This window comes from Achroia grisella, unplaced genomic scaffold (genome assembly GCF_030625045.1).
Source record: "Achroia grisella isolate CSIRO2021 unplaced genomic scaffold, CSIRO_AGI_Agris_v1 utg1573, whole genome shotgun sequence".
NCBI lineage: Eukaryota > Metazoa > Arthropoda > Insecta > Lepidoptera > Pyralidae > Achroia > Achroia grisella.
Genome location: NW_026712655.1, coordinates 2,592,035 through 2,664,123, shown reverse-complemented (window position 1 = coordinate 2,664,123; position 72,089 = coordinate 2,592,035). Strand labels below are relative to the sequence as shown.

At 30.5% G+C, this 72,089-nt stretch overlaps 1 protein-coding gene across 1 annotated transcript; it reads right to left on the bottom strand.

The window, feature by feature from the left end:
* Positions 1 to 23,068: 23,068 nt before the first annotated feature.
* LOC131841071 (chaoptin-like) lies at positions 23,069 to 47,423 on the bottom strand. The gene is made up of 6 exons (XM_059189304.1): positions 47,203 to 47,423; positions 30,884 to 31,060; positions 27,877 to 28,021; positions 27,691 to 27,801; positions 24,626 to 27,618; positions 23,069 to 23,983 (listed from the first exon to the last, which is right to left on the bottom strand). Exons 2-6 carry the CDS (start codon positions 31,056 to 31,058, stop codon positions 23,697 to 23,699), a joined length of 3,711 nt encoding a protein of 1,236 aa, XP_059045287.1. The 5' UTR covers positions 31,059 to 31,060; positions 47,203 to 47,423; the 3' UTR covers positions 23,069 to 23,696.
* Positions 47,424 to 72,089: the final 24,666 nt, after the last annotated feature.

Here is a 72,089-nt window from a genome sequence, read left to right as displayed (position 1 = left end):
TGTACCTAATAGTAAAAGTGCTACCATTATCAAAATTATGTAGTTGGTATTACTAACTTGCTACATAAGCCAGGTTTTTAAGTTTTGTGTAAAAATACTTTGTTTTATTATTATTCGCATGCTTGCTTATGTTATACACATCTTCAACAGAAGATTAATTTATAAATACTTTTTATCTTTTTATGTGTCGTTCACTCCAAATATGTTACTCTAAGCAGCTTCAGTTTTAATTACGATTAAAAATAAGAAAATATTACATCTGAATTTGGAATCTGTAAATATATTATGAATGTTCATGGCTGCCGATACTATACTTTTTATATATGTAGTTTTATTACATTTTATAATTTTACATATTTTTCAAACATATAAATGATATGAAGTACTGAATGTGAGTTTCATTCCCAACATTAATTATGTTTTCCTATTTTCGCACCAATTGGTTGTCAAATATTTTGTGATATTAAAATGTATGGTAAAGAGAACAGAATCACTGTGATTGTATTACACAAAGAAGGTAGTGAGCCAAATACAATTTTTTAAACTCTCCATCCGCTTGATATTAGACAAATATTTGTGTACTGGGCGACAAGTGATAGGTATAATGAAAACTCCTCTGTTTGTGACAGCAAAAGATTTGACCATTCAAGCAGTGTTCGTATAAAAATGGCAATCCAATCAGTAAGGGAAAGAATTCGAAGAAATCCTGTTAGAAATCAAAAGATTCTATTTCGCAAAATAAAGATAATGCCTAGAACCATGACCCATACTTTAAAAGCGATTTAGGAATAAGCTTATAAAAGCTGCACTGGCTGATAATAAAAAAAAAAGATTTAAATTTAATAAAATAATAGGGTGATAAAATCAGAACAACTACTTAAGTGGTATGCAAAGTGAGGTACACAGAATTTGTTTTTTACAGATGAGAAAAATTTTCTATTAAGCAAAACTTTAGCAAACACAATAACCGTGTTTATGCTCGAAGATCTAAAAAAGCTTCCTAATTTGTCAACAGAGTACAACGTGGATATTATCCCACTGCTGTGATGGTTTGATAGGGTGTTAGCTATGAAGAAGTGATTGAGTCATAGTTTTGAGAAATAAATATTAAAATATCGACACGAGTGTATCAGGATACCATTCTTGAGATGGTGGTTAAATCCTATAATAACACCATATTCTATAAACAAGAATGCTTCTTTCAGCAAAACTCAGCGCCTGGTCATAAACCTCGGTCCACCTTAGATTGGTTGGAAACGAAATACCGGATTTCATCGAAGTTGAAGGCTGGTCGTCATCTATTAGATCAGATCTTAATACGCCGGATTATGATTTATGGTCAGTTTTAGAGTATATGTAAATAATAAAAGAAAAAAAAAGATTTTTTCTTGTAACAATATTTATAGCAAGACTAAGATATATTTCGCATATAACTATTATTATATAATATTTTTGTTAGCAATCCTTCTTGGATTTTCAGAATTCAATTCGCTGTCTTAAATTTAATAGAAATATTTATCACAATAGAAATATTTTTGACATTGAAAATAGATAGTGCTGTTATAATTATATTATAAATAAGGTAGTTAACAGACAACACATGGGGTACATCTTAACTGGCACGAGGCCAAGATCACACAGACACTCAAGCCAGTTTAGAAAAGTTTTTAAAGTTGTTTTCCAAATTGTTTCTAACGAGCACCGAACCCTGAATCTAATTTACGCCAAGTAACGTGGCAAACACTTGTTACGGAGTTGTGTAACATGGAAGAAGAAATCTCTATTCACTTCACATGCTTACATTAAAGAGTTTCAATTTTAGTAAGTGAAAATGCTGAGGCGAGATAAAGAATTTGCTACAAGTTGAGGGTCGGCAAACTCCTGGGGGCTAATTACATTGTTACATGACAAAACTTTTGGGTCGACCAAAAGTTTCTTTACGTTCCTTATACAGGCTTACGCTCTGCTGAGACCAATAAAATCACCTCTGCATCAGAGCACATACGAAGCTATTGAACGACCGAATTAAGTTAAGTACATTCTCTTATCATGATATATTTATAACATAGAATTGTTTATAACATAACATATTTATATCATGTTTAATAAAACGGTAGAAATATTTTTTTGGTTTTCAGACCAGGACCACTGGGGGGAATAGGATTGTAAGTAATACAGGAGTAGATGCTTTATTGATAATGACATGTAATGTCGGGTTGACCATTAGACAGTTAATACCAGCTAAATAACATCTACATTCAACATTCAGTATAAAATATCAAAAATCTGTACATAATTAGATTCCGATTGAAATTGATTTATTTACAAATGCAATATATTAAAATTTATGTTAATAAATTTATGCAATATACGATAAACATAAAAAAAATATTCAGGTGTTTAATTCTAAAAAGGTCTCGATATCGGAAGGTTCCTGGAAAATTTAATTTAATCGAAATCAATTTTAATTTTCAATCTTATTAACATAAACGTCATTAACATAGCTAATACCAGGGACACTGGGCTTACCTTCTGCTGCGTTGGATTCCAATATGATTTCCTTAGTGTGATCAAGTCGAGAGCACAGTGACAGTATATATTAATACGCGAAGTAAAGACTTTGTAACCCTTTTTATGAAAATTGCGTGAGCAGAGAGGGAGACAGAGAAGGAATCCAGATAAAAATATTATTTTTAAAATTATGTATAAAAATGTATGTAATAATAAAAAACATACACTGATATACACACACGCAGACTCTTTTTTTAATTGTTAAGTCTGTGGTCAAATAGAGAATAGACTAATATTGTTTGTCATTAATATTATTTGTCTATAGTCTAACTGAATGTTAAATTAACTATGGTCGAAATTCGACTACTGAGTGACCACTAATTAAATACTCTGGATGAATGGATTATATTGATTTTAATTTTATAGTAGGTAAATAATGTTTGATTATAACAATAAATTAATATTCGTGTCGAAAAGCAAGGGCTACAGATAACAATGAGCTTTAATCTACTATTACCGCTCAGGATCGGTGTATTGTGGTTAGTTACCAACCAAAGTCTCAGATTTATTAAGCTACTTATAAATCCTCGGACTTAAATTACTTTAATGACTGTTAACGAGTAGAAATACCCTCGTATAGACGGCTTATCTTGTGAAGCAGTTAAATGCTGGTCTTTATGGGCATGTCTTGATATTGCAAAATAGGATCTCATACCGTTGTTTTAAACGAACCATAACAGGACTTGTCTTGTTTAGGCCCTGAATTTAATACATCTCTCGTGGTGATTCCATTATATTAATTAACTTTTTACTAGCGGATTATATAATTAATAACCTTTTATTACCAACACCTGCAGATTCTTTTTCTCATTAGATTTATATTAAATTGTTATTTTTAATATATAACATAGTATTGAAAATGAAAAGAATAAGGATTGAATGAATCTTAAAAAGTTTGTTTTCTGGATCTATTGAACCGATTTCGAAAATTCTCTTATCAATAGAAACCTCTATGTACGGCAAAATGTGACACAGACGAAGATGCGCCACGACAGATGATAAAATAGTTCACTAGTTTTAGTATAAAATGCTAAGTTAAATCAAATTTAGGGATTTAGGATTAATTTTTAGTGCATAGTTCAATAATAATTTACTATATTTAACACTATATGTTTGAGTGACAAAATATTGAAATTGTTGAATGTTTTTAAAATTATAAGATCACGTCCAAATGCAATTCTTATAATTTTATATCTAACAAAAATGAAAAATTGCATCATCATTAGCAATATTTTTCTAAAATATAGTTCCAAGAAAGAATGTATTGTTTCTTGACAAGAGTATAACTATGTGTCAAACACATTATGTTCGCTAAGTACGTATTATTACAGAGCACACCGGTTTCACACCGCCATTTAATATTGATACTCTTTAGGCATACACTGAAAGTTTTCAACTTCTTAATATTTGATCTTAATTAAAGTTTGCTACATACACTGTAGGAAATCTCGCACAAGATTAATCCTCTAGAGTTACTAAAGCTCTCGGAGCCCAAGTTGTAAGGTTGTTAGCAATAGTGGCCTCGACGCATGTTTATTTCAGAGATTGCGAGGGTGTAACTTGAGACTGTTTGCCAGTTTTGAGGGCGGCGGCAAACACCGCCTCTCGCGTATACACTACAACTTAACGAGCCAACTCATGCTCATCGGGGAATTTCGTGTTTTCTGATGTAAGTGCTGTTAAAATTGTGTCAATATAACTTTGAAAAGTAGGAACATTGAATAATATTTATCTTTAATACTGTTACATGAGGGATAATAGGAGTGGAAGAGAAAAGTTGGTGTACAATACGCTTTTGAACGAGTTTGTTATCTCGAAGCGGAGGCGGCAGCAGCGTCGAAGTCGGGCTGTAGACAGTTGCGGCATATTATATCACTTTGGTTTCGTGCACCTGAATACACATGCGATGTTCACTCTCTCACGGATATTGGGTAGACGAGGGAACAGTTAAACTGCACACTTTCCTTACAAAGCGGAAAGTTTGCGTCCAACTAAATGTATACAGTCGCTCCGTTTGTGCGTTCAGTCGGGCTTTACATTTGTTACGGGATAAACTTTAAACTGCTTATACAGGTTGTATGGAATGGATTTCCTTTTGAGTTTATTTCATTCAGATGAACCACATGGAAACTTTTTTATATTAGTAGCAAACAAACTGATTATGAGCATTATCACGAAATTATAGATAATATTTCGAATGTACATATACATTTAAATGTAAATCGAAACTGCGTGTACCATACGTGCCAATTATTGGTCATAAATTAGTCTCTGTATCTATCTCTGACTGAGTTAGGCTTTCCTAACTCAGTCCCGCCAACCTTTGATTTGGAATTTCTACCTAAATTGCGTGTAAAAAGAAATGTACAGTTTATAAAAACAGCAATATTATCTTTTTTAACTTCAATTATTTTTATGAATTACTTTACGTCACCAAAATATACATTAAAATATATGAGATCGACTCACTACCCCTGTATTTATTTACCTGTATGCAGGTATAAGTTTTTTACTGCTAGTAGTGCTTATTTGTAAAATTAGGCATCTAAATTATATTATTTAGCCTTAAGAATAAATCACTAGTAAATGTTATTTCAGCCGGCTTTGTTAAATTAAATTAAAGCAAGATAAAAGCTTTATAACTCAAACGAGTGTACATTATTTTCCGCGTCATTCAGATGTCTGTATCGCGTCACGACGGAGCTATTTTGCTTTATAATCCCCCAGCGAAGAATTTCATATTTCACCAGCGTATAAGTAGCGTATTATCTCGTGTCAGACAGGTGTCGCTTGCGTCGGCTCCCTAAATTCATCTCTGTGCCAGGTGCACACAAACGACGTCTCTAATCCGACCCTGACACCTCACTCGTCCCGTCCGCCGTATGAACTGCGATCCTAAATACGAAACCTTATGATAATATCGCAAACGATGTCTACCTACGTTTACTTGTGCATGTATATATGACAGACTTATTAATACGTTTTAATTAATAATATTATACCCAGAGAAACGAGCATAATATAAGTATCTATAGTTTCTGGTTTACTGTTTAAATAAATATTCTCAAACGTCTAAAATGTTTTATTAAATTGGAAAATAGCAATAAACTTTCTTAATATCCCTATATCATATTAACTTCATTTATAGTTTAAATTAATGACGATTATAAAAATGAGAAGTTCTTGCAAGTTATATTGAATTTTAATATAAAGAGCACCTACAATCCCAAATGTTTTTAACATTTATTCAGCCTCTGAGGTATATATATGGATGGTATAGATAACAGATGATTATACCACTGTGATTATATTCTGTATAATACAGGAATCAACCTCTTTGCTCGGCTGAATGAAGCTGTGATTCCTTTGAAATGTGGCGTGGAATTGGAAAATGAGTATTCTACATTATGGATATTAATTTTATTTAAATTAAAATTATTTCTATAAAAAATGTATCCATGAAATTGACATTGTGAATACAGCCTGCTAATATCTATTTTATAATAGTTGGCCAACATGACGCGTTTTAAATTGTATGAAGCTCGATTGCTTTTAAGTAAGCGTATGAATAAAACTTCATAAACTAACAATTTTAGATAAGAGTAACAACAAAAAAATTCATAGTAGTTACACAAAAAACATAAACGCTTGACCAGGTATCTACATAGTTAAGTAATATGTAATGTAACTTCATAATAAAAGCACAATATACAACTCAAATAAGAATTTCTGAATTCCCCCGTCAAACAGCAATTGGAAACAATGGCTTCCTGTTGAAATATTGTCAATACTCACTTTGTCAACGGGTGAATAAAAACTCACAATTGCAGTACTTCAGAAATGTTATCTTGGCAGAGATTTATCACCTTTATTTGTTAACGTGTTAGGTACTCGGTATATGTAAAATTATGTGATATTACTAATATATTAACACTACGTTTTATAAGAGTTGGCGCCGTTGAAAATACTTTTAATACTGAATTTATGTAACAACCTGTAATACTTCTAAAATAAAAGAGTATGCACAGCTGCACACAAAAATTGTTTTGTTTTAAATGAGCATATGCGGACAAAATAAATAAATGCAAATCATTGCTTGCAAGTACCTATATGCTGCAATTAAAAAGTAACAGAAATAAACACAGATTCATACAATAATTATTTTGTTCCTACTGATGATGCTTACCATCATTCATCATTCATCATTTGACGACGTCAAATGATACCATGATTTGACTGACGTTAAATAAAAATCCACCCTACTTAGAAATATTAACGAGACCATAAAAGCAGTTACTTCAAATTGAATTACTCAGTAATTTTATAGAAGTAATTAGGTTTAAAAGATTGATCACAACAAAGAATTTGTAGAAGTGTTGATTATTTTGATATTTAACTAAAACAAAATCTAATACAAATGCGAAAATTACTTCATTTAGTTGATATTATTTTGTTTGTGTCTCGTTATAATTAAATATTTTGAACGAAATTATGAGACTAGAAATAACATTATTTATTGCTTATAATAATTAACGTTTACTTTGTACCTATAAGGGTATATTATTATACCGTTCTGCTGAGTTCGCGTGGAATTTAAATAATATCCAAAAAATGTATGAGCTTTGAGGTACGTCGAAAATTACCCTTAGAATCCCGGGATAACTAGAAGGTTGTCTGTAAGATATATAGGTGACCTTTTGCACTTAACTACGAACAGTAATGTTATTATTAAATAATTATATTTCTTTAATTTAATTTAATATACTTCAAAACTTTTATGCCCACACCGGAACCTATTTTCGGTAGATGTAGACTTAGAAAATAGAATAGTTTAAAACATTATAAGATTATAGAAATCATTAAAGAATATTTATAAACTTATAAACATTGTTAAAGGTGCAAACAAATCTGTCTACACGCTTTCTTAGTCTCTTTTTACATAAACCGTCACCACTGTCACTGTCACCTTGTTAATAATTATTACTTGTTTAACATTTTAATAAACTACTCTGATCAACATAAGTGGATTCGTGATTTATTTATGTGAGTAATGTGAGATAAAAAGAAGAATGAATTTACTAAATCAGTTCCTAATTCTATTATCGAACTATTTATTATTTTGTTAGAGAAACAAAATGAAGGAGTTTTATAATCTTTAATAATCTTATAACGCTAAATGTGTTGATATAGTACTCGAGAACTCGAGAACGAAAATGTGGAATTCATAAAATGAAGCAAACAAAATGTAAAACCACATTTCTTTTTTTACATGGCGTTATCTTGAAGGATAAAAAGGAAGATTTCCGAAAGCAATTGCACTAGGGCGGTCGCTATCGTGTAAGAGATCGATCTTCGCTTGTTTTATGACTTTATTCGAATAAGCAAGAAATAATGTAATTGCAACTTTATGTATATGACTAGAATATGTCCTTAGAAAGATAAAACTCTATCTGTTATTCGATAGTGACAATTTGGTTTGAGTTTATTGAAGAGTTTTATAATCTTTACTAATGTTATATAAAATCATACCTACTTGCAAAAATAACTGGTAGCTTCGGTTGATAAAATGTAGCAAGAACCTAAATTGAACCTTAATATTTAAAAAAGTGGATATACTTAGCATTTCCTATGTGTAGGTATACCTGAAGATGACTCTTTAGACCACATATACCGGACGCTCGATTTATTACCCGCTAACGGCATGCAGCTCAACCGGAGGTTCCGGAGAAGGCCTAAGTTCAGGTTTTATGATCCGATAAATTGTATTTTTGTATAATACTAACGTAGGTTGTGTTTTCTAGGTTTAGTGAGTTTATAATGCGTTAGTTTGCTTCCTATGTAAATTATTAGGTATTTTATATCTAAATGAATATTTTTCATAACTAATTTCAAACCTATACCTCTTAATTATTTTACAGAAGTAGATTTTATAATGAGTCGTCAGCGTGGCTAACTCAGCCTCATCTGTATCAGCCACCAAATAGCTTGTCTATTTGTATAAATAACGTATATGAAACGAAAAACTACTTGCGAGTTATTTCTAATTACGAATCTATTTCTTTCACTTCCACTGTCATATTCCATTCCATTTTTAGTATATGTATAGTAAATGACAAATAACAGAAATATTCAAGATTATTAGAGACACTTTGTTAGTTTTTCCTCAGCTCCTAATTGGATTAGAGTAATTCCACTGGTTCAGATTTGTTGTAACAAATGAGCCTCCAGATAAAAGATGTCTTCTCGGGCAGATTGTATTTCGATCATTTATTGATTCTATTTACGTAGAATAGATGCCCTGGAGATTAATTTCCGTATATTCGGTTCTTATTTATTAACCCACTTCAAATGAGATAGTACACATTTTGTCCTTACATTTTTATGTAGGTGCTATTATTATGATAATTCTAACTTTGATGAATATTTTTGAATTAAAGTAAAGTGTAAAGGTAAAGTTCGACTTACAATGAGGATTCTGAAAAAGTAATATAAATATTTTTTATAATAATATTAATGCCTAATCAAACGTATTCCTGATGGCCTTGGTACCGTTTATGTTTTATTGCGTTCTATCCTCTGGAGAGAGAGGCCATTGTGTCTTGTTATTCCAGTTATATAAAAAACTAATTAAACGGTACCCATTGGATGTTAGGCGTCAATGCGGCTTAAATAGTTCTGTTTGTGTTAGAGATTCCGGTCCTTTTCGAAAGTCTATCTTAGAAACCTAAACTAACACTACTCTAATAGTGTCTACCTCATCCACGCGTACAACTTCAACTTTAGTTGGACTGAAGTTATTTAATTTCATCGTATAACAATGAAAACCCATTTAATCTCTTGACAAATGAAAGGCGTCTATGTATTAGATTTTATAGGAATTCGTTCACAGTAAATATTTTTTGGTGTAGAATGTTAAAGGCAGGGTTTTCATATTTTTATTAGCTATTTCCTCTTATATTATACAACGTGGTAGCATACATGTACGGTAGAATAATAATAGAAAAGTTGTCGTTAGATCAGGGAGTGAGTTGAGTGGTTCAGCGCTTTTCTTTTGAACAATAGAAAGAATTACGGAAAATGAGAGTCATCGGTTGTTCATTTCGTTCTATTTACGCACCATCAGGTTTTACTGGAGGCGAAGGAGCCTCTATTATGTGGCCGGAAGTTTGGACAACTACCTAATTGTTTGTATGCTATCCATTTATTATTCTTTATTAGTCGTATCATTCGATTATAATAACGATATCATAAAGAAGATATGCCATATATCACAAGCAAATGTACAAGTTATTGAACTGGTACATTTGTTATGCTATTATTATTATTATTATTGTATTACGTTATAAATGTCTGTGTCGTTACATTACATTTGTAATGAGTTAAAAGGAACTTTTTTCTGATAAATAAAAACTTATTTGTACTTTTATTTTTAGAGTTTGTTTGTCAGAACTTAATAAGTTTTGAATTTTCAGTTTGTTTATTTCCTTGACAGTTTTATTCATTTCTATTGTGTCGAAAGCAAATAAATTATGAAACTCAAGAATTCAAAGCAGTTTCAAGAGAATTTCTTAGAAGAAAGTTCAAGCATTATATTTTATGTTCACAAAACATTAAAGGTAATAGAACAATAGAAACGTAATATGAACCTATTTAATATTGAATTCAATATCGTTCAAAGAAATAAAGATAGTCATATTGTCTACATGACAGTAAATTTTTTTGCATGCTAAAAATACTTAATTATGTAATGTTTGTATCTATAAGAGTTGTGACAGCACCAGACTCTCTTCAAACTACGCCTTTTATGTAACAATATAAATTGACAGTTCTGTAGTGCAATATCTGGAATAAAATTCATATTCAAAATAACATGGAAAGAAAATAAATTAAATTAATAAAGAATCAATTACACTCATCATAAATTTTATGAACCAATTTGACTTAAAAACAGATGAACAGTTTGTTACAATGTTGTGATAGACGTCATTAGTATGAGCTTCAATTTAGTTAAGTAAATTATTTTCTTAATTGCAATAATCATTCAATATTAATGAAAAAAATATTAGAAAGTTCTGGGTTTGTTTATTATTCTCTTAATTCGTCTAATAATTATTATATTTAATTGTAGAGAGTAGCGGTCGTGACTCCTCATTACATAGTATAAAATAATGTCGCTGTCGCTGTCTGTCCGTCCCTATGTATGCTTAAATCTTTAAAACTTCGCAATTTAGTAGATAGAGTAATTCAAGAGGAAGGTTTATATATATAATAATAAATTTACACCAGGGCGAAACTGGGGCGAGTAGCTAGTTATTGATAAAAATAATAGCTCCTGGCTAATATGCCCAAATAATAATTTGATATTATTATATTCCTTGTAACGAATTATCTATAGCTATATAGCTATAGTGGTTTCAGGCGGTGGCTTCAGGCATTTAGTTAAAATTGAGGTACAACCACAATTTTAACTTTTTATTAATATTGAGCTAAAATGTGTACATGTATGTAATGTACACATTTTAGCTCAATATTAATAAAAAGTCGAAGTCAAAGAATATATGGATTATTAGGTACTAGTGGTCGCACAGTTGTCGAATATCAATATAATAAAAAAATACAACCAGGTCTTTGAATCAGCAATAACAAAAAGAATACTTAAAATATATAAAATTATATAAATAAATATAGGGTATAAAATTTTCGCTTCACGTATTAATATAATTAATATTTATAAGTTTTATAATACTCCGAATTAGATATTATCATATTTCTAAAGATTAATTAAATAAAATTTTAATAGTTGTTTTGAGTACTAACGATTTTATTCCAACTTATGAAATGTTTCGTAGACGTCGTTTCATTACTTCAAATATTCGTATTCTGTGCAGCGACTTTCAAAGTAGCTTTTATCTTGTTTCATATATGTTAATTAATTAATTTAAATATACTTAGTCATCACTTATAACTTATGTATAAAGTTTTGCATAATTACTTTTCGTTAAAGAAGATTGTAAAAAAAGTAGTTGTACCCGCGACTTTGTGTGCACATTTGCAGATCTCTTTGTAGATGATAACCAAACAACAGTTGATAACATCAACAAATAAAGATTCTATATACGACGCCATCTGTTATCTTTACATAATATAAAACAAAGTCGTCGCCGCTGTCTGTTCGCTTATATGTTTTAAGTTACGCAACTTATTTTAATGCATTTTTCAACTATATAAAGTAATTCTAGAGATTATGTAGAATTAAGATGTCACGCCTCCTATTTTGTAATTTCGGTGCCTGATCACACCCTATAACAGAAACAGCGCTTAGTAAGATAGCAAATTGACGACTGTAACATGTGAGACTAAGGTACCCAGAAGACTTTCCACAGTCTACCTCCAGTGAAATATATAACGATGACTGGATTTTTTATCGAATTTGATGATAAAATCGCCGATATAAACAAGTTAAATACCTTATAAAAAAAATATACAATCTAAAACGACCTATTTTGTTTTTCGTCTGTAAATACAGACAATAAAATAAATATTGATTGTAATGCGAGGCATATTATATTTTTATTTCAATTATCTTTGTTATGGACAACTTCAGGGTCGTATCATAAAATTCAGTTGTCAGAGTATAACATTAAGAAAATTGCATGGAACCCTGGGAGGCAATAAGCAATTGAAATCGTTTGCTATGAGTACGGACAATTACTTTCGGGCTCGGAGACGATTCTTCTTTCAATTCACATTTCTTTATTCGTATCGAAATGATTATTGTGGATAGTAAGGACTATTCATCTAAAAATATATAAAATTCCACTTCTAATTTTTATAATTGAAAGCCTCAGTGCCTTAGCGGTTTAGAACACCGCTTTGCATCTCGCGGGTTCTATACAAACATTCGTATTCATGAATATGAACAATCATTCGTCGGTTTGGGAATTTATATCAGTCTAGTACCTATAACACAAGCTCTATTTTCTTTGGGACGAGATGGCACTGTGTGAATTGTTTAGGGGGCTTTTACAATATTGTATTAATTTCACTGATAATATAGTTATTAAATATAATACAATAAATGTATATTAATATATATGTTTAAATATTGAATTTTTGTGAGATATATGTTGTATAACGGCATACATCGCATCACTTCTATCGCATACTTTGATTATACTATTTGAAATCGATGTGATTTACTCTTACGTTGGAGTATAAAATAAATATATCTAATTGCATTATGATTGTACTACGGAATACTCCAATAAAACTGCGTTTAGATATCGTGATGTGAGCTCTGTCAATCTGGTATTTTTGTAATATATTAGCATATCTCTAATTAGGTAATACAAATCTAATGAACTCATTCAATATTAAATGTGTCAAGTCATTTAAAAGGCCGAGAAATATTATCTTCCTTTCTTCGACAGTCCAGTAATTAAAAGTGGAATGGAACATATACTAACTATATTATATCTATATATAGAACCCACATAAGTCATGTTAGGGTAAGTAGGGGTATTTTAAAATGTCAACGATCGTGGTGAAACCTCGACATTCAGAGCATTCATCTTTGCGGTGTGTTTTATGGGCCCAACGTGAGAGCTGGCAAGCCTTTATTCAGGCACAATAATGACGTCACGATATTCGCACTAGGAACAGTGGTTCAAATAAAATTGTATAGGTAAACTTATGAATATATTTTACATAATTGCGTTTATTTGAATAGATAGTATTTTGAACCAAATAGCGAAAGGAAGAAAGAAATCAATTATGCTAAATTTTGTGTAGTTTCACATAAATTGTATATGGTATTTTACGTTATTTAACTTTGTTGTGATTGAACGGATTTTGTTGATATGTATAGAGTACTATTCTTCCACGTTGGCTCCATATTTTTAACAATTATTACTATTCAATTAATTCACTATTAGTGTTTCAATAATGATATTTGGTCTTGTTAAATACGTTGTAGTAAACTATCCATATTTACATAGATACACCTATATGTATGTATAGAAAGTACTTACCTACTGTTCCGCAGATCACATTTATCCAGCGCTGTAAGACAATTTAAAATTCCGACATCCAGCATAACTTGCGTATGAATTGCTCAAATTTCACGGCTTATTGTAACCCATGAATGCTATTTGCGTCCATAAAAAATGAACGAGTCACCCAAATAAATGAAGCAGCATTCTGTTTCTATTCTTATGAAAATTTATGATAGTTTATTATATTGAATGGCATCGGTAACTGTAGTGGGGTACCTTTGTTGCTGATTCAGCCAACGTATGTGGAATGTAATTGAAGCGTGCCAGTCGAGCCTCCTCCGGAGGGATTTCCTAGTAGTCAATAGTTACATACAGTACCTACATGGGAACACGCACGCGCAACTACAGATAACATGTGTTTGACAAATAGATACTACTATTTACTATAAACCTTGATTTACAATACCACTCGATGACCAAGTGAATAACGCCTCACTTACAGAGTGAGTTCTAATTTTGAATTAGTTTATTTTAATTCTAAAATTAACATGGAATGTGGGTTCAATACAAGAGAATGCGGCAGGTACTTTGTATTGAATTTTTGTTTGTGTACAGAAGAATAGGTAAATAGAAAAACTTAATTTATTTAGAAATATTATATATCACGTTATTTCTTTTATTTCTATATAAATAATGAATAATTCTTATTATTTAGTATGTTTTGTACAGAATAGAATAGAAAACAATGTAGTTATTATTTAAAATTGAAATAACATGGAAATATTAAATTTTTTAATTTCTTTTTATTTTGCGTGACGTTATCTACAAGGTAATATGGATCGAAGACATGCATAATAGATATGAGTATCTATGAGGACTATGGAGTTATAATTGGGGAATGTATGTTGCAGTGTAGTTGCAAACAGTACGAGCGTGCACAATTACATTTCATGTATGAAGCATTATCTTATGGTGTGTAGTATTTGCTTATAAAAGTTTTAGTAGATGACATAATCTGGGCAAGAAAATAAGCGTTAGTGAATTCGAAAATAATTTAGGCTACAAATAACATACTTACATGTTTCAATAAAGAAACAAGAAAACTCTTGTAAGTAATACTGCAGCCTTTTCTAATAATATATTTTGTTATACTTTTATTACATGACTTCTAATATTTCTATTTTACTATATATTGTGTTACGTATCTTATTCAAATGTTAATGGATTTTGATCAGTTCTTTCCATGTTCCATGTTTACTCTGTATTTGCTGTTAAATCAAATGTAGAACATAGGTATAGCATTATAATAAATTTATAAAATAATTGTACATTATTACAGTACACCTCGTTATATTAAAGCATTGATTCTAAAGCCACGAGAAATAGGTAAGACAAGGGATATCTCCACGGAATAGGATTTCTCGCTCGAATACTCTCCGACTGGCGAAAAACTTTGCTCTTATAAAAACCACAACCGAATAGGTAAGTTGTAGCGTTTTCTTCCAGCGGTAAGAAGATTTCCAGGTTCAAAATCAGTCAGTGATCTTTAGTAATTTCCATGATAATAACATATTATAAATATTTTTATACAATTTCATACTTCAGTACATATTATTTTGTAAATACTACTACATAATTCAGTATTTTCCTTAAAAATTAGTTCAAACACAATGAAATGAAATAGTATATATGTATGTATGTAGGGCAAAATCATAACAAAAACACTGTGTTATTGACAACCATTCTTAAAGCAATTTAAATAATCATAATCGTGAATATATTTGTTATTTATTAAATTTATCGTTTTATTTAAATTTATATTCCCGTTCACAATGTATCGATATTTTTAAATTAAACCTTTTATATAACGATAAACTTACCCTAATCATATTATCATTAATTAGCTCGTCCGTTCTCATTATAAATTAACTATTCTATGGGGAAAAGCGGTTTAATGGGTATTAAATTGGTCAAGGCAGTTTCTTTCTTTCTTTTATTTTGCCCGTAAAATATAGACAGGACTATAATTAAAAGATTGTTCAAAGTCAGTAAAAAATAATACTTTTAAATGTTCTTCCTTGTATAACAATAGCTGTAATTTTTTAAAGAACATATTTAAAAAATAATACTGCATAGTTTCATTTAGTTTAATAATTTCAATACAAAGATAAAATAAACAAATAATAATTCTGGACAATTCACACAATGCCATCTATTCCAAAGCTAAGCAGAGCTGGTGTTAAGATCTAGACAATTGTTCAATATATTTTAATATGTTTTTTTACATTTATAACCTTTTTTGTTGCGTAAATTGTCAACTGCCTAAATAACAGCACACATATATTAACTTCATGTCAAATCTCTTAAAAAGTAGGGTTTCTAAATATAAAATTATTTTCTTCGAGTTAAATTTGTATTAATTTCTATGTAGGTACTTATTTGTATTTCAATTTGAAGAGACTTCTTCCAAGAATGATACGATTATAAAACAAAAGACATTGAATAAGATTATTGAAAATCATGATTATGTCTTTTGGCGATAGTTGTTTTTCCTGCAATTCACATTATCTATTTCGAATATTCCGCTTTAAGTTTTTATAAACGGAAATACTCAAAACCATATCGCACGGTATTCGGTCTCATATGAGTTCCTAATATAGATAGACTGCTATTTGACTATAAATACGAGTATACCACAGTAGGTATTTATATAAATCCCGTTCGGTTTATATTCGGTGGTTATGGGAATATCGACGCGTTAATGGTAGATACTATAACATTGTTTATTGTATCTATAACCTATCATATATAGTCGATAACAACAAATATTGGGGATGTTCGAAAACTACATAAAGTGAAAATAAATTCCTGGGTCAACGCTCGCGCCACTCTACAGATCATAACAGGGTTTTCTAAATGGGAAATAGTTTGTTAATCGAATGAATTTCATTTAAATATTTCAGTTTTGTTTTTGTTTTATTACAAATACCTTGTCTCTATTTTAGAAGTTCATAGAAGCGTAACATTTTATTTATTTTCAGGCAGTTATTTTCAGCGTTTGATTTAGACAGTGACAAAATATAATAAAACATTATTGTGAAATAACTAATTACAGGTAAATATTTGCAGAAGTTTCGTAATATTAGAAATTGTAACAACTGCACTAAGAACGTAAATTGTGGGCTTAAAGTCTAAGTTCTGTAAAGATACATTTTTATATCAACAATAGTCAATCTCATTTGGAATTTCTTCACGCAATTTTGCATGCTGACTCAACAAATTAAGTCAAGCTTCAAAGTGAGTTTATTGTTGTTCTCCAATAAATTCATATTGACTTACCTAGCTCCCTTATTTTCCCAATTCGATGCAATTGAATCAATATTGTTTTGTTACTTTTGTCAATCCAGTTTCTATTTTTTTTTAAATAATATATTTATTGTAGTCCTTAATTGATCCCTAGTTTTGTTTCCGATCGTCCAGCGAGTTTGTTGTTAAGCTCAAAACTTTACCACGGTATTTTATATGAAAATGTTTAAATTTCTGAAATACTAGTTTTAATATACTTATGAATTTCAAGTTAAATGTAGGTATAACAAAGTACTTGTATGCAAAACTGTATAAGTTTGTTCGCATTGCGTTTGTTTGCATTAAATTATTATTGATATGTTTACCAGAGATATACTTTGTATAAAGTTGTCTACGTGCACACTGATTACCAGAGATGGACACAAATTCTTCTATGTGCCCACTGCTGTCTCACCTATTTCAGCGGTTAACATCGAGTTATAATTATAAAATACTTTAATGTTTTATTTTAGCAAAGTCATTTACACTCTTAGGATTAATTAAATTGGTATTCTCATACGTAGACAATATGAAAATAAAACGATTAATAGTTTTTTTCAGAATATCATCATCATCATCATTGCCTTGCCTTTATCCCATTATTTGGGGTCGGCGCTCTTCCCGTTCCCGTCGGCGTTTTCTCTCTATCGGTCGTCATATCTGAATATACTCTTCTTTATTCTACTTCGTTTATTCATAAATAATAATATTCTCAGGACAATTCACACAACGTCATCTAGACCCAAGTTAAGCTATCTAAAGTTAGTGTTATGGGTACTAGATTACTGATACTAATACATAGATATATATATTTTCGTAAATAGATACATATTATACCTACATAGAAAATACCCAGACCAACATAAACAATCATACTCGTGGATACAAATGTTTGTACCGTGCGAGAAATCAAACCTGCGAGGATCTGTAGTAAGGCGGTATGTTAAACCGCTAGACACCAAGGCCGTCAAATATATGAATAAACTCGTATATGAAATATATGTAGTTTACCGTAATTTACCTCCACATATCCGAAATATTCTCCACGTTTGTAATAAGGAAAACTACAAACGTTTTCAATACAAAGAATCGTGTTCCTCCTACAATACTTTCCTTAAGATTTGAGTTTATTGAATAGAGAGTGGCTACGTCACGTCGCGGCATCACTATAAATGTCTATTTGAGTAAATATGGTTGGCATATTACATACACTCGTATACGTAATATTGTCTACAAGACGTTTTAGTACAAAGGGACTTGTTACAAAGTCGTCTGTGTAGAGTACCTGTGACCGAGGTGTGTTCTGATTTGAACGGGCTGTGACTGTGATGTTACATGTTATTTTCTATCTCCTACATGTCACTGCTATATGACACTAGTATATAACACTCTAAAAGAAACGCCCACTTGCCATTGAGGAAAAATAGAATAGAATACAGGATTCGGAAACATAACACCTTATTCCTTAGGAAAGGCAAACTATATATTTGATGTACTACAGATATCACTTTGATTTTTGTGATGTCTCTAATATTACTAAGATTATAGACGGGACGATTTCTACTTTACCGAATGATTGGTAGAAAAAAAAATTATATGACTATTCCAACGATTGATTCAAAATTTAAATCAATAAAGATTATTTCTATATTTAATATGCGGTCAGTTAGATACATTATCATACTGATTTCATTGATATCAAAGATTTACATATATTATATATATTTTCTGTTTGAGAAGTAACTTTTGCATATTAAGTACGTAATCCAGTAAGAAAAAAATGATATTTTAGATATGTATGTATGTATAATACTTATAGGTAAAGTATATGCTTTATTTTAATTGTAGAAGTAAACTTGTTGGTATATATTATACTGCAGGTGTAAAGGGTTCTAATTAATATGTTTAAAAGGCAGTTTATTTAAAATATTGAGTTAGTAATATCAGTACCCAGTAACTTTACTGCCTTATCTTTCTACCTAAAGTTGATAAATAATATATTTGCTGTCACTTCTGCCTATGCCTTCAACTCTAACATAACATATAATCATATAATATTAAAGTCACTTATGTTTGCTTAAATTGGAATTTTTACAGTCTATTTGATATTCTTAAAGCATGTAATATAAAAATGTGTCTACCTCGTAAGGTAATTAGAATTCAGAAATATAAACCATTACTAAAAAATAGATTAATATAATATTAATAATAGTTATACTGCATCCGAGATCATAATAGTTATTATTTTATGTTAAAATGTAAAACAAGTAAAAATTATAAATTGATATAGAATATGGAAATTGTGGAGATATAAATACAGTATATAAAGTTATGATAGATTTAAAAGTAAAGATTCACATATTGGAAGTTGAAATTCTTGGATTTGGTCAGATTGTCCTAGTTTCTAAATTAAAGTTACAGTTGAACTATAAATTGTGCAGAGTGCGAGAATGTTGATCCCTGCTTGAGTACGGCTCTTCTTAAGAGATCAGATCAAATCTCTATATAGTACCTAATGTTCGTGTTATTTAATCCGTATGTGATTAACAACTACCCCCGCCTGTCTCCAAAGAGATATATCATGATTTGTAATTACGAATAACACAGATGTTCCCTTAATAAATGACACCTAATTGCCTGTTAATGTGTAAATATGTGTAATTTTGTGTGCCATATTATTACCTTTTCCTTACCTTTGTAACAAGTTGATTATTCTATGTGGGTGTACAACTTTGTAAAGGTCAAAAGAAACTTCTGGTTCTTGGTTGAATAGATCCTTAATTAGTAGATGCTTATTAGGTGAGGTTGAGGAAATTTTAAAATGATTTGTGGGAATGATAATATTGATGTACATATGTATATCATACTAATTAATTCCCACATCAAAATCTTCTTTTGATGCTAGTTAATGTTTCATTTTATATACCGTACCTAGTTATGTATTTGGTACTACATAATTATTGGTAATTTTGGGACTATTTTCGCTCTCAATAAATAGGTACTTATAGCAATAATTACTAATATAAAATTATTTCTCTTATAATATTTATTTTGGTATATTTCAGATACAATTAATACAAATAATAAACCCTGACTAAGACCGACTTCCACGCCGGTCGCCGCTGTCTGGAAATTATTGTAATAAAAGTTCCTGATGAATTCGCTCCAATCTGATACTTCATTCATCCGAGATCATTCTATCATCCTCAGCTAGGGCTCCGTCAGAGTATACTATTATCGTAGACGTTTATATATATATATACAAAAGTACTTTCAAGAATTTATTTTTGGTAAAAAACGTAACAGATGAAACACTCATCCCTATTCAGTTCTAATATTTGAGTTCATATTATTTTTTTCATAGCCTTGTGTATAACTAGTACCTACTTGTAATGTCTAGACATGTCCCATAAACATACACATCGCAAGCTTTTAACGTAATTAAATGCCTATTGTTTGTCTATTTATATTTACAATGCTATTTAATTGGCAACCTGTCCCATCTGAATAATTACACCGAAAACCCCGATGTAATGTTAAAAGCATGTAGTTACCTCGTAAGTAATTTAGGTACGTTGTTTTAATTAAGTAAGTGACATAAATAAATAATAGAAACGTAGGTTTGTGCGGTAGGCATTCAAGCATAAGCTTACTTGGGAAAAGATGTCGACTGTGTACGTACTTCCCAAGTTAATTGCAACCATCGCAATGATTTATGTATATCTGTCACATATTCTCTCCGTATGCTATATGAACTGCGAATAACTTTTCTATCTTTGTAGAGAGCTTAGAGAACCAGACGGCGGCACTATGGGCAGTAATTTTAATATGAAAGTCCAATTCATATGTACTTTTACTTGTTCGTCATTCAATAATCGTCACCCATTTATTAATATACTTATTAATAAATGGGTGATGATTATTGAATGACGAACAAGTACATACACTACCTACTGAACCATGGTAAGGCATTACCCGACATGAATACTGGTACGTATTCATGAAATTTATACAATTTAGTACCTACTATAATGGAAATGTTATAGTCATACATCTATATTTTCAAGTTGAAATAGCTTCCAAGCTGCTTGGTGGTAGAAATAGAAAAGATAGATGCATGTATCCGGGCAGACGGATTTATACCATATGTCAATGATCAAATTGTATTTAAGCATTTTGAGGATTAGCAATTTAAATGTTTTTAAACCAAATTAATTCATTTTTAATAACTTCTGTTTGACGAATATTTATTAAAACTCTCTAGATCAAAAATAGGTACAAAGTAATAGAACTGTACAACACATTTATTTATTACATTAATTTTAATAATAAGTATACACATATATACAAAACACGAGGGGAATTAACCCTTCATATCAGGCAAGGTGACCTAGCTGTATAAACAACTACTTACAGAACATTGCCAATGTAATGGATCACGATATTTTACAATAATAATGAAAGTACCGAATTATTAAGAATACAATTTATCATAACATAGTTAAAAATAATAGGTATGATACTTACTATGTTTAACTCTTAATAGTAGGTTATATATAGTCGCACAAAAAAAAAGTAGAAAACTTTTTCTACATCATTGTTAATTTTTTATGCGCATTTCTACGGAAAAAATATTTAATTAGATATACGAAATGTGCGGAACATGGTAGAGTCGTGTTAAGAATCTGAGCTAATCATGTATATAAGCAACTAGTACCATATGGACGTTAGCTTGTTTTTCATTCTAGTTTTATAAAACACCTTTGTTTGAAGCCAGTTGAAATTAAAATACCTGCATTAACCTACAACTGAACATTAATTAACACATAAGTGAATAGTAATTAACTTATATATTTGAATAGTTACCAATCATATTCGAATAATTTGCAAACAACAAATTAGTAAACGACCACATTCATTTTATTACTTTATTATTCATATAAACACGGCTAATAGAAGTTAATTCCCTTTACATTGCGTATTGATTTTTTATGTACATTTATTCTATTCAGAGTCTATTTCACACAAAAACTTTTGCAGAGAAAACATATGAAATTATAGTTTAATATGAAATTATAATAGCCCAATATGAATTTTATTATAAAAATAATTTTATTTATTTTCTTAACTCATTGGGGGAATTCGTTCAGTTTCATAAATATTTACTACTATTATAATATTTTCAGTTTTGCTAATATTTTACAACGTTGTTAATCTCTCTCTGGCATCGTTATTCTTGAGGTCCAAGGTAATTTAAAGTCTAAATTAGATGATACTACTTTCAGTACACCAAAAATGTCTTTTTCGCTTCGTGTATAGTAACTTTGCCTAGATATATGGGCAACGCACGAAGGCTAAACGTTTTGAGGTCAATTAAATTAATTCCACTGCATTTGTAACAACTGAAATAACTGGCATCGATAGGTATCAAAGCTAGTGCGGAAATTAAATGTAACTATTCAGCCTTAACGTTTTGATTTATACAAATGGTTTACTGAACCATTTCATATTCATGTTTATTATAAGGATTATTTTAACATATACCTATATGGCTATAATAATCCTTGTAAAAACATGACAGGGACTTGTTGTTTTGTTTAACCGACTTCAGAAAGATTTTTATTATTAGATTTTCATAAGTTTTATTATAATATAATTTTTGTAAGTTAGGAAAAACAATATTATAAAGTTTACTTCTTCTCAAGTCTAGTTTATTTTGTCATATTTAATGGTCCACCATTAAATCCATTGTATTATGATATTAAAACTTAAAATGTACATACTGCAATTTTACTGAACAAAAATTTTTGTAAAATATCCTATATAATATAATGTAATTGATCACATACATGTAACTCAAATTAGTGTTAGAATTTATGTAACATATGTCGTTTGTGCACGTTAATATTAAAAACGGCTTTGTCGATTTAGGTGCGGTCACTAATCTATTATTAGAAGCTGTATTTAAAAGAATTATAGTAAGTATTATTAAATAAATGTAAAAGTTTGTTTTATGATATATTATATATATATATATATATATCATATGTTTATAAAATTCAATATCGTGAGCTCAGTTAATATTAAATAATTAATATAGTAAAATACAATGAATACAATCGTGATATTTATTTATTTTCAGTTCTTATACGGAGATTACGGAGGACGCTCCAGCAAACATTTGGTGATGAAATCACAAAGCAAATTATATTACAGCGGCATGTACAGTTGAAATCACAAAGTCCCGCTCCAGCTAAACGGTGTCTTGAAAATTATTAAAGGCGTGATGAAACATTTCTTGATATTCATGTATGAGCAATTTCATTGAAGCCGGAATTGAAAATGCAGATAATATTTTGGAAAAATATTTACTTCTGTACAATATTTACATAGGACATACAAAATAATTACAATTCACAATGTCAACGAAACCTACCAAGAAACAATAGCATGAGATAAAAACAAATTGTTATAGAGTGGTAAATTAGAAAGAAAACAAAAAGTATAGGTATTCTTTAGATTTTACGTGACCTTACAAGATAACACGTACCTTATAGAAATACTTTATTAAATTAGACATAAAATTACTATCGATATCTAATAGGTTTACTTACCTACATATTTTAATCGTTTAATTAATTGTATGGTGTACAAAATTCTATTCAACTACAGTCTGTTCGAATTGTAAAAGTTCTTTAAAAGTAGACCTTGTGAATAAAACATTTATGTACAAGTTTGCAATATTACCTAAGTATTATACAATTATTCGATATATAGTAATGGGTATCATCTGAGCAATAAAGTCCAAAATGCTGCGACAAGAGTATAAACGACGTCTGTATAATTCGGTTGAGCGTCGCTTGAGAGCGCACTGGCGTGACACTCGGCCTCGTCTGCTCGCAACTGCAACAGAGGCACCCGCCTGCCGAGTTGGTCCTTACAGGTAGCACTTCGGACCGCGCGTCTTAGTTCCGTGCCTGCCTCATTTTCTTGCAGCCACCGACGTAACCAAGCACCAAGCCATGCTAATTCGCATTCACAGTGTAGAGGGTTGCCAGTTAATATTAATCCACCTGAATATAATTACAATTATGTACTTATAGATACTACATATATACGATTAGGCACTCTACGAAAATGATTAAAGACTCTATTAAGAATTTTATTTTATAGTGAAATTATTAAGATTAGATTAATTATTTATTTAAGTATTTTTTTTAAATCAGAAGTTGAAAGAATACTTTATTTAAAAGCGTAATGCGAACAGTTGATAGAATGTATGAAAATATGAACGAAATATAAGTTAAAAACCAAACTCATATAAATGTATTACATTATGGAAATTTGGCTTTGGTTCAGTAATGAACAGTCGGTACTCTGAGTATATTTAACTGTACAGTGAACTATTTTGATTGATTAAACCATGATTAAACCAGAAGAGGTCATACAATTTATCATCATTACATTATAGTTTCCACGTCATAAACTAATAACATAATGCATAAAAAGGACAATGGTTTAAAGATAAATATCATTTATAATAACAATGACTTTTAAGGTTTCCAAGCAGGGTTTTTAAAAAATTAAGTAATTTTAGATTAATATTCGCTTCTTCCAATGGATAGAAATTCGTTTCGTTTCTGTCCATTGGAAGAAGAAAGAACTAAATTGTTATTTTTAATAGGGTACTGAAAATATAAAAATATTTTACGTACCCGAAAGCAATTTTGTAGCTACATGGCTCCAACTGGTGAAGTTTGGATAGAATATAGCTGGATTAAGTGACGTAATTTGATTATAACTTAAGTCGATCCCCAATTGTGGTACTTGTCCGAGGTGTTTCATAAACGCTGTTGGTAGTTTTGTCAAAGATGTTGCTGTTATCCTTATAAATATCTCTTGACCACTTGCAAAAGGTTCAAACGCTTCATCAGTTATTCTCTTTAGGTTTGCACCTCTTATTTCTAAATAGCGAATGTTTCTTGCATCTATTCCGTGAAGTTGGGTGTCCATGATATCGTCTGTCCATTGAATCACTATTTTGTATAAAGATGGAAGTGATAATGTGATGTTGGATAAACGGAAAGTTGAATGATTTATTGTAGACCACGACTGAATATGCAGAGCTCGCAAAGATATTAGGGGACGGAAGGAATCTTGGTCAACTATGTCTAAGTATTTAAGTCCATTTAAATTTAAATGAGATAAGTTGCTCAACCATTTGAAACTATTTGGCGTAATTCTTACTATAGGATTGTATGAAATATCGAGTACGTTTAAATTATTCAAATGATACCACATTTTTGGCACTAAAGAGGTAATACGATTATGACTAATGTCTAAATGGCGAAGATTCACTAGCCGCTTCACGTCAGTCTCTTTAAAACTGTTAATGTAATTTGAAGTTAAATTGAGACTAGTTAAGTTTGTCAAAGGTAGATAAGGCACTGACTTTAAACTTACATTTGCAAGATTCAAATGCCTCAAGTTGGGTAGGTTGTGAAACAACTCCTTAAAGTTTGCTTTTATAGAGTTTGAGCTAAGGTCCAGTAAACGTAAACCTCCAAGACTTGAAAAAGTGTTATCCGATAACACAGTCAACAAATTGGAACCTAAGTTTAAATTTAATAGGAATTGCGTATTGCGAAATATATTACTGTCTAAATATTCTATATGGTTGTTAGATAAATCCAAGTATCTTAGAGTGAATCCTATTTGGGATAGGGCAGTGACAGGAAACAAAGATATATCATTATAACTTAAATCCAAATGTTCTATAATAGTATTTTTAAATACGTCTCTGGGTAAAAGCCTTATATTATTGTGATCTAATTTGAGATATCTTAATTTATTCAAATTATAAAATTGTTCGACGGATAATTGAGATATGACATTGAAAGAAAGATCTAAAATCTGAAGCGACAGCAGATCTGAAAAAGATTTTCTTTTTACTGTGTTTATATTATTTTTATGTAAATCTAATATCTCTAAATTTATAGCATCCCCAAAAGCTTCGCTAGAAATATGAAAAAGTTTATTATGAGATAATATAATATGTCGTATGGAAGATTCCACAGCAACAAATAAATTATTTGGCACTTCATGCAATTCATTGTATGAACCATCAAATATATTTACGGAAATCACGGATTCTCCGTCGATAAGTCTTAAGTGATTTCTGCTTATATTGAGCGTGAATGTTACATCTGCATGCGAAACATTGTAGAACGAGTTAAGTGATAAATACGTAAAGTTATTTCCTTGGAGCTCCAATATTTCCAGTTTTGGTAAATTAGCAAAGGTCTCAGTTTCCATCGAATCGATTATGTTACCCGCAAGAGATAAATATCTCAAGTTGGGTAAGTTTGTGAAACTGTGCTTAGTTAAGTTATTGATTCGGTTATATGATAAATCTAAGTTTCTTAAGTCGGGCATATAAGAAAATATGCGACTGTGTATTGAACTTAAAAAATTATAAGCAATTCTTATATTACTTAAAGGTAGGGAAATATTTTGATAGTCGTCACCCAAAATAATGTCTATAATACGATTATAATCTAAATTTAAATACTTTAAGTACGGAAACGTTGTAAGATCTGATAATTTAAGGATATGAAAATCATTATTATCAAACGAGAGCCAACTGAGATTTTCTAAACCCTCTTCAATTTCAAAGGGAAAATAGCTACTACATAGAGTCGAAGACGATTCTAATACATGCAAAGAGCTAGAAACATTTGAGAACGACTGTGGGTGTATGTAGTATAAATCATTGAAGCTCAAATTAATCTCTTTAACTGGCATGGTTGGCGGAAAAACGTTCTTATAAATCTGTGCAATCCTGTTACCTCTTAAGTTGATAGTCCCAAGGGAAGTGGACCAGTCTAGAAATTCGTTGGGTAACAAATTAGATATCCTGTTGTAGCTTAAGTCAAGATAACGAATGGATCCCGGTTCCAGCGTTTGTAGTGCAGAGGGTATTGAAGTTAAAAAGTTGCCCGCAAGTGAGAGCGTCTGAATTCGAGCGGGGAGAGGGGGTGACTCCTCCAACTGGTTGTAAGCTAAAGATAAATGGCGTAGTCGTATGACCTGAGCCAAAGTGTCCGGCAAGTGGGACAATTTGTTGTGTTCCACTTCTAGATGCTCGAGTGAATTTTTTAATAACAAGAATACTTCTCGGTAAATAGAAGACAGTTTGTTGTACGAAATAGACAGCCGTTCGACTCTATTATTTGTGAACACCAATCGTGGGATGAAAGTTAATTCATTAAGGTCTAGAATAATTTGTCTAATTTGAACTTCTTGGAGCACAAGTATCTCCGAAGAATCATTAATTTTGTTATTACTTAAGTCTAACTTTTCAATCTTTTTATTTTTAGTATTAGAACAAGAATAATTACTGCTGAATCTAACTAAATTATGACGCAAATGAACGGATTGTAATCTGGGAAGGTTATGAAGTAAATCACAGGATAGTTCATGAAGGAAGTTATTTGATAACTTTAGGATTGACAATGTGGTTGGCAATGAATCTGCGCTAATGCTTCGTAAGTGATTTCCTTCTAAATCTAACTGTAATAAGTGATATAAAGTAGTCAGTGCTTGTGATTTCAAATGTGTTATTTGATTATTACTTAATGACAGACTTGTTAAAGTTTCTTCTAAGTGATGCCATCGAATTTCAGGTCCAAGCTGAGCAATATTGTTGCTAAAATAAAGAAAAATAAATTATTTCAATTCAGTGAGTGAAACTTAAATAGAGTTTAGATTGGATACTTACTTCTGTAGATTTAACCAGTTTAAAACTTTTAAGTCTCTCAATCCTTGCTGTGGTATGTCAGTAAATTCATTATATCCAAGATCTAGAGAGGCTAACGTAATAGCCATTGAGCTGGAATAAAATAATCATCATTACTATACTTTTATATGAAGATACTAAAGACATATCTAATAAATGAATATGTACCTAAATGCGTGAAGTTCGATGTAATGTAATTTGTTAGCTACTAAAACTAAAGTCTGTAGACGTAATCCATCCAGAGCACTTTCTGATATAATTTCCAAATTTGACATACTGATGTCTAGATGTTGGAGTTCTATGCGCGGCCATTCTGAAAAATTAAACTTATTAGGTACTAAATTTTGTAAAGGAAATTTAAATGAAAATAATTAAGGTAATAAATATTCTATTATTCAAAAATTGCATTGCCATTAGGAATATTAATGACAGGTTATTTGAGAACCTATGTCTGTAATGAATTAGGTACTATTTATTAAATATATCCAAATGTGTAAATTTATCTATATCTACTTTTTATTATTTTATATATGAGGTAATAAACATAAAACATATCGGGGAAATTTCAATTTAACAGAGTTTTCCAGTAGAACATCACGTAAAATTTTCACACCGTATTTCCATACGTGCATGTTACGTGCATGTAATATTCTGACTATAATCGAATTAGTTGCAAGCGTTCGTGTTCGATTACGATAAAAAAACACTCTATTATAATAAAAAGGTATGTCAGATTTTTAACGAACTCTTTGATACGTATAAAACAAAGTTAAAAATACACGATTTCCACGAAAGTGTTTAAAGAAACATCAAACTAAGCGAAATAGATAACAGGTCAGCGCAGTTTAGTAATTACTTTGTTGGAAAACAACTTCAGCTCTGTTTTCACAAGGCGTAAAAACTACTAGCTATTCTTTCTGACATAAAATTAGATTGGTATTTTTCATCGTTTTATGTACATACTGATGTAGCAAAATACTTTGACGTTACACAAAACGATGAAAAATACTAATGTTTGCGTTTATGTCCATAGATTTTTTCTGTGTTTTATTATTCGTCATGGAATAACGTTTTTTCGTAAATCGGCAGTTCAATATGTATATTCTATCGTCGAGGAAAAATGTATGTTGCATATTTTACAAGTAAGCACTGCTTTATTACTACTATTAGTGTATAGATTTACTGAGGTGACTGGAGTTAAATCTAATTACTTAAAAAAGAGTTTTGTTAGAAAAATTGTTTTGTTTCAAGCAAGGTAGACTTGTGTATGTGAACATTGTGTATCATGAGAGTTTCATTCGTATTACTCTGGCGACTTTACATAATCTTTACATTTGCGATTAAAACCGTAAATAGGTACAAAACTAAAGAAATTTATGCATGTATGTTCCTATTAAATGACATTTTTTAATTTATAAAAGGAAATCTAAAATGGTAGGTTTGTATTCACTTTAAATCACGCTTTATTTAAATTATGTATATTTAAAGTGGGTTATCATTTAAATTGTGTGTATTCTAAGAGTATAACTAATTAATTGTATTAAATATGTATTTTACATAATATCAGCAATTCATATCGCCGGGTGTATCCAGTAAGTAGGTAACACTTCGCAATAACAATTTGCTTGTTAGTATAATGCGACACTCGTCTCATGGATTGATATTGTTCTGATTGAAATAAAATTTTAGATATTCTAAGTATGATAATTACATAGAGTTATAAAAGGTTGGGGGGTACTCTTACAATAAGAAAGACTGTGGATATAATTATAGAATATTGACAATTAGATGACCTGAAAATATAAATCGTTTAAGATCCTTTTACGAATCCGAAAGTGGTCATTTTACACCCTCCTATTACATTACAAAAGGGAAAGTAAGGAAAAAAATAATTCTACTGTAGAGATAAGACGGCGTAATTCCACACCGGTGAATCTACATCCCTATACAAAAATTGAATTTTATTTCTTGAATGTTAGCACAAAATAAAAATATATTCTTCTATGAATAAGATGACGTATAATGTAGGTTCTGATGTTATACAAAAACTATGTTTCCATTTCATGGAGACTGAAATATTGTTTTTATAACGGTCTAGTATGAAGTTTGATATAGGATAGGCACTTAGGCATCCCACGGCTGTGGATTTAATACATTCTATATCAGTATTCAGTCAATTCAAACCGCTATAACGTTGCGTTTATACCAAGTTATAAGAGTATTGTAACATAGTTATGCAGTCTAGTGTAGTTCCGCGTATAGAGTAAAAATTGTTTTTTAGATACAAGAAAAACATATTTGTTCCTCTTTAGAACAAATATAGTTTTCTTGTTTACTATTATTTTTATTTTGTACCTATACTAATTATATGAAATATAGTCACATTTAAAATATGAGGTAGGTCTATTATATAAACTACAACAAAAATATTATGTTGCCAACATTTTAACTGGAAATGTATTTTGGCTTAATATTAGATACTAGTGCTTTACATACGGAATAATATGTTTCGAGGATTGTGATGAAACTTCTTGTATCAGAGATTGTTTATAGTCACTATTAAATAATTAATACCACAGGTAGAAACACAAAGAGCAATGCGTGAACATTACCATTTCATGTCAGACACAGACGGCACCGGTGCCATGTATACATCCCCAGGCGAGTTCACAGAGTTAATATTACAACTAGTTATTTAAGGTACTACAAAACGATATTTTTTTATTTGTACATTTATGGAATATCGTAACTTTCTCACAAGTTGATATCAGTTCTGATTATTATTTTAGTTATAGGTAGCTCTCGTATTGGTTCTAGAAATGTGTTAATTTGATACGATTGAAGTCGTTACGTCGTAAAAGAAATACTTTAAGTAAACAATCTGTTGTCTATTATATATATGTTTTATAAAATAGTAATAAACAAAGTCGCTGTTTACGTTCTGTTTCTCCAGTTACATTACAATGATATCTTGTCATGATTTTAATTCGCTTTCACTTTTAGAATTAATATTCTTCTTCTGAAAGTTTTATTATAAATTTAATGCATGTAGTTTATCGATCTCCATCACATATATTGCTAATTCGTGTGAAACAAAAAAAAATATATATTTTAAAATATATTTTTTCAAACTCAAAATAAATAACTGTGTCTAATAAGACAGTCAATTTTCTACCTGGAAACCTGTGGAATGGTACAGCGATGCAGGACATATGTGCTGCACGGCATGAGCACAGTGGGCTGCCGGCGCAGGGCTCCAGCCGTTCTGGCGCCAACGCACCCACCAGCAGGCACGCCACCAGCGCCGCCTTCTGCAGCGCCCACCGCGCGCATCCATCGCCCAACACCATCACTGCAACGGTAAAGAGTTACGAATTTCCAAATGCGCTTCACAACTGTATTGCATGCTCGCGAACACGAGACAGATAACTATGTTTATCTGAATAATCAGGTTTATGAGTACAGTGTCTACAATATGACATACCACTGCTGTCATATGTCTAATACGTCTTTATTCATATCCGTCAATACCTAAACAGTGACAAATAACTATGTCTCTTCAATATCTAACGCGTAAAGTTCTTTGAATATTCTAAACAAATTTAATATAATATAATTCTTTTTTTCTTTTTCTCTCTCTATGCTGAATAGAATGGAACAGAATTTGTTGATCTCTATTTAATAACATATAATAATAATCACAGTTTTCAATGCGACAATGTTGTTCAGTAGATATCTCATTCAATATTAAATTTTAATTTCCGAGAATAATATTATGTAAATAGTATATTAATATAAGTATTTATAGTTTATTGATATTGTATATTAATCACATTTTCAATAATTATTCGAAAAATAGTGTTATCCAATGAGGTAGTTATTAAGTGTACCTAGCCTATGCACTAGGAGTTACCTAATGCTAAGCTACCTAATACATTTTAAAACCAGTTAGCGTGCATTACGCTAGCTGCTTTTAAAATGTTTTAAACGTTGATATTAGTGACCAATTATGAGTGAAATGAAGTACGTCTACAATTAACGAAAGAATGATATTGAGTGAGGCGACGGGCGACGCTATAGTATATAATTTTATATTTGCCATTGAAGACATATGTAAATAGAGATGAAATAAATAAATAATATAACTAAAGCAATCGTTATCATGGGCACATACATATATCTGTAAGCAGCTTTAAGTAGAAGAAAGAAAGAAATATTGCGTCTGTCTACCAAGAGATCTATTCATACATATTTTCTTTCCAACTGTACTTGAAATGAAATATATCTCCCAGATGAATAATATTGTTAACAGGAAAATGGTTTGAATGTGCCATGCTGTGTGACTACTGTTCACAAAAAAGTATTACACTCAAGCGTTATTGCAAAAAATACGTTAAACTTTAAATAATATAGGTATCTTTAATGAACTCTCATATATCTTTTTTCTTAGTGTTTTAACGTTACTAACAGTGTAATTATGTATGTTTAGTATTACAAAATACTATGACTAGTCTCGCCATAAATACTGTTACATAAAAACTTTTCTTTTTTGAACTTAATGTACTCAATATACTAATTATATTAATTAACTTAATATTCTAATTATTTTGAATTTGTAACACGTATTCGACTCTTCTACTATTTTAAAAACTTCTTCTGATTTTGCACCATTTCACATATTTTTTCGTTTTCATTATTAAATTACAATCGGTCATATTCCAGATACTTCAAAAGCTTGGTATCAGCCGTATGTTCGTGTTCGTATATTGTACTATCAATAGATACAACAACATCAACACTAGAAATAATCGGGGCGGCCGCGTGCTGTCAGAACTACAAAGGCTGTTAATGCTGTCAGAATTCGTTGAAACCCAATTGAAGGAAGCAAAAAATCTTATCTTAGCGAGAAATGAAGATTCCCGCTAGGATTCTGTCACGTATTATAAAACAATATCTGGAGCTCGATCTATATACAGGACATGCCCTAACAATCTTTACAATTAAAGAGAGTGGATCGAAAACTTGTGTCGCGATACGCAGGCGAAAGGCACAGGAATATCCTCTTTACCGATTAAAAAATACTTAACGTGCGAACACAATTTCAAAGCTATGGTTTATGGGGCGTATCTTATCAAGTAGTTACAAAACTACATTTTTGTGATAAAGGAGTGAAAACTTCAGCTAAAGTGTATTAAGATGCAGTTTTGGATCATGTTGTGAAACCTCTCAGCAATACATTTTTTAAAAATATACCGTGGACTTTCCAGTTGGACAAGCCCAGAATTCAGCTGTTTAGACTTCAAATTATGGTCAGTTTTAGTGAACATGACCTGCACTAAAAATCTTTGGAGCAAGCAGCGGCAAAAGTTTACTTGGAAACAGTGCGTAAATTCATAGATTCGTGGCCAAATAGATTAAAGGCTATATCAAAGCCAAAGGTGGCCATTACGAAGAGAATATTTTATTTGCTCATTTTTTTTTTTTTTCTCTCGTTTGTTGTTTATATTGTATTTTTGTTACATTGCACTGAATAAAATATTTTTCTTTCTTTCTTTCTTTCTTCTTTTTTTTGTTGAGTCTTTAATAAATATGTAAGTATAAATTTTAATAATATTACATTACTTCAATACAATAAATCTCATTTTCATTTGCAACAGAAGTTATGTATGGACTAGGAATATATTGCATGAGTGACAAAAATAATCAATAATAACTAATGGTAATAATACTGTATGTATCTAAAATACAAAAATATAAACTACATTAGTGTCATCCGACTTTGTTAATGTTGCTTTGTGTTTAATGTACTATAGGTACACTTAGTTTATTTATATGCCAATAACTCTGTATGTGTTTGCGTAATAAATGTATTTGTATGTAAAATTAATTGAATCTGGATATTTTATTAAAACTTGATACAAAAGTTTAAAAGGTAACGTTCAAATTTTATATAGCATTTTTTAGCAGAGTGAATAATATACATTTTTAAAGGTATTTATAAACCAAATTTAAGTATTAACGCTTAGGTACTAAGACAGAAATATTAATATATAAAAATGAAAAGTATCTAAATGAACCAAGATTTTTTTTATCCATATTTAATTTTAAATACTTTGACGAGCATGATTCTAATTGAAAATCTTTAAAGAGTTTTTCACCACCATTCTTGTGAATTTCAAACAGTTAAATTATCATAATAATACTGATTGAAAATTTAAATAATGACATAAATGGAACACAACACCTACGGATTGTTCATATATATTAAGAGATAGATACCTACCGTGACTTTATTCTTATATTTGTTTTTTACATTATAAAAAATAATAAATTATATTATTAACAATTTAAATTAAATAATAATTATTAAAATTTAATAACGTTACAAAGTTGTACATATCACGGAATACACAAATGTATACACAAGTATAGTTAAAAATGCATTCACGTTAAGTATCTTTTTTATAAAGTTAGAAAGAAAAACAACGAAAACACTTTAATTTGTATTTTATGATACAAATCGCAAATATCTATCTTAAATTAATTTAAACTTAGCTAGTTATTTTAGTCATAACTGTAAACTAAAATAGAGGTACAAAATGGTTATACGCTATACTAAACGTTTTGAATTGCTACTTTAGCCGACAGTCCATGTCTTCGTACATGTCTTGTCTTTGTACCTTATTAATTTCAATTCAAACTTAAAAAGATTTTCTATTCGACCACTAAAAAATAGACATTTTGGTGGTATTAATGGTGTATAGACATACAGGTAACAGTTATTAGGGTAAAAGATGAATAAGTATTAATATTATAATAACTAAGTAATATAAATAGTGCACATAATAAATAATATAATAAAAAAACTGAGTTCATAATCCATTTAGTATGAATATCAAATATTCATGTTCATTAAATGTACTAATTTGTTTTTATCAATACTACTGCAATAAACAATACCATAGCTACTTTGTAAAATAATGTAAAATTGTATTAGAAATAAAATCATATCTCATTTAACTTATACTCGTACATACATTTTAAACTTATTTTTATACTAGAAATGAAGTACAGTACAGTAGGTATATATGTACAATTTAAATGAAAGAATGAATAGTTGAAATGGACCGAAAATCTGGGTTATCTGAACGTTTTATACGTAAATCAGATTTACCATATCGAATTTGTATTGGTCCATAAGTAAACGTGGGGAATATATATTCAATTTAGTCATGGCGAGGACCGTTATATATTCTGTGGCATGATCATTATTCATGACATAACGCCGGTTTCTGTGTGAATTTTTATCTACTGCATTTCTGTTTTACGCAGTAATTGAAGCATTAGGCACCAGGAATGGAAATATGAAAAGGATGAAAAAAATAAACGAAGTAAAAAAAGAAATTAAAAGATGAAAGAGACCGTAACGAAAAGCTCACGACGAAAAAAAGTGAGAAATTATTTTAAGACATTTGAAGCAGTAATAAGTGGCACAAAAGTTTTCTCAGAGATTTTCACGTTAAATGGTAATCTGGGAAATTTCCAAGTGCCGCAATCGGATTAAGCGTCACCTTAAATTGTATTTGTAAAACCGTTATTATTTACTGTTTAAAAATATTTTTCTATTACAGTCCATTTTACTTTTAAAAATTAAGGTACATTATAAATAATAATAGCAAATTATTTCATATCAATCCAAATGAATATAATAAATATTTTTAGTAATTTTTACTTAACAGACTTTTAACAGTTTTGTAACAATAAAGAGAAGATGCCAATCTACTACAAAGTCTATTAGACATATTATTATGCAGAAAATAATTAAAATTAAGTTTCTGTATTGTATCGAGAATTTCATTAATATGAAGTGAAATAAAATGTCACTGAACTAGTAGGTAACAATGTTCTATGATCAGATCTGTCATTAACCTAGATTTATAAAGCTATATACATAGGTTTCATGTTATGTTTATCTTTTTTTGGAAATATACTTATAAAAAAAAATTTATTTTATTGTACGACGAGAATATATTTAGATACTTAATCTTGCTATTAGAGAACCAATAGCTGTTAAAGAAAACAGTTATACTATAATACAAGTAAAATACGTTGTATGCGATCAGTGTATTGTTCGTACTCACTTTAATTATATACAGCTTTTTAATGATATTTCATTATACATCGTCATTTTAATACGCACTGCCAAAGAGTGGAACACATTTCTAGCGTTCGTGTTCACGGAGAAATACAATCCCGGACTCTTCAAGTCTATGGTGAATAGATATCTTCTGGTAAGCGCGCAACATCCTAGGTTTAACCATCATTTCCCATCAGATGAGGTAAGACCGAGCGCAAACCCATTAATAATAATAAAAAAATACATAAAATTTTCTTTTGTGAAGAGATTTTTAAAATATTAACAATATTACAAACATTATTAATATGATAATAATAATTATAAAAGTAAGTTTGTCTGTTATGTCTTGTCTATTAACAAGTGTAGTTATGAAATGTCGTATAATCTCAATCGTCTGTATATCGTAGTGCTTGTGGTGGAGAAGGTATACAGATTACTTCAAGACGTAAGTTGTGAGTAAAGTACAATATAAATAGTTGCCCAAAAATATTTCTTTTGTACTCAATATATCGAAAAATATACATGTATTTTACCAGGCACACGGTAATAATTTATGTATCGTGACATCTTTACTACGTATTGACATTACAATCTCATAAAATATGTTGACAGCATAGGATTAACGATAAATTTGATTTTATATTATCTTTACATGATTTTCTTATAGTGGTTTCGTTATTTGTTGGTAATCTATTGAAAGAAATATCAGAAATATCCTCAAGACACATTTCAACGTAAAAAATTATATAAGCATATAAAATGTGATAATAATAATAATAATAATCCTGAATAATTCAGATAGTACTATATAGTCCCAAGTTACGCGGAGTTTGTCTTATAGTAGTAGACAAACAGACCGAAATACTATCATATATGTTTTTGTAATTACATACATAATATACGTAGAAAACAATCATACCAATATAAACAACCATATTCATAAAAAATATTTGCATCGTGTGAGGACTCGAACCTGTGACCACAGGAAGTAAGAGGGTATGCTAAACAGCTAAACCACTGAGGCTTTAGTGATATATAATAATATACAATTTTGTCAACAATCCAAAATAATCTTCTAGTTAAGACCACGTAAATAGTAACAATTACGGTTAAATTACAATGACACATACCAGTATTTTAAAGTCGGTTGAAAAATACAATAAATATTTATTTTTTATCTGCAAAACGCTTCTTATATTGTTATCTTTCAAGAAAATAATATACATGTAATTATGCTTGAAAGGCCGTGGAATAATTTATTAAGAGATAAGGTTTGATTGGTAGAAACTTTCGTACATTATGATTTTTTGTTTATGAATTATATATCATGTTCAGACAATATTACTAGTTTTCTAATGCTTTATTTCTAATAATGATAAATGATTATACTCTTTGGCAGCATCATTATCACTACGAAGTATAAAATAAAGTTTGTTTCCCCATCTGTTTGTTTTTTTTAACAAATTGTATTTTTGGTATAATGTTTAAATTATTTTTGTAGGACTAAAAAAGCAATTAGTTGCTGTAGTAACATGTTATTTATATATAATTATATTGATACAAAATTAATCATCAAATTAATACTAAAGTAACGAAGGTATTGCGTAACTTTACATATAAAAAGATAGTGAAATGAATATTTTTTTTAGAATTTCAATTCCCTTTTAATTTGAATCAGATAAAAAATATATTTTAATTTAATTACATGTGCACATACAATTTAACAACATTCCATAGATTAACCAAATGTAACTGAATGTACATGTATCGCAAATCGCAATGTTGGCAATAAAGTTTCCCGCTCAGCATTACAACTCACCACATCTGTTTAAATGCTACAAAGCTTGTTTTCAGTGGAGCCCTCGATCAACATTTATATAAGAAACAAATAAAAAGAGATACCAAAACCAGACGTTCTTCTTCAGTGCTTTAATTACTGCAGGATTACAACGCTACAAAGTAGAGTCATTTATCTGCGGTTTCAGTGGAGATTTTCATCGTCTTGTAGATAGTTCTTTACACATCTACTACTTATTTATCTATGGAGTCCTAGTTTGCGAGTAAATGAAAATGAAAGCGGTTTGTCTAGTGACAGTCTGCATTGAAAAGTTTACCAATTATCTAAGTAGCTCTGTGTCACCTATGTCAGCCATTAAACAGCTTGCTTTGTATGCTGTATATCGATTGTAGGGTCAGATTAGGTAGAGAAATTACTAATGAATTCCTCCGGATAGCAACGTGTGAGTGGTATCACGGGTATTATTTGAAATTTTAATTGTAAGTACCTATAAATATAAAAATGTATGCCGATTTATTTGTACTTATAAAAAAATGAGACTGAAGACATTAGGGGTAACTTGTTTCCTGGTTCAAAGATAGTGGTGAATTTCTATGTTATTAAAGCTATAAAGTACAATATTTTTGTAAAATTAAAAGATAAAAAAACTGTTTCAGTATTTAAAAACAATTTAATGTTGTCTAAACAAAAACGTTTTAATATTTGTCATTTTTATTAATAAAATAAAATTAATATTCCAACACATTTATATTATTGTATTATGAATAAATAAATAACTACAACTGAGAGAAATGTCCTCTCTTAGAATTCTGTTATAATACTAATATTATGCACAAAACTATTTATCCTTATGATTTTCCCCGTACATTAATGTATTAAGAACAAACAGAATTTTGTTGTCCACATGCTCTTGTCGTGTAAGATGTTTATTTCTCGTATTAGAGTTTTAATTCTTATATTTTATATACCGATATAAATATACATTATTAGTTTAAAGTGGAAATAATGAAAATGCTTGCGCCTACTCAACAAATACAACATTCTGTCAAAATAAAACGAGATGTGAACAACGTAGTTATAGCAAAACTATTTACTACCTACAAAAAATTTTGTGACATAAATTATTATAAAGGTTATATACAACTTTTATATTTAAACTACGCCACGCCAGCAATAGTGGAAACCCTCTTCAGGAAAAGACAGCTAAACTTTTATTAAACGAGACCGTTTCGAATCATATAAGATCGTTTCTACTTTTTTGAACCGACTTTAAAAATGGAAAGTTCCAAACTCGATTATATTTTACATAATTATACGCTAAATACATGAAGTTACAAGCTGATTAAGTAAAATACTTACAGCTAAATTTAAATATTAACAACTTTTAATAATCTTATTGGAAAACCGATTTCAAACTTTATTGTCATCGTAAGGAAAGGTCCGTTCAGCTGTTTAGTTGTGAAAAGACAATATTATATTTAGAATTTCTGATAGACCGACAATATAAAACAGATAGACAGATATACACATTTTCACTTCTATAAAATTTATGTGGATATAATTGGTCTAATCTTACTTAAATGTAATATTAATAAACATAATATTAATATTAGTAAGATCAAAAAAGGTAATTTTGATCTTACTAATATTAATATTATGTTATCTGTATCTGTAGTTAACGGATTATGATGAAACTTTACAATAATATAACTTATCATAAGTATAACACATAGGCTATAAATTCTACGCAGGTGAAATCGCGGGCGGGTTACCTTTTACTAATTGTTAGTTTGTTCATCTGTACAAACTTTTATCCTCTTTTTCATCCCATTCTAGGTGATTTTAATCCTTCTGCTCCTACCTTTCTAGACCCGTTTAGCGTTTAGGTGGTCGTGAAAAGACAAGGAACCACACATTCTCATTTATGATATACATTATATAGACTATTACAAAATACCAATAACATTTCCTTTGTCCTAAATGAAGACTAATCACAACATAAATTGTAATTTATAAGGTCAAAGAATGTTATTTTTCTCTATATTAGTAAAAGTACCTGTATTTGTATATAGCTACAAAGTATATACCTAAGTATATTGGATTTATTTACAAGAAACTCAATTAGTGTAAACATTTGTACATGGGTGATTGCTACGTACCAGTCAATAATTTGCTGAGAGATAATAATAGCGTTTTGTGTTAATTCTGACCTTTGATTATTTGTATAATCCCTCGATTTATTTGACCGACCCAGTTCTGTTTTGGGCAGTTCTCCAAATAGGCACTATTACATTACAGTATCATTTAGATTTTGCGTTCCACCAACAAAAAAAAATGTGCAAGATATTTGTTCAATCTTATGATAGTGTTATTGCGAGTAATTCTAACTAAAGTAGCGGTTATTATAATGGCGTCATAAAAAGAACGGTAAAATTTTGATGAATGGCCTGTTACTGTTACTCTGTTCATCACAAATCTTAATCGTAAGTACACATAAAACTGATATATTGTTATTAGAATTATATTTTGTTTTAGTAGTTAGGTATCTGCAATCAGTACTGGTACTATAAGCAGGTGAGATGTTGGTAGTAGGCGTGGGAGGAACTCTATCCTTTAACAAGGTCCCCTTGTTTCAGCTAGCTAGAAATCTTTCATCCAGCACAAAGATATTTGATCTTTTTAATCTTTTTGCTCGGTTGTTGGCTAGAAGCTTCTGAGCTAGTTCGTTTGGGTGACTAACAAGGGGGGCCTTATATTTGGTGCTTGATTTCCCTATTTCTTCTCTGATTGTGGCGATGTTGGCATAGTGATGAACCTCAGAGTTGGTGATGAACCATGGAGCTTTTAAGATGCACTTTAGGATGCAGTTTTGACATCTTTGGAGAATTTCGATATTCGAGTGGCAGGGGCTTCCCCATAACTGAATGCCATATGTCCAGATTGGTTTGAGGGCAACCTTGTATATAAGAAGTTTGTTCTCCATGACCAGAGATGACCTCCTGCCAAGTAGGAAATCCAGATTTCTGAATTTTATATTTATTTCATCTCGTTTTGCCTTTATGTGTTTCTTCCAGGTGAGTCGACGATCTAGGCGAAGTCCAAGATACTTGACAGAGTCAACGTGTGGGAGGGGTTCGTGGCCCAGGGTGACCGCTGGACAGTTGCCTTGCCGCAGAGAGAAAGTTATCTGTAGTGACTTTGAGACACTAGGCTTGATTATCCATGCTTTAAGCCAACTGTCAATCTTGTCTAGGTGATTTTGTAGGAAAGCGGAGGCGGCTTCTGGTTTGGTGTGACTGGCCAATATAGCGGTGTCGTTCGCGTAAGTGGCTGTGGTAACTTGAGTATATAGTATGAGAGAATACTAATACCTTATAACAATAATAGTTTTTCTCATATATCTTCCATATATAGACAACAATAAGTTATATTTGAATTATTGTATGTATAGATTAATTAATAAACAAGTAATTTAGTATCACACAATTATAAATTACTATTTAAAACAAGGTCTGTGAACCTACTAATAAATCTATTAATAAATAATAAACCTATTAATAAATCTCTAATCAGACATTTCTTATACTGTGTTTAACCTTTGCTTTTTTTTTTACTGAGTGTTGAAAAAAGTTTTGTAATGCTAGATATAGAATATCAAAGGGACCTAAATTACAGAGAGCAACCTATCGACTATCGTTACAAAGTGTCCCTTCTGGCCTCAAGTTTTACAACAAATATATTTTCTTTCATCAAAAACCGATTCGTTGGATACAAAACCAAATATGGGAAGAACACGAATGCAAAGATTACCAATAACTGATACAGAATTGCTGACAAGACGGTACCTATGAACATGTTATAAAAAAACAATCGAATTGAAATTCTCCTCGTTTTTAGAGTCAATAGAAATGTAACATTGTAGATATAATGTAACTTTTCGAAGGAACTGTCATTATCTCGTTTTACCACTTTCAAACTATAATTTCAAGTAATTTACTAAAACAAGATTTTTTATTCGATAATGCTTTTAGTCAGTTAGCAATCTATGGAAGGTGATCTGATGATTATTTTTGACTGCAACAAAACCATAATTAAAGTCGACATTTAATAGGCATAGGCATGCATTTTAATAGGCATGGTAATTCTTATGTTTGTGTAACACAACACAAATAGGTAGAATCAGGTAGAATCACCTATATGACTTTTGTAAATGTTCATTATTTTATTTTTATAAATGTTATTAACTATTGACTATAAAATACATTCAATCAATCATTTAAAAACAAATCAATTATTTAAATTTTTATATTTATGTAAATATGTCATTTGTTGAATAAATACTTGTGCTTCCTTGTTGATGGGAATTTATTGGAGTAAGCAACTACTCGCGAGGTTTGGAGCTACGCTCATGTATGTATGTTCTTTGATGCGAGTTTCTTTAATCGCAAATTCTATATAGAACATCATTTCTCGGAACGATATCTCGAATAATTCAGCCAGTTTCGTAACTCCGAGAATAATCCGAAGTTGGATTGTTTACGAGTATATTTTCAATTGACTTTAAAATAGCAGAGGCTCAGAATTCGACTGTTTTATGTATAGAATATATGTTAGAAGATATCCTCGGCGCTAAGTACAAGATTGATTTTATTTTTAACTTATTCAAGTATCTATACTAATATTATAAATTTGAAATAGTGTCTGCCTGTTTATTTGTCACCAATGAAATTTTACATGTAGATAGATTGTATCAGGAAGACATAGGCTATCTTATATCTAAAAAAAATGCAGACAAAATCACGGGTAACTGTACGAGTACCGTATAAATACTATTACAATTGAAGTGTCCAACTGACAACAAGAGACAGATTTTCCAAGATATCACGTATCTTATGAGACATGTTTGTTGCAAGTTAATTTCAATAACACTTTTTCAAAAAATTTATTAAATATAGACAAAAACTGTGTTATTTAAACTAGATAATAAAATTAGGTAGATCTAGCGATCACACAAAGTTAGCTTGGCAATAAATGGTAAGAAAGCAGATACGAATTGTTTCATTAAATAAAATGCATTCTCCGTCGTATCTGGCAAGTAAACAACATTCTATTCACGCGTGATTCCTAGAATTTTACCATATGTTGTATAGATAATTAATGATTGAATCTATCGATCCAGAATAAATTGTAAATACCGACAGTAGCGCGCAGGATCACCGCATTACTTACTGAATGAGGCAACCTTCCGAACGTAAGTCTAGTGATTCGTAGCGATTAAGAAATCTCAAAAATTTTAACTCACGGAGCTTAAATTTGTAAGTTTAACTAAGATGCAAATTTCTGAAATTCCAGCACAAATAGAATGACGGTTTTCATATGAATAATCCCGTAAAATATGATATAATCGCTAATATCATAAGGCATTCCTTTGGGGACGTGTATATTGAATATTTTCAACCTAAATATTTTGTAGGCGATGTTCAGGTGTTACATTGATAACGACAATATTACAATGTCATGCCTAATAAATTATTGATGTATTATGTAACTGACGCGATAGTGATAAACAAGTTAGTTTAAATATGATCAAAATTGCCTAATCATAAATTTCATACAGATTTATTAAGTTTTATATTGCATCTAATTAGTAACGACTAATCAAATGTTATAAAAAAAGCAATTTGTTATCACACGTATTTGATAAAATTTTACCAACATATATGTAGTCTGTTACAGGTAGACAAAGCCTATTTTAATATTACACGACTGTTTAAGGCAAATAGACCGACATACCAACCGTATTAATAATTTCGTCTTTGGAGACAGAGCTACTAACAAAGTCAACGCCGCCTAGTTAAAGTTGGGCAAAGTTTGCAAATAAATAAAACAATTTGGCATCGCCCAGCATTTGTTCAGTAGAGCGGACTGTACTATTATAAATTGAGTATATCCCTTTAATAAATGATACGAATGAATTATTTTGACGGCCTTATATGAAGTCGATTAGATCTAACTTTGTGTTGTAATAAAATTACCGAATGTATTAAATTTATGAACTAAAAATCCAATTGACGAAATTACAATAAGTTATGACATGTAATGACATTATGAAATCGTGATTGATGTGTAAACTAAAAATATTTCTACCTTTTAGAAGGTACAATTCATGTTGTATATCTTTTGGAAACTGTGATAATTGTTTCCTACAATTGAATTATTCGTTAACCGGACTAGCATATATAGCATAGCATTACCATATATACCTACAATATTCAATTTATATACGTCAGTTATGAAAGTAATTGATTGGACAAAGGATAATGGGCAGAGTATTGCTGAGAATTCAGAATCAAAAATCGTACATGAACTAAGAAAAAATCAGGGTTTCAACTAGTGGGTAGGTATCATAATGTAAAAGCTTGTTTATACTTAGACGTCAATATATTAATGTTGTTTTTGGACAGTATACTTACATTCCTTCGTCAAAATTGTTTAATTGGATGGGTTGATTAAGAACACAATACGGATAGATTCAGAATAATTTTTTGAGGACATTAAGCACTCATATCTCTGATAGAATCGGCAGTCAGCAAGGTTATGCAATATAGAGTGCTGTACGCAATCCTTAAATTGGCATGTTAACTTTAGCATTAATAGCGGTCAGTTTTGATTGTTGAGGTAGACAACAGTTATTAAGTTAAATCTGCTTCCATGCAGCTTAAAAACTTTATATATTAGGTTAATCTTAAGCGACCCATAGTTGAATCTCAGTTTAACATCTGATCTTCTGGATAGTTTAGTTCATGATACGTCCGTATTCAATGGAATTTATCAAAAAGGGATTAATATATTACTGTATTCTTATTCTAAAAATACCTTATATTTTTAACGCTTCTTATCGGGTTGAAGAGTTTTATTGCAAATAATGTACTATCATATTAGTTTTTTCTATGCAAAGAAAGTGATCGATGAGAATATTAGGTCGGTATGCATACTCAACACAATTTATGTGTGGAGCAACTTTGACTAAGAGGTCAGTTGATGACCCCAAATCGGTTGAGAATATTTAGAATAATATTACTACAAATTTTTACATCTAAATTATCTTAGAGTTTGAATATTAAACTAATAAAACCAATGTGTATAGTTCAAGTAATTCATTATTAAACAGAAATAATTGTAAATTGTAAGTCAGATATGCCAGCTCAACTTATGGAGCTAACTTTTCAACAGCTTATGAAGAAGGCTGTGGTAGTTAATATTGACATCCTTTATGTGATACAAGTCGACGGTATAGCTTATGTTAAGTGGTAATCGTCATCGTTATTATATGACATCCGTTTATAGCACTCATATGTTGCAATTCCAAAGAACTAAAATGTCATGGCTATATATTCTATAATTTTAAACAAACACTATATAACAAAGAAGCTAACAAGTAAATTGAGTTAGTCGTAGACATTTTTTATTTAAAACAATTAATAATTTTAAAACAATAGGGAAGAATGGTAATTGAGTAGTAACAATACAGAGTGACTCTCAATTAGATAAGCAATAGAATCCAATGTCTTTCCAGGAATCGTTGGTAGTCTACGATAGTAATAGTATTCTACGGATGTGGTCAATATTCAGGAATAAACTGCGTGAACAGTGACTGAAATTTAAGATCATTTCCACATGGTTAAATAACCGAAAAAAGCTTGGTCTACATCTTAGTTATTTATATATATAAAAACAAATACTTCCGTAAGTCATTCCAGCGGTTTCGTAAGTATTTTTGTCACGCATTACTTCAATATATAGGCATTCTTTGTGACGTTAATATTCACGAAATTCAGTTTCTCGAATTCGTAACATGTGAAGTGAATTTTGCGAGTCAATTGCGATTTGCGACCCACATTGGGTGAAATAGTGAAGAATTTTATATAAGACAGCAACGTGCTTTGGTATACATACAACAACAACAAAATCGGGAAGGGGTAGGCAGACAAATTATATAGTGGTTGATTTTTATGTAATGTTGAATAAAATCAAATATAATGTTAGTTTTTATGAAATAGTTTTATTTGCTTTACATCCTACGGCGGGTTCGATTTTTCGCATAATGTGAACAATTATAAGAATGATTCAAGTCAAGTTTTCTATGTAAATTATATATTTAAAAATAAATGTATATAAGTATTTCTATCAGTTATCTAGTACCAATAACACAAGCCTTGTTTAGCTTGGGACTTGATGACACAGTGTGAATTGTCCGGTGTTGTTATTTATTTGTGAGAATAATGAATTTTTTAGCACCGTACTAGTAATTTCACTGTGCTTATGCTTATGTTTATTTTTCCGCACATATCTAGCCGCAAATACCTGAAGTTAAGTAATAAAAATGTAAATATAATAAAATTGAATAAATAACGATTACTTAACCACATTTATGCCTTATCGACAAACGCGTCTTGTTTGAACATCCTTTTTCGCCACGGTTTTGATCAAAGAAACAGCGACGACAGATCCCTAGATAATTGAAATAGGTTGTTAATGGAAAACTAACATTGTTGAATATTACTACGTTTCTGAAGAATGGAGACCAGAATTATATTTGATTGAAAATGGTGTGCCACTAGTATTTGTAGGACTGTAAGATATACAGTTACTAGGAATGTTAAATAATATTTTCGGAATTAATTTTAATTGTTCTTAATAAATTTATGTTACAATACTTAGTAGGCATTATTATCAAATATTTTATATTTTGTAAGCAGTGACTTAATTGTATGAAGCCGCTAGGTTAATACAACATTTGTGAGTATAGATAACACTAATAATACCTATATTATATTAGTTAGTTATTTATATTGGATTAAAGAGAACATGCTCTAACCATATAATTGAGAAAATAACAGCTTTAAGTAATGTAATTAGTAGCACGAATAGTATAGATGTAGAGCTACGGCGTAGCACGGGCGCGTAGCCGTTTAATATACTGTTCTTTCTAATAGAAATAAGAATAACTAAATATAAAAATTTTGTAATTGTTATAATAATAACTAATTTTACATATTTTTATATTAACTCTGTTATCTGTTTTCTGTGTAAAATCTTGATGTTTAATAAATTAAATATAAATAATGTTAATTTAAATTAACAACTAGATTATGCAATTTCCAAATCTATATGTAATTAGCTAATTAATTTAGTGTGTAGTATTTCACAATACTACACATACATATTTAATAAAAACAGGTCGATTGTATTACAAATAAATATTTAAATTACGTTATTTCAACGAGTAAATTCAATGACGGAGTGAAAGATGTTTTGAAATTTATTAAAAATGTGGCAACAGAATGTAATATTTTCCTTTAATTTATTACGAAATTAAAAGAAAACATATATTGTTGCTTTTTATAAATGTGTAGGTTTCTTAATATAAGCAAAAGAAAATCTATTATAGATAAAATATAAAATCATAAGATCCGTTTATATAAGCCTATTTAAAACTTTTATACTTAAATAATTTATATATTGTGTAACAAAATTAATTAAATGAATTATTACTTACGAATTGCTAATTATCAATAATCACATCTCATAATCACGAAACAAATCCAGTAAAGTTTGGCTACTAGTTACTAGAAGTTAGTCAAGATAATCATTACATCAGTCACTTTTGGTCTGTTTCACTAAATGGTGTCGCGAGTTATTGTACATTGTAAAGTTGAGCGTACTATTCGGAGGTTGAACCGAAGGCCAGACGGGCGTCGACGCGACTAGTACCTTCGGAGTCTGATACCGGACTGCCGCTCAGTAGGCTGCAGTGGGCGGGCTCACCTTCCAGGTACCAGCTACTTACTCGTCCCTAAATTTTAAATAAAAATATTTACCTCCATGCTTACACTAAAAATGTTCCATTTTTGAGATCCAAGAATTACAACACGGGCTTTTTTATAAATTGTTTTTATTTCAGAAGAAATATTGTTATATTTTTTTATTATCACAAGGGCGGATGAATTTTGTTTCATTGAGACAATATTTAATTTTAAATATGGCGATATGACATTGTTTGGAGCAGAGTAATATTTTATATTCTATAGTTAATTTCGCTTGTACAATCTTTAGTTGTTTGATGAAAAAAGAGGTACCTAATACATATTATATTTACGTCTATAATTTGTATTGTTTTTATAAGATATGAAGTAAAAGTAAAATAATAATAAAGGCACAATAGAAGTCGGCCAAACGTGAATACTTCCAACTCTCGGAATGAGTTTCAAATCTCGAAATTAGGGTATGATTTTTTTATTATAATAATTTTTTGGTGAATTACTCATATCAAGAAAACTTAAATAGAACTATATTTTTTCCATTTCTATTATTAAGGAAGATTGTAGAGATATAAAAAAAATAAAAACATAATTTGATGTTTCTGTAGTAGGTAAGCTCTATAATAAAGTTATATAAATTGTTATAAAATTACCGCATAATAATGAATATTCTTTTTAGAATGTTAATCCTAAATGGTAAACACATACCTACTAGTAGAAAATATAACAATTTCAGTAGCATTAAAGGGTAACTTAAAAATTACTGGTTATGTCTTATATAGAGGACCTTTTAAAAGACTTATTAAAATCGGTTTAGGAAGAAACAAATTCAGAGGTAACACATAAAAATCTTATTACCAACCTCTTTTTTGAAGTCCGTAGAAAAGTATTTGTAGCTACACAATGATGAACACTGATACAATATAAGTAAATAATCTTGATTTGGCTATGATTCTCAGAGAGCAAGTAAATTTCATAATTTTTGTACTATTAAGGGCGCTTCAGTTAGTGCTGTTTTTATTTTTCTGTTGATTTTGTTTGGTCCAGAAAGTTTCGACATGTACAATCAGTAGATAGAATAATTAGTTATATTTACAATGTATATGCTATGTACAACGGCCCAGGTGAGAGACTGATTGCGGAAAATGGACCCCAACTTACATTACAATCGGTTCAATGATTTAAGTAGACAAAAAATACTGTATACATAAGTACCTACAACAATTGTAAAGAATAATCGTTAAAAGAGGTTCGACTTTTAAATTTTAATGTTGCAACTAATAGGCATTCATTCATTCTATTTTTTTTATATTAAGATAAGTCCATTTTAGCGGGATATAAATTTGTTTCACGTTCACGAGTATACTATAGTCTACAAATTTACCTTATCTAATGCTGGTGTATTATTTTATAAGTAGCCTTGAACTTTACATTTTCAATGAATTCAATGAAATTAAATGTATTGATATAATTCTTAAAAGTGCCAGCAATTACTATATGAACAAAGCAATAAACATTAATAACTTATATTGCTTTTTGAGAGCTGTGTCGATAATTATGATTAATTTTACCATCGCTGCAATGCGTGGGTGTATCCTAATTGTAGTTGACACATGATATTTCATGTTGTAACAGCCATATGTAGGGTTGTTATAAAATTATATGTACTTAGGTATTTTACATTATATTTTTATATTAAAAAAAGAAAGGGAATTGGCAATTCCACGGTCCACGACCAATACAATGCCTACAGTACTAAAAAATAGAGAAACTATCAGCTAAAAATTTAAAATTGTATTTGTTCATATATAATAAATACAATTTTAAATTATTAGCCTAGTAAATATTGATGTTTTACTACTTAACTTTTTAAAACCTCCATGTTTACTAGGCAACCCTAGCAGCACGCAGTAAGAAGTATATTGCCTTCAGTTTGTAGCTCTGAATGCGTCTAGACGATATTGTTTTATAAGGGAGGGGTTCTCAATGAAACTAAAGTTGAGTACAGCCGTAAATTAATGAGGAGTCAACTTACCTGAAATCTTGTAATTTATTTACTTATTTTTCAATGGTTAGTATTGAAAACACTACTTGTTTTTAATGTTCAAAATCATGAATTAAACTTAAAGGGTTTACATATTCAGGACTTACAATTATAGAATTATGATAAGAAAATTAAAAAGAGATTAAAATTTAGTTATATAATAATTATCATAGCAATCAAACAATGTTTAAACATAGCACGTTCGTCTTGGTAATCTCAGCCTGTATTGACTTAATACGAAATTGATTATATAAAATAATAATAGGATATTTACAACAAAGAACTATAACTTCAGTTATTGAAAGAACTTTACATATATATCAATGTATAGTCAAATACATACGTCTTATTTCATTACATTGGGTCGATATATATACTCAAATATGTATCTCTCGCATCATAACGAGTTCGTATCAAAACACAAAATAATCTATAATTCCACAACGTTGCAAAAGTTATCTTCATCATCATAATTTAGCATCTGTTGGTCCAGTATTGAACATATGCCTCCCCTAACGCCCTCCAATTTGCCCTATTTCCGATCTCCCAGATCCACTGCCAAAGTTATATAATTATATAAATATCTATAGCTATATTTGTAAAGTTATGTTTATGCATGATTCATTAACTACTAGCTAGAACAATTATTTTAATTAATAAAGAAAATGAGATCTTTAGTCTTCTTGCTAAAAGAATGTAAAAAAATGATCAACTAAATGTGAATATTTTTTTAGAAGGAGTATTAGGAGTATTATAAAGTGATTTGTGTTTTCTGAATCATATTTTAATTAAATATAAATCACAAATCTTGTATTATAAATATAACGAAATAAGGAATGTATATATATGGGAATTGGTTTTTATTTGTATAGAAGATATTGGAGTGTCTACAAGATTTACTGCAGCAAATAGTCGCAACAAAGAGAGCTCTCTATAAAAAGTAGTGTGGCAAGCGGCAAGACACAGAACGCTCGGAATAAAGTGCACGTAATTGTCAAGGTGAGTGTAGTAGGCGGCCGCAATTATTTACCGGGGAGACATAAGGGAATGAAGAGTTCTTGAGGCCAAGCCAAGTGCGCGCCGCGGCACACTCCGACCGCCGTGCACCACAATCGTGTTGAGAACTGAAACTACTTATGTTCACAAGCCTTTACAGTATATGAATACGTACAGGAGGTATTTTGTGAAATTGAAAAGAAAGATTATGTTCATTACAAAGAAAAGTTCAGGTCATTGACATGGCAGTGTAGTGGTTTCATAGACAGTATACAATTGTTGCAGTTTGGGTGTTCGAACTTTAGTTACGATAACGTTCATGAACATAATAATGGTTGTAGCTTCACTGTTTCATATAGTCACTATTTATGTAAAATTATAAGTCTATAATATTATTATAAATGTGAAAGTCTATCTAAGTATATGTCTGATTGTTAATTTTTCATAACAAAATGTCTGAACGGATTTTAATGAAATTTTATATAGAGTTATCTATATACTTAGGTTATTGTCATGAAGTCACAATCATAATAGTAATAACAATAATAACCCTGGATAATCCACACAGTGCCTCTTGGCATCCTCCATCTGGTCTAAGCTAAGCAGAGATTGATGCACTAATAAAAAACATATTGAAATATTTGAATATGTTTTTTTCTAAATACATACATATGTATATTATATATGGAAAACACCCAGACCAATACTGTTCAAAAATGTAGGTAGAAATGTCTCCCGCGTGTGTCGGCTCGGTAAAGAGTTCTAGTAGGTACCCAAATTTTGTTTTATTTCGCCTACCCTCTTTTTTCCTCCTTTTTTCCCTACCATGACGTGGACTGTTGCAAAGAACTCTTTACCGAGCCGACACACGCGCGAGACTTTTCTAACCTAAAAGTAATAATCGTGTTATAAACCTAACGAGTGCAAGTTTCTGAACAGTGATATAGTGCTATTACCTATTTGGACTCTGATACGAGCTGAACAAAGTGATATAGTGCTATTACTCCCTGGACCCTGATACGAGCTGAAGATCAAAACCGAAAAACCTCGGCACATCGAAAAAGTATGACGACTTTATCCCTCACACGCTTCCACATTTATTCTCAAAATCTTTGGTAGCAGAGCTTTTCTTAACAAATACAAACAATCATACTCACGAATAAATATTTGTATCGTTCGAGAAATCAAATCGTTCACCATCGAAAGTCAGGCAGTGCTAAAACGCTAAACCACTGAGGCCGTCTATAGTAATTTATGCATGGTAAGGTTTCCCATAAAAAACCTTTAATACATACGCACCACTTCACAAACTTGGTTTCCACAAAGGACGAAAAAATATGATATATTACGACTCTTAAAGTTATGTTTTTGCTCCATTATGTAGAAACGATACCTTTTATATTGAAGACAAATCGGCTCGGAACGAATGAGAAGTATGATGTATATGCCCTTCAATTTTATAGATTTATAGAAAATATTTGAGCAAATAATAAAAAATATATATTAATAATCTAACCCACAAAAAAAGTTTCATCGTTCTAGTTCAAAAATGTTTCCATACATAATTTGATAAGTTTCAAATCTTTAATCTTTAAAATGAAGATACTTCCATACATACCATACAAACATTATTCTTTCATTTATAACCCTTTTTCTTGTTTTTTTAATGCTACTTATATTAGTGTCATCATGTATCAATGATAAGATGTCGCTATACTGTAACCATTTATGGCTGAGTCCTGTGGCGGTAGGTACTGATATTTTCTCTTGACCCTTGCCTCTCTTGACTCCCCTTTTGACCCTTACAACCCATTTTCGTTAATTATATTTAATCAATACGCAAAAAAATAAGATTGAAGCTTAAACTTTTAAAAAATTCCTCTTTCAGTCTCTTATAACCCTTTTTAGCATTAAAAAGTAACCTATGTCCTATCTCAAGATCTAGACTTTAAATTTCATTTAAATCATTCAGAAGTTTTGTTTTAAGACAGACAGACAGAGTCACTTTCACTTTCATAATATTAGTAAGGTATTTATTAAATAAACTGACCCAAAAAAGCGTAAGAAAAAAGCTTCATCGTTCTAGCTTCAAATATGACGAATTTCCATAAAAACTTTTATCTGCTATTTTATTTTACCCCTTGAATGGTGACAATGTGATATTTACAAATTTAAATGTCATATTTATTTATATTTAATAAACAGTTTAAACATTTCTTTAAATTCTTTTGAAAATTGGTGGTCCAGTTGGCCAATAACATAATAAAATTTTGTTAAATCAAAATAATAGATGTGATATTCTAAATTGCAAACTATCCCTCTATTTGCGCGAACAACTCTACTGGCCAGAATGGAGAAACGCGTATTCCGAACCTGAATAGCTCGGATGGAACGGTAGATGTTGTTTCTTCCAAGGAAATGTTGTTCATATGTATTGACAACATTTTTAATATTATATGTTGTTTTATTCTTCAAAAATATTAATAATATGTTCTTACGCTCTTGTCCAAGAGCAGGGTCATCAGTTATAAGCTATACCAGGATTATATTTATGTATTTATAAAATAAAATTGCAGAGCTAACGTTTATTCATTTAAATTCATTCAACTTGACAATAATCAGTTGCGCGAGCCGCTCGCGCTCTTATACAAATGACATATATATTTATTTATGACATATGAGCGTTAATAAGTCGCATCTAGTACAATACTGGTGTAATTCAGAAGTTAAAATTTAAAATAGACTTAATAACACAATTATAAAGTAGACTTTCCAAATATATTTTTTAGTTAAGCCATTATTATAATAAGTGTGTATTCAACCGGATAACCTTGCATTACAATTTTCAACCCCTTACAACCCTTTTTTCGCATTAAAAAGTAGCCTATGTCCTTCCTCGGCGTCTAGACTATATGGGTACCAAATTTCATTTAAATCAAGTAGTTTTGGCGTGAACAGACAGACAGACAGACAGACAGACAGACAGAGTTACTTTCGCATTTATAATATTAGTAAGGATTAGCAGAGACAATACAAGTTACTTATGTGTACAAATTTGATATTATTTCTGATGCTTCATAACCGATTATTCTTTATTTAAGATTAGGCTTTGCTTGAATTTTCTCAACATTCTGAGCTTAGGTGAGTTCTGTGAAAGTTTATAGACTAGGAATGTTAGTAATGGGTACAGTTACGACATGTTAAAAAAGAAAGACAGTTTAAAAAAAATAATGTTAAGTAGAAAAGCGTGTCTTAGGTGAAGATCGGTCACAGGCTAACTTTTCATTTGGGTGGCATATTACTAGTAATATACCCGGTTATTAGACCTCTACGCGGTCTCCTATCGAAATCGTGGTTTACTCATGGTAAATTGTTCATTATGGGATAACGGATCCGACATCATTTTTCATACTATCATCATAAAAAAAACAGGGAAACAATTTCTCAAATCAATGCAGTCGTTGAGTTTATTTTCCTTATAAGAAAATCCGCTCTTTCTTTCTCCATATTATTTTAGTATAGATAAAAAAACATATTTAACAATAATAAGGTAGGTACGCTATATATATTAGGTTTAAATTTAGTATGGACGCAGTACAAACGTAGTTATCTCATCGTTTACAAAGGAACACAATAAAATAGAAATGTGTATCCAACATATGAAGTATCCAATTATATTGTTAGGACTTATTTAGTAATGCTTTGTTGTTGTCTAAATTACCTGTCTGGTTACGACATAAAAATAAGCTAATATTTCTGTAATAAGCACTGACCGCTATCGTTTTTCCTAAATATTACATACTATGAATATATAATCTAAGAATGTTATAAAAAAAATATTATTTTTAATAAAAATGTATTTATATAACCCATTATAATTTTCATTCTGCTATAGAAAGTTTCAATTATATTACTACATACTACCTACACTTACACCCTACAATTGTACCCGACGTACTAATAATGCAAATTTACGAAACTTGTGACACTGTTTCCAAAGATAAGCCTAAAATAGTATCTAGTTTGATCTGTATTAATATACAGTACTTAATAGTAGATATCATATCTACAGAACCCCGGTATTGTAGAGAGTCACAAGAAATTTCCGTTGTTAGCGTGGAAACAATCATGATTTTTAATAATACTAAAGTTCCAAAAACTATCATTATACTTAATGTTTCCTAAAGGCTTTCACTTAAAAGCTATGTATCTAAATAAAATATTTTATTACGAGGTCAACTTTCTGAACTATTGCTGTTAAATATTTATGATTTATAACCTGCGTTTAGGTAGTAGAGTGTGTCAGAAAAGGCAGAAAAAATTACAATATTCTTCCGGAATAGTAACGTATGAGCGGTATTACGTAAGTCACATGATAACGTGATGAGAGTACTAGTATTCATGTTATATACGTGAACTCGTAGTAGTACGCTCATCACGTTATACCAACACATAAATACGACGTGCGATAATTACCAATTAACATCAGGTGGACCGTCAGTTATTAGCTATTTCAGTTACATATATAATGTAAAACATATATATATATATATATAAATTTAAAAAATATTTACGATGGTTTTGTACTAATAATATTAAACTTACAACCATAATATTCTAATATTCTTCAGACAGACATGTTTTTATTATAAATCACCTTGGTTTATAAAAAACAAGTCTGTCTGAAGTCAGAAAAATACTTATTACATTAAGGTCCATTAATCTTGTTACTTATTAACAATCAATGTAAATTCTCTAACAGATTACTCATGAAACAGCGGCCATTATAATAGTAGACCGCTAAAAGCTGTTCGAAATTCCGTAAAATTATAATAAGAGAAAATTTTATGGTAAGTGCCTTGTAGTAACTACTACGACTTTTTACATAAAAAAAATTACAAACAGTACTTGGGGAGCTTTCATTACTTCAAGTTCATTCTAGTAGCGGAAAATTTTAATTTCGCCTCGGGCGTAAAAGCTGTGCAGCGGAAAGATAATAGCGGTTCTTAAAATAAAGCCTTTGTGTCATTATTCTGTGACATAATGCCACCGTTGGCGGGCTTGGCAAAATGTTTGTTTACCAACCTGTGATCTGAACTGACCCATCCTGTTTTATTAACACTGAAGGTAAACCCTGTAGAAGCGAGAAAGGTTTTTGTGAAATACTCTTTGACATAATTGCAATACACTTGCGATAGATATGAGTTTTAACATTACATAAGTATATATTCTTACACTGCTATAATTCAAAATGGAGCAATAAAACATTTCATTATTTATTTCTATCACAAATCGGCTGCTTTGCAAAATACTTTGGTTGAAGAGTGGCATACAGCAGATTACAGGATATGGAGGCATAATTCCTCTGGATTAGCCACACGTAAGTAGTACTACGCGAGTCGCGTGATAAAGTAATATTCGTGCTGCAGTTCACGGACCTACATATATATGACAATTACCACTTACCATCAGGGTTGCCGTTAGCTTGTTTGCATACCAGAAAATAGGTAGTTGCTATTATGATGACTGCATATATGTATACTGTTCTTGGCACAAGACTAGTCTATATACTTGTTCGACTCAGCCGTATTTCACCGAGGATTGAATTCAACGTGGCGTGGAGTGAGTCAATGTGTTTTTCATCACAACTGGAAGGGAATGGCTGTTCCCATAAGATTTATATACTGATTTGCTTTGAATACTTAAATAATGACCATTTTATTATCTATCTATCTATTTTAAAAGTAATTGCATAATTTTACAAGTTGGAGGAATTGGAGGAATAAAAATGTTCGTAATTATGTTTTCGCAACTTTGTTTTTCAGATAATAAATAATGTTATGCAGTCTATCGTGACTTCAAATTTCATTAAGATCCGTATATCCGTCTAATTATAATAGACACAAATAGACAGACAGACATAGTTTATGTCCATATTATATAATTAATATAACGATGATATTAATATATTAGTATGATATAGAGTTTTAAAACTGTATAAATAATAAATGAAAGGTTCTAGTAATACTTATATACGCTTGAAAATTCATAAAAACGTTGTATTTAAAAAAGCGTTAGGGATTGTTTACCTATATATATATACAACACAAGAATTTCACTTAAAATCTGACTCATTTCATTTACGGCATAGATATTGCATTATTAATATGAACAGGTACTTGTTCATAATTCAAACATTGTTTCTTTATATACTTCGTCAATATCTCAATTCGCAGCAACCCAAGTTTCACGATCTTGGATATACGCTATTTTTACATGCTATTTTTATGACTTTCGTATCAAGAAAGTAGGTTATAAACATCGACGTGATATGACTACGTCGCTGGTTGCTTGGGAAATAGGAAATAACATCCGTATTCCTAGAAATTCCATCAAATATCTAAACAGAAACTACCACTTATTATTGTCAGCTATCGAAAACAACATTGTACCTACTTATAAAACAAAACGAAAAATTATTTTTGTAAAAATATTATTTTTAAACAAAATTACATAACTCAATTACGTGTTAGTAAATTAGGCAATATTTTTAGATATCCGTATAGTACCTAAATTATAATTTTTTGCAATTTATTAAAAAAAAAATACTATTGTTTTTACAACTTTTAAATTCTCAGATGATTATTTCTTCTAATAATTTTTTTAGATTCTTGAATATGTTATACAGAAGAATTTTATTTAATGTTTTTAATAAATTTGGGTGCTGATTTTATAATTAACTGCAGTCATTTCGAAACTAGGACGGATTATGTAATATATGAAGGTTTAATAGAATTCAATAGTACATTGCGTTGAGCCGTGTAATGACATAAGATTGAGATAAGGGACTAAAACCATATTGTTCTGTTTTCACCCAGGCTGCGGACAGCGGGCGTGCCACGCACAAAAAGCACTTTTTTATGTATGTAAATTTACCTGTCGGGTTTTTATACCTACGTAAAAATGTTTGCTCCCGTGAAAGCGACGATATTTGCAACGTAAGCGACATAGTTGCGGCGGAGGGTTCATACCTACTTAGAACATTGGATTGTAATGGATGTAACGTTACACAATGTATTGTGGTCCCGGGTCGAGACAGATGTGTGTTTCGAGTTTCGGCTTATATTATTGATGTCTTTGTTCTTCAGTGATGCTCCTGTCTACAGCGGTGGGAATATTAGTTTGGATCCGAAGGTTTTTGCCACAACAATGTGTGTAGGTGTCTTTGTTATGCATTATTTCGAGACTAAAGAATTTTTTTCATAGTTTACACCTACGAACTGTTATGAACGCCCTTTATGTAAATAAGGTCGTATACCATATATGTAAGGTTAGTGTTGTGTGAAATAGTTGATTATTCTGAAGCTTTTAGCTTATGGTAGACATGAAATACGTGCACCGGGGTTCGTGGCTAGTAAAGGTATACACTATGAGCATAAATATTATTTACCTATTACACTTAAATCAATAAATAACCTTAGACAATTAACACAGCGCCATCTAGTCCCACGGTAAGCAGAGCTTGTATTGTGGTACTAGATAACTGAAAATACTAAATACTTAAATATTTGTTTTGTAAATACATACATAATATAAATACACAACACCCCGACCGATAATAACAATCACACTCATGAATACAAATGTTTGAGTAGTGCGAGGAATCGAACCCGCGACCGTCAGACGTAAAGCTGTGTGCTGTACCGTTAGAACACCGAGGCCGATAAATGTAACACTAAACTAGTCATGCGGCTAGTATTAATATCGAAGAGCTTTTTCGATTCGATATTTTCCAATGAAAAGTGAAGATAAAAGTAACGGTAGAGATTATTTCGTTTCCGTTTCGTATCACTCGCATCTGTTACCTTGCTTCTATAAAATTGCTCATTGTCACGTCGCAGGGATAAAAGTCAATATTCCAGTTATATTTTAGATGTTATGTTTTCGAGACTTTTTGGAGAATCTGAATTGAAATGAGAGGGGAATAATTTGACAATTTTCATTGAATTTTTTACTACTTTTGATTATACTGTGAGTTCAGGCTGTTCCTTTAAAATGGATATTTTAAAGGAACAGCGGAGCGGAGGGATTTCTTTACGATGAACTAACATTTCATTGATTTACTGCTTTGAAGAAATATTATTTTGTTTTTTTTTAATTAAGTACCTACTATTTAAGGTTTATATATAATTCAGTTTGCTTTTATCCAATTAGCATTAAGAACATTTGGATTGAATTCCTTGATCTATATTGATTGAGTATTGTGTCTGCTTTGACCAATGCTGCTTACAATACATGAGACATTCTGTATAGAAACAAAACAATTTTTTTTTATAAGCAAACGATAAATTGAAATTAATGTTAAGTTAATAATAACTTTTGGCATATTTCATATGGATGTTTTGTCTACTGTTTACCATTTCATCTTGTTCTTTTAGATAAGATAGTAGTGTGATAATAAAAATGGATTATAATTATCAATCAATTTATTTTTTAGACTATTAAAATCAGTTACAAAGAATTATTTTCAATCCATCAATTTAACAAAATGAATGAATACTTTATGATGTCGTATCTGTTAATAAGACATGCTAATAGCAGACAAGTGATCTGACCGTGATATATAGACTTTCACCTATAGACGTTGCCTGTTTTCTTTTTTATACCATTTCGTCGGATTAATATTCCTTAAAAAATGACAGTATTACTCGTATTTTCGGCGGCAAAACGCTAGGAATCTGCCAAATGTTCAGAAGAATAGTAGCGATTACATACATATATATCGCAAGTCAACATAATAATAACAACTTTATAACAGAAGTAACACAAACCATATTTGATTATATGCTATTTCGGAGATCGTGATCGTATTCAAGTAAATGACAAGGGATTATATGTATATCTTCTATTTATGATTTTAGCTTCTGTACATGAATAATAATGTGCTTAGTTTAAACAGTACTGTACTCAAAGGTAGAGGGATTCATAGTAGTTACAGGTAACTTAGGTATTTCACATACACTATTATGACTTACATAATTGAGCTTTTCCATGAGCTTGAACTATTGATTATAGATATTTACCGGTAATTAGCTATTGCATACAACTAAGTAAATATAATAAATATATTGGGTTTTTATATTCTTTATGACAATCCAATTGTACGACAAACAAACTGTCCTGACTGTGAGTACGGTGAGTACTAACCATAATCTATGTACATGATCATCAGCATGGATATCACCGTAACACGGATTCATGTAACCGTGATCAAGCCGTTCCGAAGGTCTAAGTCATTATTCCTTAATATCACGCAACTTCTCTGCCTTACTCCACTCTTCAACTGGAACATAGAATATAAAATAATCTGCTTGACGGTTAAAATAGGTGAGACTGAGGTGCCTACGAGTTTTATAAAGTCTACTTCAGTAGACAAGATTCTATCAATACGCTGATATCTCTTAACAACAAGTTATGTGAAAAGTAAAGAAAAGCTCTTCCGTTGAATTGTCATTTTATATTTCAATGTTTATAAAACATAAACATACGACCTGATCTGCTTAATAATACGTAAGTAGTCGTAGTAGAGACTTGCACAATTTAACTCTGCAGATAAGTAATAATGAATTACTGAGAGTATTGCAAAATGTGCAATGCTGAAATCTGATTAATGTGTACCTAAATTATATTTCGACAACGTCATTTGTACGGAGTTGCGTTATATTTAATGTAATTAACATCTTGATTGCGAAACTAATTAATCTAAATTGTTAATTACATACAAATTATTCAGTTTTATTAATACGTAAAACATAGCACAACTTAATTAGTAAGTGTAATGTTTACTCGGATCCGCGCTCGTGTAATCTGTCCCACGGATTTTGCAAAATTCTTTCCCCTTCAATAATTTCCTTTATTATATAAGTAAACTATGAACTAGATATTATAGAGTTACTACATAGTCTCTAAATATATCGTATAAAAACATTGACATATAGTTATTAAATAATGCAACATCTTCACACAAATCTCTATTTGTCCTCCTATATGAGTAGACATGTAGAAACTGCATTAAGGTATTAGGTTTCCCATATGAATTACTTATTCTATATTTTAATGAATAATCAACATTCGAGTGTAGTAAATTGATCTCTTTTCATCGCAATATTAGTCATTCTCTTATATCTTCCTACCTCAATAGAAAGTTGCCCTTACTAATATTTACGAATCCATTAAAATTTTCAGTAAGTAATATTACATTAAGTAAATGGACTAAATAATAGCATGCTTCTTGTAAGGTCAATTATTAAAAATCGTCAGTTTAATAATTGACCTTTCAATAAAAATGACATAGGTCACCCCACTTTTATACAGACTAATAAATTACAAGTAAAGTCTGATCTAATTATATTATCAATGGAAAATAATAACTTTTTTGTCTCCCATAGAGAGACTGACAATTCTTGTAAGTCGATACAGCAATATTCATAAGAGTCTATATATTTAGTGATATAGACTCTTGTATAACAAGATCAATGTCTGTCAATATTAAGTACTATTACTTTGCCAGTAAATGCAAAGGGTGCATGAAATATGGACGTAGACAAAGCAATAAATTTTCAATATCTCCAAGTGCTATTTGGTATATAAAGGAATATTGAGCAACAGTGTCTGAAAATAGAGTTACGAGTTACCTACTGTACAGTTTTTCCTCTTTCCTGTAGTAAAATTTAAGCTTCTAGTGGATTAACTGAATAAAAAACTAGTACTACATTGAAAAGAAGGCATTTTGTGATCTGCGCTATAAGTTCAACTTCTGTGTACCATATATCTTATATTTTACAATAAAAATTAACTAAATTATTGCTATATGAGTAACGTACTATATATAGGCATGTTACGTTCTCCATGGATATCCAATAAATCGTTTAATAAACTTTAGATTATAAATGGGAACCTACTTCAGTAGTAATAATATTTTAATAATTTTTAAGTATAGGCAAACTTCAAATAAAACCCTACATAGTTGATCGATTTTCGTTAGGCTACATCCCGCTTTTATCGAGGTATGCGAGACATATAGAAGATGGTTAATGAATGATTATGTTATGATTATGGATACGCGTGGTAGCTAAGAAAATATTTTAATGTTATTTATTCAGGCATTTATTATAATTTATATAGAGAAACAACAATCTATTTCACAAATAATATATATAATTTATAATATAGTGGCAATTACAGAATTCAAAGAAATATCCAAATCATGTATGAAATATATTTATGATATCATTATTTTATTTATCAGTAAGTAGAAAATGAGAGGAATATTATGTTGTATCAAAATAAGGCGTTTTAGTGTGCGTGTTTTTATAGTAATACATGACATGTGGGTAGACATTTCTCTGATATATGTTTTATGTAAAGTATTACGAGAATACTATACTGATCTCATGTACCTGTAAATTCTCCGAACATATGGGGATTTAGATATAGTGAACATATTCATGAGGTAAAATATATATGTTTCTTGGTGTGTGATTTAAATTTGATGATCTCGTTAGTGGAAACTGATAATCGTCGTCAATAAAAGTGAACAGTATTGCATACAAAAGGCATAGTCTTCTACTGCACATTTATTTTTACAGATATTGCTAGAGAATCTATATACTATCACCACGTACCCAGTAATTGCCATATTCACTACCACAGAAAATACAAGCCTGCTGTTCGGTGACAGAATGAACTATTTCCACACGAGATTATAACATTGCAAGAGGGAAGGAGAATAAGGTCGCCCATGAACCTGCTACAAGAAAGTTCTTGTGCCTACGATGAAGTGGAACCCTAATTAAAACGTGAGCAATAAACTTAAAGGAATGTAGAGGTCATTTATCTGAAATCACGTCGCGTTAAGTTTCTAAGATTTATACATGTGTAAAAAACTTAAAGGTTTAAGTGGAGTATCTTGTGAGCTCTTGAACTTCGAGAGTGTTCTCTTGAGAAAGTGGAACCTTGGGGTTTTTGTGTGGTACCGCCAGTATCTGAGGTCGGAACGGGGTCAAGCGGCGCGGCTGCACCGAACCCGCTCGATGCTTGCAGAGCAGTCGTTGTTCTCAAAATAACAGGCAGCCGGTGTGCTATATTTGAAGTGTCTCACTACTTGAATAATTTATAAGCCAAGCTCGTCTCGGGCGCACTACATTTCAGAGCTGCGATATCGGCGTGCTTCTTGAGATAACAGGTGAGTTAGGAGTAGTTCAGGAACGAAACAGGAAAAAGGAAATTAAAATAACTAATTGAAGGACTGAGTTGAATTCTAATTAGGTAGTATTTCTGTTTAATATTACCTGTTCGAATGGTATATTATTTATAATTTACTGGTATTTTAGTTTTTATAATAGTCATCGTGCAACACTAACATGCAATGTATCTACGGTATTATAACATTAAATATGTACTATGTCCAGGTCAGTTGCCTGGCTAAGGCAACTGACCTGCCTGCCTGGCTAATAAGGCTTTTTTATCGTGTGTCAAAATTTTTAGAACACTGTCCCACCGCAGTAGGGGAGATCTCGTCTACCCCTCCGGCGGGGTATGTCTGAGATTCTTACTCATCTAAAAAACTACACACACTGCGCTATTGCCGGACTCATGAGATCGCGTTAGCATAAAGAAGAAAAGCGGTTCTGGAAGCGTCGGTCCCCCTGTAGATGGTGTAGGGCAATCTCCATCTCGTTGTTAGGACGACCCATTTGGCCCTACTCAATAGTACAAGTCCGTGGGTACACGCGCACGCCTCCGGGGCTATTTGATTGGGGCGCTGCCTCCAATATAAGCCTATCTTAAATGAATAACTTAATATATATATTATAACTTTTGAATATCTTGCAACAAATTAAAATTCTTCAACCTTAAATCATGTTGTTTTATAACAAATCCTTATTAAACTATTGTGGCGTAAAACTATATCCAGCAGTTTGGATGAATGGCTAAAAAAAGTAGTACTGATGCTGAAATGAGATATTTAAATAGCTTTCTGGAATGGAATTGTTCGTAATGAAAACAGGTGACCCTATTGTTAGCAATATTCATGCTCATATTGCGTAATTTGGTACTTGATGACACTATGTGCTTTGTTCTAGAATATTTAATATTATTGTTAAATAGGTCTTATTAAGTCGAATTAAATTTATGTTTATTTTTCTATTTAGAGTTTAAAAATAAAGATGTATTAAAATTCGTAATTTGAGCGTTAAAAAGATATCTCGAGAATGTTTATAAGACGTAATTACTTGATAATGAGCTAATTGTATTGAAAATTAGCAACGACTAAAGTTAGTATTAAATGTCTCAGCGGGATCCATTCTCGACGACAACTTTGTTACTTTGAGTTTCTTCTAATTGTATTATATTTTTTTCATTCAACTATTTAAGTAACTAATTATTTCATTCATTTTCGAACGTCTTCACAAAGAAGAAGGTTAAATATTTGTCCTCAAAATAGTCACTAATATTGAGCTAAATTTGATGTTTCGCTTTTATTCCATAGGGTATATCTTGATATACTGATATGGGAGTATTCCCATATCAGTAATTTACCATGGTATTTGTTTATATATAAAGTTGATAGGTTTTGAGATCCTATAGCAAATATGACAATAATTCTATAAAGGATGATCATACAAACAATAATATGCATTGCAGACATGGAGTCTGGAGTTCATCGTAAACTCATATGGAGTTTACGATGAACTCCATAAAGTGATTCAAGCACGATCAGTATTATATCAATATATATATACATATATCAAGCATAGATAAAATAATACTGTACTATATATAAATCTTATTATAATTAACAATCAATTTTACCGTCTTTTAAAACAAAATAGCAATGAGTATTAAATCAATATCACATTGAAATAACGGGATGTAAATTGAAATTGTGCACGTTGAACAATAAGTTAGTAGAAGTGGGCCATCCATTTGCTTGAGCATCTTCCCTGTTACATTTCCAATAATATTTTTCTATTCTTACAGGACATATTTTTCAATAAGCTCATTTTTTAGATGAATTCGTTTTTAGATGAAGAAATAAACGTACATATGATATTTACAGATTTTTTTCTTTTCATTGGAATCTTAAAACAAGCTAATGGCTTATCTGATGGTAAGTGTTAACCGCCGACTATATCCTCGTACATAAACACCACGTTTACACCACGGATATATGCCATCATGCCCGTGACATCACTCCTACGTTGCATTCCAAAAGAGATGAGAAGAAGTCCCTTACGAGCTATGCATCTATATCTCCTAATTTCACTGTCTTTGCACTTTATCTTACCCTTCAACCAGAAAAAATATATAAAGCAAGTTGGTAGATGGTATGTGTATTTGATAATTGAACACAAATGCAAATAATTTCAACCAGATTATACTATTTTAAAACAATGAAATGTTAGTAATTCACTTAATGCTAAACTGTTATTGTACTGCTGTGTATACGTGCCAGTTTAAAAATATTTAATTTTACAATAATAGCTAAGCTTTTTGAAGTACTTAGTTTTACTATGTAATTGAAAAAGGTACTCTCAAACGTAATTACACGAGGGTAACACGTAGGTACTACGTATGCGTGCATAATATACGCATAATAATAATTAGATGTTTGCGTGACGGCTACAATTACAACTTTCTATATAAACGGTGTAGAAAGCAAGCCACTAAGGGTTTACAGTAATTGTCGAAATATGTCGCTTTCACTGTATACAATAGCTGTGAAGCCCTTCTCTTACAAGGAACAGTATCTTAAATTAATTTATCAGAAAGCAAAAAGGTTTAAGCAACATTTTTAGGGTTTCTTACTTCACAAAATATAGCAATTATAGAGAGTTTTACGTTTCTGTCTGTTAATTAAAGTCTTTACTTCATCATGCTGAGAATTTCAGTCTTTTATCATGTAACATCACAAGAAAGGGCCAAAAAGATACTAATACGAAAATTTATATAATCTATTATTATGTAGGTGTATTATAGTACATAGTAATATAAATAAAGCAAGTTATATAAGATGTCTGTTATTTATTGAGGAACAAAATTAAGCCGGAATCAGTGTTATGGATGTATGAAAACGACAAGTTCAACTCACAGTTAACACAAATACAGTTAGATCAATTAAAATACAATTAATCGAAGTAGAATATAATACACAAAACATAGGTTAATAATTTAACACTATGGAACAACAGTAGAAGGTTATTGTTATTATTAAGGAAGATTCAGGGTTTATTTATAAGCAAAACGGAATCAGCGTGTATTTCGCGTAATAGATAACTCTCTATGTGTAACTTTGAAATATGTGCATGCGGTGTCTGCTGTATAGGTGCGTGCGCAACCAAATTCTACACAGTCTACTGCAATGAATGACAACTGTACTGTACTGATTGGTATTCGACTACGGCGTAACCGGATACGCATCTACGCTGCAGCCAGAGCTCATCTACGACGTAGACTTTTCTCACTGACTTACAAGTATACTTTTATCTTAGGAAACAATTATCTTAGGATATTTAATTTAAAAAATCTCTATTATTGTATTGACTGAAAACCTCTGTTGTGTTACAATTTAATATTCAATGTATTAATTCATAAATGAATATTTACACAGCTTGAAAACAGTGCATATATATTCAATTAATCCTTAACGATGTTACTTAAGATGCTGTATTTAGATTTGTTATGCAAATAATAATTATCAAAAAGGCCCCTCATTACGTATTCAAAGAGGCCAGTCAGCTTGAAGTATAGACTCCCACGCTTTATTTACGTAAAAGCAGGATTACGGTCCAACTCGCGACACCCGACTCACTATTTAATTCACTCGCTATTCAAACAGTTTATCTCCCCGAAAGTCAGCGGATGTTACAGATATTATGACTAGCTTGTAGATTTAGTATATTTAAACTACAATGGATATTATTTATTTTATGTTAAAAGACCATTGTGGAAAGCAAGTTAGAAAGTATACGTATTTTAAAAATTTGAATATTAATTGAGTGAGAAAACAACGCATTGTGAAAATAATAAATGAAATATTCTCCTGAAGCATCCTTTATCCATCAAGAAACTTTCTATGAAGCTGAAAAGGTAGAATGTAAATAAATAGATGATATGGGCGAGGTAACCACATTCACGAAGAAGGTGAACGTTCAGTGATGATGATATTCTTCCTCATTATAGTAAAACCTTTGGTTTTATTATATTGTTACATCCATGGTGTACATATTTCTTTAGACATGTTTAGATAGTCCTGTGAAAAAAATAGACATATTTTTCTTTAACGCTTTTGTATTTTATAGCATTAATAGATGTAGTCGACTGCGTTGACATCTAAGTATATATACATAAAATCACGAAGATAAGTTTTACGCATTCATTTCAACATTTACATACATATGTTAAAATATATAAAACCAGGATCCGGGACCAGAACGTGAATCATAACATAAATCAATATCAATTTGAAAAATGAGTTTAAATCTGAAATGAAATTCAGGTGAAGACTACTCTCAGGTCTTAAGTAGGTGAATTTAAAATTTAAATATCACTGAATTCGACTTGCATTACTATTTAAATTTAGGTATTTCCCACCCAATATATAGCATTTGGTATTCTGAGTTGTGCAAGAATAATAATCAAGTTTTCAATTCGAAGGAGTGCTAATTTATTTGCATAGTTAATTATTTACGGTGTGAACTTCAATTTTAGTTGACAACAAACATCACGTGATGTGCCAGGACCATTAGAGAGGGCTGCGAGTTAAAGGATATTATGTACGAGTACCTACGTTCATATTTGTTACGGTGTCGCGGCGACTGTGAGTGTAGAGCCGGCAATACATCTTGCTTCTGAGACGCCGCGTTGCTCTCTCCGCTGTTACGCTATGAATATACATTAGTCATTATACAATTTACACTCATATTTCGTGAGAAACGCGATAACGTACAAGATATTACCTTCTGAGGACCTGCTACTTCATGCTTTGTAAAATGTTAAGGTTTTACCTATTCATTCATTCGCTTAATTGATTCGCAAAGAAGGAAGATAAATAAATTTAGCTTGTCCGATTTGAAAAGTCTCAAGTTTCTTTTATGGCTTTTCCGTTCGCGTCAGAGGCTTTTTTCGTTTCCACCTTTTTACTTAAAAGTTATAAAAACTTTTAACTAATTAAATTAATATTCGTAGACCGTTGATTAAGTAGCTCTGGAATGCTTTTAACGTCAATGTAGCTAAAGAAAATTTTGAAAGGAGGAAATAATTTGAATATTTTGGGAAAATATTACTTTCAGTTTTGATTATTGCGGATATTTGAATAAGTAACGAGAGTGGCGCTGGAATTGTTAAAACAATCACAAAGGACCTCAGGAGATGACAATTTTATTAATTATTATCGTTGTTTTAAATATTTATGGGGTTAAATTGTTTTTTAAGTAGCAATGAAAGTAAGGTATTGTTTCATTAAAAACATTGTGAAAGTTTTTATTTTTCAATTAAGTAATTTGCATTGAGTTGTTAAAATTTCCGTTACAAATCTTGACTGTCTAAGTAAAACCAGTCATGAAAGTATTATAAATAATTCATGACTTATAAAAATTTTTCGTTTCTGCATTATAAATATTCCCAGCATTCGAAAGTCAATAGTCTTTAGTATTTACTATTTTGTTTTCCTGCAATAATAAATGTGACCGATAATCCTTTTATTATTATATTTGTCTTAGTAGTCAAAGTTGTAATTTACACTTTTATATAACAATTTTAATATAATATATCTGGACATATCAGGAGATAAAAAGATAGGATATCACAACTCGTTCCTCAGTTTTCTGTTATAAAAAGAGCTGTAAAGTGTATAGTTTTCATACAAATTATTCTTATAAAAATTGTTTAGTATAGTTATTCATCAATACATATAACTAATCTTTACTTTAACTATAGCAACTGATGTAATATATTGCTTTCTATAGAATTCACAAATCAGCGTCTAACAACACAATAGTTTCATTACAAGTTTTCTTATAAAAGGTTTATTATATATTATGCTTTAATAGACATTAATAGTCCCATTATCACATCATTCAGCTATTATCACACGTACTAAGGAAGTATCGTAAAAAGGTAACTTTTATCTTGGCATCGTCTAAACTGACTAGAACGAAGGCGAATTGACGACAGACACGAAACAGTGCTAGTTATTGCACATTAGGGGCGGGCGGTGGAGTTGCCGAGCTTTCTCGACATTAACACAGCCGTTCCAACTTCCTCTGGGTCTCCGCGACTCAACGGGCCGGGACTACTGTACTTAAGAGTCTAATTAGCCGTAAATTGCATTCAAAATTGGGCTTTTGGTCGAGAATTGAGTTTTGAATGTCTAATTTTGTAGAATAAAGGCGAATTCTATGGCAATTTATGTGTCAATCTGTATTGTCGTGAAACGGCGAAACAGTCGACGTTACAGCCATTCGGCGATATCATTACTCAGCTCGCCGCGCCGCCGTTACGTTGCTCAAAAGCGTTAATCATGATTTTAATTGAGCTATGGAATAACACAAGCAGAGTAAATATACAAAATTATTTCAAATATAATAAACACGAATTTCGTTTGCAAAATATTTAGTTACTTCTAGGAAATAATTAAAATTTAGCACATGCATCCAAAATTTTATGACAGTTTAATAAATATGCTGCTATGTATGTTTGGAAATTACAATGTACTCGTACGCTATTTCAAAATACTATACAAAATAGAAAACTTATTTTGATGAGTAATACAAATTTGCAGTAGAACAGATATTTTCTAAAAATATTATATCCAAATGTTATATTTTAAGCAAACACGAGTATTGTTCGATATTAACATTAACCATTTGAATTGATTGGTTTAAAGATATATTTCACATTAATTACAATGGTCTTGGGGGATATATACGATATTTTAATAAGCAGGTACAAATTCCGAACACGAATTTGATTTCGATTATTATATATCGAGTAGATGTACCTACATATCTAAAGATAGATCCATTACACTTCAGTACCTCATATAATTATGTCAACTAACGATGTCTCAGCGGTATTAAAAACATTTCTGATAGTCCATAAACTACATATACAGGTAGATTAAATATTAAATCAGAATATGAGGTAATCTATACCAATTAGGGATTCGCATGCTATAAACCTGCCGACCCTGAGCGCAAAACAGACATTACGAGTTATTCCTGAATACTTTGATAGTTTTATGAAGGTGTGCAATATGTACAACTATCTGTATTTTTAATCCCTTTATATTGTAACGTGAATATTTGTTAATTCAACTTGTTACTTATATACCATTATTAGCACTGGTTATTGGGGTATAAATCAGTTTCTTATTGTCACAGGAAAGACAAACAAATAAGATTAGCAGATTTGAAGATGGGTAGGCAAAGTCCTCCTGTTAGACAGAGTCCGCAGTTAAGATCCGCCATATCGAAGACGAACTCACCGAAACAAGGCTATAACCACGTAATGGGATAAGAAGAGAGTCATTTATCCAAAAAAGTCTTGAACCGTAACACCAGCCCAAAGACGAGGAAGACCCCTACTGACAGTCTTGGTTGTCTATATCAACCTAAAGAAAACCTAAAGAAACGACTCGACTACCCAGGACAGATGTGCCTGGCGAAGAAGGACTAGGAGAGCCAACCCCAAATGAAATGGAAAAAGACTAGGCAGATAGAGAGCAAGAGAGAGAGAGAGAGAAGGGCAAACAAACTGGCGGAACTCTTTACGGTAAGTAGTAATATATTATATATATATATGATACGATCAGTATTTCGGAATTCACGTCATCATGTGACGCCAATGTCTACTCCTGCGTTGCTATATTATGCATGACTAAGATGTTACTGCTCTGTACCCTATAATTCCACTGCCAGGCTTCTACCCAAACTCAGCTTAAAAAGCAAGCTGCTTAGATTGGTACGACTAACTTCTTTGTACAAAGTCGACCTTTGACAAATTGTGTGTTCGTCATTTATTTTTGTCATATATAATGCTTCATAATTTATTAAGTTGATATTAATAGTTTAAATATATATAATATAAATTTAATTTATAATAATATATAATATATTAATCTCTAACAAATTAATGTCAATCAAGTTAATCTCCAATTAATTATAGTAATCATGTCACTTTACTTAAATGGTAATTAAAGTACGATTTTGATTTAAGCCGTCCGTTATGGTTTGTGGTTCAACTAGTAATACTCTCTTCGTATGAAATAATTCCTGTGAAATCTCTATAACGAACTCCACTACAATGTTTTAGGGTATAAATACCTTAATAGATATTTTCACTATGTAAAATGGCAACTTCAACCAATAACATAATTGACTTGAAAATTGTACTGTGGATATTAGGTACAACACGTTATACATACAATCAGTTAATTTGTGAGAGATATAATACCGTAATCGCCACAAACTGCAGAGTATAATATTATTGCTGACGACTATAGCGTTATACCCCGATATCTAACAATTTAACTATTAGAATAATATCGTACTATTCAAATTAAATGGACTCCATAATTTACATATGAGTAAGCTTTTCTGCTTGTCGGTATACTATTACAAAAATAATTATGTATCGAAAAATAACAAACATCATCAGATGTTTGTTACAATTTGATAAATAATTAATTTTGAAAATTATTTTTAACAATTACGCATCATTATAAGCTATACGTATAACTTTAATAGTGATAAAACATAAAAAAATAAAAAATATTTGGTCTAAAACAATTCAATGCTGTTTCTTAGCTGATAATAGAGGCGAGATTAGTTAGTTTATAGACTGGAAATTAGTTAATTACATTTAGTTGCCACAGAAAAGTTACGAGTCAGTCAGATAAATAGAAATAATGTAGAAAAAATAAATTGGCATAATCTTTCACTCGAGGAAACATAGCGATGATAAAATTTTTTGTCTATTATAGATAGAACAGTATTTGCCAACCACAAAAGCGTGTAAATAAGATTTAAGCAAACACTGGGTCTAAACAAACAACGTCTTGTACAAACGGGACCTATCATTATTTATTTGTCTACTCGGTATCGGTAATACAAAATATACAAGCTATTTTAAGTCAAAAATATTACATTATAATTTGATACGTTGTTGGTTGTTAATAAATGAGTAATTTATTATTGTTGTTAATAATAGTTAATTAGTAGCTTTACATATAATATAGAAAAAATATTATTTGCGATCGCAAAAAGTCATTAAATATTTCATAAAAATAAAATTTTCCATTTTGAAAAAAGAACATCGATATTGTTTTTTTTTGTTTTGTATGCGGCATCATATGGGTGTGTGTACTAAGTGCGAAAAAGTAATAAATTAATTTATTATTATAACAATATGTGGAATATTTTTCTACTAACAAACATATTTAATTTATTTTACTCAAATTTTATAATATTTATAGAAGTCATGCATGGTGTTTGTTATTACATATCAATTTTAAGAATATAC

Excerpts from the sequence above, each read along its gene's own strand:
- LOC131841071 (XM_059189304.1), bottom strand. The coding sequence starts at position 31,058 with ATGGTGTTGGGCGATGGATGCGCGCGGTGGGCGCTGCAGAAGGCGGCG. Across the intron at positions 27,802-27,876 it reads ATCGAACTTCACGCATTTAG|CTCAATGGCTATTACGTTAG; the intron begins GTACATATTCAT and ends ATTTTATTCCAG. Across the intron at positions 23,984-24,625 it reads AGCTACAAAATTGCTTTCGG|GTGGATTAATATTAACTGGC; the intron begins GTACGTAAAATA and ends AATTATATTCAG.